A 72,089-nucleotide genomic window follows, 5' to 3' on the forward strand; every position below is an offset into this window, starting at 1 on the left:
GTTCATTGTGAGCCTCCCTTTTGAGTTTTGAGTGTGTCTTGGTGTTTTTGAAGGTGATTGCAAGAGTATTGAGAAAGCAAGCTTAGGGAAAGAAGACTAGATCCAGGAACATATTCACCTTTGGCAACCTTATGAGGTAAAAAGCTCCTACCTTGACCTCTTACTTGTTAGATCTAGTTTAGGGCTTGGATCTTGGCATCTTTGGGGTATTCTAAGCCATTTTTGGGTTTTAGAGTGTAATGTAGTGTAAGCGCTTCAGATTTGGAACCTTGGAGGGTTCTCATGGCATAAAAGTGCCAACTTTATGTCCATGAGAGCCTCATGCATCTTGTAGACCTCATTCTTAGGTCTTTTGAGCTTAAAGACCCATGCATGTACGTAAAATTTGTGACTTTACGTGTTATATCGACCCTAGGAGGTTAAATCTACCCTTTAGATGAGATGAACTCAACAAAACTCGAGTTTATGGACATGGACTTTGGGGGACTCGGCGAGTCGTTCTTGGGACTCGACGAGTCGGATATTGGTTCCCCAACCTTTTCTGTTTCTGAGGAATCTGGTTGAGGGTAGAAGGGGGACTCAACAAGATGGACGTGATTATGGACCTGGAAATCATGTGACTCGGTGATTGTATGAACAGACTCGACAAGTCCAAGGCAATCTCCCAACCCATGAAGACAGACTCGATGCATATAACTCGGCGAGTCATAGACTAGACACATCCTTATGGATGAAGATGAACTTGACGAGTTCAAGGAAGAACTCGGCGAGTCGGTTGAAGATAGTCCTGATGTTATGGTTGAAGAACTCGTCGAGTTCATGCTAGACTCGACGAGTTGGGTCGGGGGTTGTATCATTTTGAAAGACTAGGGACTCGAAGAGTTGGTGGACCAACTCGGCGAGTCAAGTCAACTGCAGGTTGAGATTGACCAGGATGTTGACTTTGACCAGGGGGTAAAATGGTCATTTTACCCTAAGAATATTTATCAGTTTTTGACTAAGTGTCCTTATGGAAATTATAGCCGAAGAGTCGCCGGAGCAGCAGACATAGATTTCCTCACTCAGAGTTTCAGCAGTCAGTCACACGAGGCGAGTTTTCCTCTAGTAGGAACGGGTCTAAGGCACCAATGCCGACCCGTTTAAGTAGTTATAGTATGTCGAGGTTAGCCCGATGTAGTTTATATGTTTCCGAGCTTCGGTCTGATGCCGGGGCGGTCCCGAGAAGTAGTTATGTATGCTTGATGTCTTCGTGATTCATGCATGTTTTATTGGATAAGGTGTCTAAGTCCATAACTTATTTGGTACATACTTGACCTGGCCCGACATGGTCCATTTGGGTTGCACTTCACCCGAACTATTTATGGATAATTTTATGAGAGTTATACACATATGTTTATTAATATATTATAAGTTATAATATATTAATATGAAGTTATGTTATTTAATTAGTCTTAGTCTTAAATTAATTATGAATTAATTTACAGATTAAAAGGAAGACTAATTAGATTATGGGCTATTGGTTTTATATGGTGTGGGCTAACACTCATTTGTTAATGGGCTAGGCTTGGATGGAAGTCCATGGATGATCCATGGAGCTTTTAACCCATGGATCCTTGGAAAAGGAAAGGTCATGGGTTATTAGGGTTTCACCCTAACCATGTACACTATATAAGCATGCTTATGTTGCATGAAATAGCCACTAGTGTGTGTGCTTGTGTGTGGCCGAAAATTACAAGTGTGTGTACACTCTCTAAAGGTTTCCAAGTGTTTGTGGTGATTTGTGATTTCCATTTGAGGCATTCACACTATTGGTGCTTGGCTCTCAAACTCCAAGGAATCAATCTCATCAAAAGGTATGTAATCTCATCTAACTCTTTTATGTTTAAAAGTTCCCCATGCCATGTTAGATAAGTTAAGAAACCTTGGAAGTTATTATTTGCATGTATTTTAGAAGAAAACATAGATCCAAGGTTTATTAGGGTTGCATGCACACTTAGGAAGTGTTAGATTGCTCAAAACCCAACAGTGGTATCAGAGCCTAGGCTTGTTTTCTTGAATACTTATTGATGCAGATTGCTGAAAATCGAAGTTTATGTGCTGTCTGCACAGCAGACTCGCCGAGTCCATGAAGGGACTCGACGAGTCCAAGACAAAATTCATCCAACTCGGCGAGTTGGTTCATGCACTCGACGAGTTGGAACCCCAGACAGCATATCTTCGAGTTTTGGTGTTGGAATTGGTCTAGAATCATTACCTTAAACTGCTTTGGACTCATAAAACCTGTTTTTGATATGGTAATGATGATGGTGGACCAATTTCAAAGTTATAATCAAAATTTCAAGTTTATATGTGTTCATATGATTCTTGAACTTGTTGATGTGGATGTTCATGTTCATATGAGTTTTGTTAGATCATAGGAATTATTTGCAAATTGTTTGTTAGTTAATTCTTGATATTAATGTGTTTTAATGGAATTCATAATTTGTCCTCAAGTTATGGAATTCCAAAAGTTTTTTCTTTTAAATGTTTTTTTAAGAAGTCATAAGTTAAACTTTAGAAGAGTTTTTCTAATAAATGCTTTTATGGACTTCTTAACTTGTCCTCAAGTTATGGATTTCCAAGAGACTCTTCATTAAAAGTATTAAACACTTAATTAAAACTCATAAGTTATGAATATCCAAAAGTTTATGAATTGTTCAAAACTTGACCTCAAGTTTTGGAATTTGTAAAGTCTCACACAAACTTTAATTCCATACCCTAGAAGTTTTAAAAGTTAAAATTCTACCCTTATACTATTTATAACATTAATGGTTAATTATTATATATATGTATAAGAACAAGTCGTTTTACCGTTAGTAGGCCTCATTCACGAAGCCGGTCTATAAGGTGGGTATAAGGTTGTTGCCTATAAAATGGCAACTTAATGGGTGTCCACTCTCACCCACCGCTTGCTTGACTGGTGGAGGGTCGTTAGCCGAACGGGTAGGACAATGACTTTAAATTCTCATTAAAAGTATAATGATTATTATAAAGTAACTAAATGTTTTATTTAATTCCCAATCTTAGTTACTTTAGGAAAAATGTGAATTTGGTGCTAGCCCATGGAATTCACACTTTGTACCTTACCAAGTCGTTGGTAGAGCGTGTGTGGTTAACCGACACACTAACTTGGACTAGTAAGGATCACGAAGGGTGACTTAATGTTTGTCATAGATCAATGGAGCGTGTGTGGTTAATCGGCACATTGGTTAGGTGATAATATTAAGGGTACCAAGTGAATTGGTATGGTTATTCACACCTTGTTTTGTGATCCTCGGCATCCCAGTCACAAAATTTGAGAGGGCACACTCGAGATTAAAACATGCCATCGAAAAGTTCAATGAATCTCAAAAGATCTAGGAATTTCAAATCCAATTAAAAACCTAATAAATTATTTCGTTTTTCATGGTGGAAATTGGTGAATCGTCATTCGCCTACCTTCAAATATTTTATAGCTTGGATTACGGCATCCCTCTTCCAAATTATAAAATATTGTGTTAGGTCCTAGCCTTAATATTTCATATTGGGTGTTATATTAAGGACTTTGAATCAACTAACTTGATTTTCTCCCATTATAGATGTTTGGTTTAGACAACTATGATCTTCCCAAATCTCTTGAAGATGGTGTCCCTCAACATCATGCTTCACTTCCTCCACCTCCTCCAATTATTCTCCCTCACCCACAAGTTCTTGAAAAGTTTAAAGTCACTCAATCCCTATTGGCAAGCATAGTCTATGTGTGCTCACATCTTGGAGATAAAGTCACATATTGACAAGCCGGGAGAGTTGGGTGTCAAAGTCCCGTGAAAGTTGGATGTTCAATCACTTTCTTAGTAACATAGTGAGTCTCTTTGGGACTACTATGAGACGGACTATGACATGACCCTTAATGATGTTATCTATTTTCTTGGTATTGTGGAATCAGCAATGATTTGGAACACCAGTAAAGCAAATTTGATTAAAAGAACAACTTCCCACGTCTTAAATGGACATTGACAATGGTAGCATTGGATATCTACAAAAGGATTTCTCTTCCCAATGGAAAGGGATCGGCCATAGTCAACTCGGTTGACCAAATGGTAAAGAGAAAGGCTAAGTGTGAGATAGTCTCATGTGCCATTACCAAAGGGTCCATGTGTTTTGTTGCCAAAGCAAGGGGCATTGGTTGCGAAGCTGCCCTATTCACCTGAAAGGTCATAAGGTTGATCAAGTCAAGAGGTTTGACTCTACTTCGGGTAAAGTCCACTGTCTAACTCTATTAAGTTCCTATTTGGAGATTCTTATTACATAATGTGAATGGGTCACATGCTGATGTTTTTAAGAATCAAAGAAAAGATAGGAAGCTTAAAGTAAGTATATGTTGATTCTGATTGCAAAGGTGGGTTTTCGATCACATGGTTCGGCAATTAGAATTTTGAGTTGTTACTTAAGAGTTATAATATACTGCTTATGAATAGATAACAACAAGGTTTTCATGTGGATTGCAAGGATAAGTTTTTCTGCAAAGTTTTAAAATAAAAGAAAAAAAGGGTTTTAATTTTATTTATTTTAAAAAATATCCTTACAATGGCATATATGGAAAATTGTTACTTATATGTTTCCAGTAATAGCAATATTGGAAAGTGGATTTGATTCTTTCATTTGTGGTAGTGTCTGAATTTACCAAATGAAGAAAGTTTTTCATCACCGATGTTTCAATTGGACAGAAACTTGGAATCATACAAGTTGTATTGTATGATGAATGAGAATTTTCATCTTTGAAAATTAAGACTAATTCTTTGATCACATGCATATGTGAGTCAATTGAAGGACTAAGGAATTAGGTACACTGGGTGTGCGCTGGTCAAGGTCCACCACAAAGATTGATTTGTCATGATTTACTAAAGATTAGTAAATATGATTATACTTATAAGGTTAAGTATAATTCTGTAACATTGGAAAGGTTACAATGTATGACAAAACAAATGAGAAGAATCAAATTAGGCAGAAAGATAAAAGTTTCACTACAAGAAAAAAGGCCTTTTACGACGCGCAAAATACGACGCTCATTGATCTATGTTACGCAAAGGAGAGTGACATTAGAAAAATGTCATCTCTTCAAAAAATTTAAGGATAGAAGACACGCATTATTGCGCGCCCTTAAATTAGTGTCTAAAAAAACACGGAGGGCACCTATAATAAAATGCGCGTCGTCTAAGGATGTCACTTTATAATTTTTAATGGAACGCGCGTTCCATCCTTTAACAGTAGGGGGAAATGAAATTCTGAAAAAATTAAAAATCCCGCCTTCCTTTTTTTCTCAATCAAGAAACCCTAACCTTTCTCTCTATTCACGAGCCAGTAATCAGCAAAGAAGATCAACAACAAACACCAACTGGTTCGATTTCTCCCTAAAACTGGTACAACTTCTCCTAAATCCGACTTCACTTCACACTCTGAGTTTGTTCTCTCCCTAATCGATGCATCCACATTCTCGTCTCTCCCCCTCCACCGGGTTTTCTCTCATCTCTCTCCTCCATAGATGAATATTTTTCTTTCTCCTTTGTTCGTGCTTCCTTATTGCAGGTAGTCTCGGTGGTGTTTGATAGTTGGAAACGAAAGCAACAGTGAGTATACAACAGGCCTTCCATTCCAAAAAAAAACTTTGCACGTAATAGAGAAGGTTAATTCCACATAAGGGATGGAGCTAGAAGATGTGGGTGATAAAAACGCAATCATTGGAGCCAGAAGATATCTCTCCTCCACCAGATGAAGATTGTCGAAGAGCTGAAGGGGGGACCAATTTCTATAAAGCAGTGCTCTATATGTTCCTTTTTCTGGTAATTCTACGATCCCTTTACAATTTATTCTATTTTCGTTTTTTATTTTATATATGTTCATGTTAATTTCTAAACATGAATCACTTCACCTTCTTAAATCTTGTGTTTTTTTTCATGAAAATCATCCCCCAGTTTATAAAATTATATGCTTAATTGTTGAGATATGCATTTTTTTAGGTTGAGGGTGAGGGTAGGGCACCTAATTCTCCTTAGAATACAAATACAAAAGCAATATGCCATTGTTGGAATGGAGATGGATTTCAGCAACATGAACTGTTTGACTTTGATTCTTGCTAAATGGAAAATAATAATAGATGAACAGGGGAAGTGGCGACCTAAATACCAAGTGTCATCAGAGAATTGCTATTACGTAGGGGCAGATTTTAGTTTGCATCTTGTTCACCAAGGCAAAAGAAAAAAGAGAAATAGGAAGTGTAGAAGAAAAAAAGATGAACATGGGAATGAACCAAAAAACAGAGGAATAATGTTTACTTCTTGCCAAAGGTAAAACTACTTATTAAAAACATGATTTTGAATGAAATTACAATGTAATGCAAGTCCTATTTTATACTAAACACAAATGAAATGTAGTCTAATTCAAATACCACATAAAAAATGCAAGTTTACTAAAAAATTCCTAAAATACCCCTGGGCTAAAATTGTCCCAATTTCTCTAGGTTATCCAACAGGTATTGCAGAAAAGTGGGGTTATTCTTGATTCACCAGAGGAGCAAAAGAAGAAGGTTTAGTGATATAGCTATAATATTGTGATTTGTGAACAAACTTGAAACTATTAAAACCCTTATACATTGGAAACCCTTCTGTTGAGGATGAGCATTTAGACACATATGAACTTTCAATACTAATTTATAAGTTTCCTCTTTCCTGTGTTTATACTTTATAGTTGGATTTCAAATTTTTGTTTCTTTATGCTATAGAAAGTTTTAGATATTTAAATACTATATGCTAGTCTATGTTGAGGTTTGAATAAGATTCTACTTATTATTCATCATACATCTTAATGCGTGTATTTACTTGAAACAGGTTGTTGTGGAAAGAATTAAAAACAATGTCATAGGTGACAAGATTGATCCAAAAGCTGTACTAAATTTGGATCCTGGTCTTGGTGTTTTGGATGCATTTTTTGCCAGTTTGTCAATGATTCTTGTTAGTGAGGTATGTTCTTTCCCTATCTTTTTTTACAGGCACACATAAGTTTCCACAAATGTTTATTTCTCAAAATTACATTACCCAATATTCCATTTATTGTTTCCATCTAGATTGGAGATGAAACTTTTATTATAGCAGCTCTTATGGCAATGCATCATCCAAAGTCAATTGTTCTATCAGGTGCACTCAGTGCTCTGTTTGTAATGACTGTAAGTTTGCTACTTTTCTTTTTTACCCTTTTCATATTTTAGTGAACATAAATGAAAACATATATTTTAGTTTGCTTCTAAGTTTAGTTTGGTTTTATTTGGTATGTAGATACTTTCTACAGGGCTTGGTAGGATTGTTCCAAATCTAATATCAAGGAAACACACAAACAGTGTTGCTACAGGTATGTATTGAGTATATATATATATATATATATATATATATATATATATATATATATATATATATATATATATATATATATATATATATATATATATATATATATATATTAAAATTCAATTTAAAATATGAGACTTGTGAGACATCTAAATTGTTTTTTTCTACAATGCAGTTCTTTATGCCTTCTTTGGGCTGTGTTTGCTCTATATTGCTTGGAGATCAGATTCAAAAGCATCTCAAAAAAAGGAGATGGAGCAAGTATGTTTTCTTTTTCCCCATTAAGGGTTATAGTTTTTATATAAATTTAGGCTTTACCTCATTATTAAATACCCAAAAAAACAATCCAAAAATCTGATTCTATTACAAAATATATGCAGGTAGAAGAGAAATTAGAGTCTAGACAAGTCAAAAAAACTAAATCTTCACTTCGTTTTTTATTTGCAGGGATGGTGTAAGTGATGGGCAACTAATGAGCCGAAAGCAACTTCTTTAGTACAAGAGTGGGGGCACTGTTCTCTATAATAATGCGGTTAAATTGTATACATTTTGTTTATATCCAGGTGTTTCCAAGGCGAGAAACATTTCCAGATTTGGACTGTGTTGACTCGGTGAGTTCAGTGGAACAACTCATTATACTTTGAAAGACCTTAACGAACAGGGACTAAAGGTATCTTTTCCTTGATTTTTAGGCTTATTCTAACCTTAATTAGTTGAGCCCTTTAGGAGGTTATTATTAATGTATCTGCATCCATGGTAATGAATCGACACTTGCAATCCAAGTTTTAGGTTAAGCTTCTTATAATTCTTGTATGGTGTCATTGGGTTATTTTCTTTTTTGATGGTGGGATGTCAAAATAAACGGTTCTTATATAGACTACAGAGCGAGAGCTATGTTATTCTTGTCTCTTCAACTACATTTAACTAAATAAACACAATTATCTTATTAAATTTAACTCAAAACCCATAGGGCATTGGTCTTGTAAACACTGAAATCACTCAAAACTCAAAATAGTATATACCAAGAAACAAATATTCAGTAGATTTCTGATATAATGACTTGTGTTGATGCAGTTTTTGCTTAAATATTCAAACATGGTGCAATACAATTTCAAGAAAATCACAAGGGTACCCACTGGAAAAGACTTTGCAGACATAGTCCTCAGTAGAACCCAAAGAGAAACCCCAACAGTTGTCCACAAAGGCTATGCAATCAACTGAAGTAGAGGTTTTTATATGAGAAAAGTGAAGTTCACACAAACAAACTTTGGTGTTTGCAATTATTGATCCACAGTAAGTCCATGGACTGACTGTTATGCTTATAATGTGTTTTTGGATTGTCCTATACAATGTTTTTTTGTTTCTATGTATTTTGTGCATTAGGTAAAGTTGGTGGAAGAAAAGAATATGAAGCCACTTGATTCAAATCTTGCAGCATTATCAGCAAGATGCAGTAAAGACTTGGAGTTGAATTTGGCTAAGTCTTTCTTAAGTGAGATGAGCCAATGTACAACTTCTTATCCATATAACAGCTGTTTGGAGCATTAGTCTTAAAGAATTATGAAAGGCAAGATGCAACTTTATTTAGTTGGAATTTGATGTAGAGAGTAGATTAGATGCAAATTTAGATATTGTAAAAAATAGAATTGTATGACATTAAATTTTATGCAATGGATTGTATTTTTTGTATATGATATTTTATTTCTATTATGAATTGTATGACATCAAATTTAGATATTGTAAATATTTTTTTTAGAACATTTAAAATTATGATACGCAAAAATGTGTGTCATCTTCATTTATGACATGGCCTTTCTTGACAGGGGCTTCCTTGATACGCATTGCGTGTCATAAACATGCGCGTCGTAAGGTTACGACACGCAAATGCGTGTCGTCTTCCTTTATGACAGGGCCTTCCTTGATACGCATTGCGTGTCATAACCGCGCGTCGTAAATGCGTGTCATAAATGCGCGTCGTAAATGCGCGTCGTCTATAGACGACGCGCAAAAGCGCGTCGTCTCTCTTTATGACAGGGCCTTCCTTGACACGCATTTGCGCGTCGTCTGAGCGTTTTACGACGCGCAATGAGCGTCGTAAAAGGCCTTTTTTCTAGTAGTGTTTCTCAAATCTGAAAGGATGGGAGAGTACTTTAGTATCATATTTCATGATCATCTTAATGATTATGAAACCATATCACAAATTCATACTCTAAGGACGTCTTAGTGCATTGTTATGGCTAAGAAGAGAGGTCATGAATTGTTGGATTGGTTAAAATCAAGAAGATGAGTCATATTTCGTTTCAAAACAATTCTTAGAGTCATACTCCAAGATTGTAACCTGGAGTAACATAAAGTAAGGTTTAAAACACTTATCAAATGTAGTGTAGAATGTTTCTACCCTTGTACATTTGAGATTGGTAAGTTGTGATGTATGAGACAAAGACCAACTAAGACCAATTGTGTGAAGTGTTCTTGATAAGAATCCGCGCTATCCTTTGAATATTTGTTTTGTCAAGAAATGGTTCTTGACTGGGGAAACTTGTATATCAAGGAGACAGTGGGAGCCTTAAAGATCCCGAAAGAGTTTCAAGATTTAATCAAGAGTAAAACCTGTAATTTATCACTAGCACACGACTTAAGGTTTGCAACCTATCGTGTTGACAAAATTCTTATTTCCGTACCTACTTCAAATAAGTTGAATTTGCATGTGAGTTATCAGAGTTCAACTTGGAAGCATTGGTGGGCCTTGTGCTACCAAGGTGACAAGAAACTAAGATTGAACAAGTTTAATCCATGTAAGGCTGAATTTGTCACTAACCTTATCTTGTGATTATGGTTTTGACAAATTCACATGGATAGGAACTCATACACTATAAAATCTAAGTGTCATAAGGTTTCTCTCCGATTCATGAAAATGATGGTGAGGAAACGCTTTCACTAAGTAGATTTTACGTAGATATCAATTGTGTTATTTGCATTTTCAAAAGTCGTTAGTGGAGCGTGTGTGGTTAACCGGCACACTAACATGGACTTGTGAGAAATGGCAAAGGTCTAAGAAATTGAGACTATGATTATGGCATCCCTTTTCATAGTTCTTGAAATTGCTTAGACACACATGTGAGCTATCTAAGAAAGGGTGTATGAATCTAAATTTCAGAATTCCAGCAGATTTCTGGAAATATGTCAGAGCTAGTGGGAGCATAAGTGTTATGCTGATAATCATCATGTTAGTGGGAGCATGATTATTACGTTTAGTGTTGCAAGTTAGCAATGTTAATTATAGAAAACAAAGTTTCAATTCGTGAAGTCGCAGGGGTTGAAAAGTTGTTTTGCTATAATTAAGGGAGAGGAAATTATACTTCATTTCAATTCTAGAAGCTTAGATTGAGATTTTAATCATCTTTAGTCAAGGACATATATATGAATTTTATGTCTGAATGGTTCGACTTAAGGAAATTCTATATATATATTGCGTTCTCAAAATTCAATTATGACTACGGCATCCCTCTTCATAGTTAAATTTTGAAAACATGGCAAATAAAAAAATATTGTAGCAAAAGACTGGTCTAGTATCATGTCTTTATGTCAAACATCATGAATCGTGTCCCATATGCTTCGGATATAGGATCGATTGCATGTGCTATAATATTCATCTTTTCTAAATTTTCCAAATGCTTAAGGCATTGAGAAGGGAAAAGTCTAGAACTGGATATGACTAAAGTGATTAAGCAATTGTCGAGGACAAATCTGAGGTTCGCCAAAGATTGGTTGCTCAGGGACAGTTGGAAGTATGATGTAAGTTGTCGGAAAGGACCATATTGACATATTCTGAAAAGAAGTAACTCTTGTTCGGAAGTGATAGTCAAAATGGGACTAAGGAAATGTCTCCATAGGTGGAAGTTATTCAATCTATGTAAGATTAGAAAACCTTAATGCAAGAAGGATGTTCAAAACAATGTACTTTGAATATGAGACTTCCGTTCCATAGAAGTTGACCTTCTTTGGAATACTCTGTAATGACTGGTGACAAGGTTTTGGTGACTTTGTGCATAATCATTACAAGAGGAACATTGCATAAAAGTTTAAAATCTAACAGTTTTTGGTAAATGATAGGAATCGGGGATTCTCACATTTACAATAAGGATTTGGGATTGTGAAATGAGTATCAATGGAATCATGTTCAATTGATCTGCATCACAATGTAAGGATCATAGACAAACATAGTGTGCATACTTGGAGTATGGCATAACTATTGTTTAGAAAAACAAAGTGTACATGCTAGGAGCATGGGACGACTGTTGTTTTTTATTCAAGTCTTAAGTTGATTGTTTGAAACATTATACAATGAATAATGTGTATTCAATATGGTGATAAATAAAAGGTGGTTCTATTTATATTCAAAAGGGTTCTGAGACCATATTGGATTCGATTATTATTGTGTTTCACTTTGCATGTTTTGACTTCCAAAATAGCTAGGTTATTCTTTCCGAATGACTAAGTTATTTAAACACTCCACAGTCGTTCATATGTTGGAAGTAGGTATGAATCAAGACTGTCATGAATCGAGTTTGTAGATGGCTAAATGGGTTTTGTCATAGCAGTGGTTGCTACAACATTCATGAGTGCTCATAAGTTATGAGTATTGGAATAAACCCACGCTCACTTGTATCACTTCATGGAATTTATCTCGAGTGATCGTGAGACGGTAATATCATATAAATCTTCAAACCTAGAGATATGAGTTGTTACCTATGAGTTGGTTGTGCATTGATTGCACGTAAACGCATCAGTAACTTGATGTTATAAAACGTGCCTTTGTGTACAATTCAACAAGTAGTAGAACAAGCATATGAGTCGAAGTTTATCTGTTCCTTCTAGAAATAGAAGCAATATATGGGCCCCTCGATGATTTTGTTGTGACCTATGTACCGGCCGGTCAGAACTAAATTGATGTGTTCGATTAAGTTCTTTGTCAAACAAATCGAAAATCGGGAAACAAACTGCTGGACAATAAGTACGACGTTGTTCCATGTATTTTTCCGGCTGATATCATGAGAACAGAGGATTATATGATCACTTATCTAAAATGGCGCTTCATAGTTCAACAGAGTTTTCGAGAGCTACGATTGCTGGTTGGTTCCTGAAGTAACATACGCAAATATAGTTATTAGACTTATCCAAGTGGGAGTCTATTGGATAAGGTGTCTAAGTCCATAACTTATTTGGTACATACTTGACCCGGCCCGACATGGTCCATTTGGGTTGCACTTCACCCGAACTATTTATGGATAATTTTATGAGAGTTATACACATATGTTTATTAATATATTATAAGTTATAATATATTATTATGAAGTTATGTTATTTAATTAGTCTTAGTCTTAAATTAATTATGAATTAATTTAGAGATTAAAAGGAAGACTAATTAGATTATGGGCTATTGGTTTTATATGGTGTGGGCTAACACTCATTTGTTAATGGGCTAGGCTTGGATGGAAGTCCATGGATGATCCATGGAGCTTTTAACCCATGGATCCTTGGAAAAGGAAAGGTCATGGGTTATTAGGGTTTCACCCTAACCATGTACACTATATAAGCATGCTTATGTTGCATGAAATAGCCACTAGTGTGTGTGTGCTTGTGTGTGGCTGAAAATTACAAGTATGTGTACACTCTCTAAAGGTTTCCAAGTGTTTGTGGTGATTTGTGATTTCCATTTGAGGCATTCACACTATTGGTGCTTGGCTCTCAAACTCCAAGGAATCAATCTCATCAAAAGGTATGTAATCTCATCTAACTCTTTTATGTTTAAAAGTTCCCCATTCCATGTTAGATAAGTTAAGAAACCTTGGAAGTTATTATTTGCATGTATTTTAGAAGAAAACATAGATCCAAGGTTTATTAGGGTTGCATGCACACTTAGGAAGTGTTAGATTGCTCAAAACCCAACATGTTTATGTTATGTGTTACATGTTCTGGACTCCGGTCCGATGCTGGGTGAGCCCGATGTAATGTATGTGATTATATTATGTTCAGTTTATTCCAGACTTCGGTCCGATGCCGGGTGGGGCCCGATGCAGTGGGCGGGGCCCAAGTTATTCCAGACTTCGGTCTAATGTCGGGCAGGCTCAATGCAGTGGGCGGGGCCCAATATATGTCGGACTTCAGTCCGATGTTGGGCGGGGCCCGATGTAGTGGGCAAGGCCCAGTATATGTAGTATGTGTTATTGTATGTTATGTGGTAGTTTGGGGGAGCTCACTAAGCTTCATGCTTACAGTTTTCAGTTTTGGTTTCAGGTACTTCCGGTAGCAAAGGGAAGAGCTCGGGGTGATCGCATGACACACACACACCACCGTATTCAGCCTGGGATTGTTGAGACTCTGATATGTTCTTATTTGGTTTTTATACGATATTGATATGAGATTTTGAGATACATGACACTTGGTTTTCTTTTGATTATGAATGATTATAATTTTTGATAATGTTTATCAAACGAAATTTTTTGCTTTGTATTTTTGGGATGTTTCACGCATCCTCATAATAGTTCCTACTCGACGAGTTAGAGCACCCTAAATCGCTGAGTCCATGCACAAAACCCTAAAAATTAGATAAATTAATAATACCCAGAACAGGTGTTACACATGGTGTCGGCAGAACCTATCATCTTCTGATAATATTCAGCTGCATTCATGTCTTCCTTCCTAGTTGTGGAGAGTTGTGTACGGATGAGTTGAGGGAGAACCTCTTTTGTCATCAAGGAAAAAAGGCCTCCAATAATGACCTGTTTTTTAATCACCCATGTATCATAGTGTAACAACGCAAATTTTCAAACAAATTTTTCATTTTAAAAATATATTTATTTCCATTCAAAACAAGGCATAAATAGTTTAAGTATTCTGTCAAATACAAATAGTCAAAATCCCAAGATCATAAAAGTATTCTTCAGTGTGTATCGATCACGCCGGCGCCTTCCCACGGTCCTCGCTAGTACCTGAAATACATGCACAACAACTGTAAGCATAAATGCTTAGTGAGTTCCCCAATATACAACTTACGCACATACGCCTTTCCAGGCCCTGACCTTCCGGTCCATGTGTCTCAGGGGACTTCCGTCCCTGCTGGGTAAACCTTCCGGTCCTACCCACGCCGACCTTCCGGTCCATCACACAACATATTGCCTTCCGGCCCATAACATATTGCCTTCCGGCCCATAATATAATCGCCTTCCGGCCCATAACATACATAGCACATATAACAAGCAGCTTACCACATATAGCATACATATCACATATCATAGCTGACCTTCCGGTCACACAGTCAAACCCTTCCGGGTACAGTATAGTGAGAAGACTCACCTCGTAAATGCTGAAAGCTAGCAAATCCTGAAATCACTCGTGCACAATCCGACGAGCTACAACCTCCCTATAACATCACATATCTCATTAACACTTATATCTTCTAAGTGTGACTATCCCTAAGAAGTCAGACTTAGGTCAACTCTGGTCAACGGTCAACGGTCAACTCGACCGGACTTGGCGAGTACCATGGCGACTCGGCGAGTCTAGACGTCCTCCAACTCTCTGGGATTCCCTATCTACTCGTCGAGTATCCTCCTTGACCCGACGAGTTACTCCTGGGAGAATCGCGGGGCCACCCCGACTCAACTCGCCGAGTCTGAAGAACAACTCGACGAGTCCCAGTTAATCTTCAAGCTACTCGCCGAGTCTGCTCATCGAACTCGGCGAGTCCATGCCATGCAATCACTCAAACTGCATCCTAAGGTCAGAACTGCTTCGACCATTCCTAGGTCTGGCCTTCCTAGGATGATCCACCACGTGAAGCCCTCATTTCAGTGCTCATGATACACCATGTGATTCATAGTTTACATTTTGACCTAAGGCATAAGGATTCCAATCCAAAACCTTCATCAATTCCCGAAATGCATAGACATGGGACATTCTGGACCTCCAAGGGTCTCAATACAGGGTTACACTCGTTTAGGGGACTAGGGTAACAGTCAATCTAATCGCACAAGGGTTCCATAAACCCTAAATCCATAAATACATCAATATAGCAGAGCATACACGAATTCTTACCTGGATGATGTATTCTCTCTGTCCCCAACCCTCAGAATGTGACCCCCTTGCTGCTCCTTTAGCCAATCTCTTCTCTTCCTTGCACAATCACTCTTCTATAATCAACAATGGCCTATGATCCTTGCTCCAGATGCACCCAATCGATTTAGGGTTCTTCTCAGAAGGCTAAAATGAATAATGACGGCCAATAAGTCTCCTTTATACGTCCCAAACCTGAACGGTTAGGGTTTTCGCTAAACAGCGTAGACTCGCCGAGTCCATATCTGGACTCGTCGAGTCCAGTCGCGAACCCGCGACCAAGTCTGCGATCCTACTCGGCGAGTCTAGGCTCCAACTCGCCGAGTCCCCTCTTAAATCACCCCAAAAACATAATTTAATAATACCTGAGATTTCGGGCTGTTACAACTCTCCCCCACTTGGATTAGACTTCGCCCTCGAAGTCTCACTCTGAAAATAGTTCTGGATGCTGCTCCCGCATCTCACGTTCCGGCTCCCAAGTCATTTCCGACCCCTTACGGTGTTGCCACTGAACCAACACCAGAGGTACTTCTTTGTTCCTCAGAACCTTGATCTTCCGATCCCTGATGGCTACCGGTCTCTCGGCATAATTCAGGCTCGCATCCACCTGAATACCCTCCAATGGAACCACTGCCGACTCATCGGCTATGCACCTCCTCAATTGCGACACATGAAAAGTGTCGTGGATCTGTCCCAACTCCGCTGGCAACTCTAACCGATAGGCTACCCGGCCTATCCTTGCAATCACACGAAATGGCCCAATATACCGGGGCCCCAACTTTCCCCTCTTCCTGAATCGAATCACTCCTTTCCAAGGAGAGACCTTCGGGAGAACGAAGTCGCCGACCTGAAATTCAAGCTCGGATCGGCGCCTGTCTGCATGACTCTTCTGTCGGCTCTGGGCAGTCAATAACCTCTGTCTAACTTGCTGAATCTGTTCTGACGTCTGGAGCACGATCTCTGTGCTGCCCATCACTCTCTGACCCACCTCTCCCCAGCAAATGGGGGTCCGACACCTCCTACCATACAACAGCTCAAAAGGTGGCATACCAATGCTCGAATGATGGCTGTTGTTGTAGGAAAACTCTGCTAAGGGTAAATATGCATCCCAGCTACCCCCGAAGTCTAACACACACGCTCGAAGCATGTCCTCCAGTGTCTGAATCGTCCGCTCGCTCTGACCGTCTGTTTGGGGATGATATGCGGTACTAAAATGCAATTTAGTACCCAGCTCCTCATGGAATTTCTTCCAGAACCTGGAAGTGAAGCGCACATCACGGTCTGAAACAATCGAGATCGGCACCCCATGCCGAGATTCCACCTCTCTCACATATATCTCCGCCAACTTCTCCGCTGAAGAACTCTCACTGATGGCAAGGAAGTGTGCACTCTTCGTCAACCTATCCACAATCACCCAAATTGCATCAACTCCCCTGGCAGTCCTCGGCAATTTGGTGATGAAATCCATAGTGATTTGTTCGCACTTCCACTCGGGAATCTCCAATGGCTGTAACTTGCCATGCGGTCTCTGGTGCTCGGCCTTAACCCTACGGCAGGTCAAGCACCTCTCAACGAACCATGCAACGTCCCTCTTCATACAGGGCCACCAATACTCCTTCCTCAAATCCAAATACATCTTCGTAGCACCGGGATGGATCGAGAATTTCGATCTATGAGCCTCTTCCATCAAAGTAATACGTGTACCGCCCACGAACGGTACCCAAATCCGGCCCTGAAACGTCATAAGCCCTCGACCATCCTTAACGAACTCTGAAATTAACCCCACAACCCGCTCTTTCTTCTGCATTTCTGGTCGCACCGCTTCGGCCTGTGCCCCACGAATAGCGTCCAATACAGGAGTCATCACGGTCAGTCTCAAGCATACATCTCGCAATGGAGTACTCTCCGCCTTGCGGCTCAACGCGTCGGCTACCACGTTAGCCTTACCTGGGTGGTACAGGATCTCACAATCATAATCCTTGACCACATCCAGCCACCTCCTCTGACGCATATTTAGGTTGGGCTGATCCATCAAATACTTCAAGCTCTTATGGTCCGTATATATCGTACATCGAACCCCATACAGGTAGTGACGCCAAATCTTGAGAGCGAACACTACTGCTCCCAACTCTAAATCATGCGTAGGGTATCTCGCCTCATGAGGCTTCAGCTGCCTCGACGCATAAGCTATCACATGACCCCTCTGCATCAACACTGCACCCAGTCCCGAAATCAATGCGTCACAATATACTACAAAATCTTCCATCCCTTCCGGGAGAGCTAATACCGGGGCTTCGCACAACCTTTGGCGAAGTGTCTCAAAGGAGGTCTGCTGCTCGGGCCCCCAGGAGAATGCAACACCCTTCCGGGTCAATCTGGTGAGTGGCACTGCGATCTTGGAGAAATCCTTGATGAATCTCCGATAATATCCTGCCAACCCAAAGAACCTCCTGATCTCAGAAGGTGACTTCGGCACCTCCCAACTCATCACCGCCTCAACTTTGGCCGGATCGACCAATATCCCTTTCTGATTGACAACATGTCCTAGAAATTGGACCTCCCGCAGCCAGAAGTCACATTTGGAGAACTTTGCATAAAGCTTCTCTGACCTCAATACCTCGAGGACCTCCCTCAAATGCTCCTCATGCTGCTCTCTAGATCTAGAATACACCAGAATGTCGTCGATAAATACAATCACTGACCGATCCAACATCGGTCTGCATACCCTATTCATGAGATCCATGAACACAGCCGGGGCATTGGTGAGCCCGAAAGGCATCACCACAAACTCATAATGCCCATATCGCGTCCTAAACGCTGTCTTATGGACATCCCCATCCCGTACTCTCACCTGATGGTACCCTGACCTCAGATCGATCTTGGAAAACCAAGACGCTCCCTGCAACTGATCGAATAAATCATCGATCCTCGGTAACGGGTAACGGTTCTTGACCGTCAACTTGTTCAACTCCCGGTAATCAATGCACATCCGGTGTGAACCATCCTTCTTCTTGACGAACAGAATAGGTGCTCCCCACGGCGAGCTGCTCGGCCGAATGAATCCCTTCCCCAGCAACTCCTGAAGCTGCGAGGACAACTCTTGCATCTCTGGAGGTGCAAGACGATAAGGCACCTTAGCAATAGGCGCGGCCCCCGGAACTAGATCGATACCAAACTCTACTTGCCTCACAGGAGGTACTCCCGGCAGCTCCTCGGGGAAAACATCTGGAAACTCACGCACCACAGGGACCTCCCCAACTGATTTCGGTCTCTCAGAAACCTCCCGCGTATCCATCACATACGCCACAAAACCCTTACAGCCCTGCTGTAGACATTGCCTCGCCCTAGCGGCCGAACAAAAAGCTGATCCCGAACGGGTACCCTCGCCGTACACCGAAAGAACTCCCCCACTATGGTCTCGTATAATCACCAACTGACGCTCACAGTCGATGACAGCGCCGAATCGGCTCAACCAGTCCATGTCCACGATGACACAGACATCACCCATCGCAATAGGAATCAGGTCAATCGGAAATTCAACCCTGAAAATCTCTAGTACACATCCCCGAAGAACCTCCGTGGCACAAATCACTTTCTCGTCAGCTATAGAAACTCTCAAAGGTCGACTCAACGACTCACGACTAACGTTGATATGCTGACTAAAGGCTAAGGACACAAAGGACCTACTCGCACCCGAGTCAAATAACACTAAGGCAGGCACAGAGTTCACAAGGAAAGTACCTACGCATATAATAACATAAGCATAACATCTCGACATTAAAATAAATACATGAATTACAACATACCTGCCACGACATCGGGCGCAGCGCGGACCTCCTCCGCAGTCAGCTGAAAGGCTCTTCCCCGAGCCCTCGGGGCCTCGGCCTTCACCGGTCGAGTCGCAGTAGCTCCGGTAGCAGGTGCGGATCCCTGAAGAAGCTGAGGGCACTCGGCCTTCTTATGGTCTGTCTGGTTGCAATGAAAGCAAACCGTAAATCCCTTGGGACACTCCCTAGCAATGTGCCCCTCCTTGCCACACTTGTAGCAAGCACCAGATCGACACGCCCCCTCATGACCCTTGCCACACTTTCCGCAAGTGCGGCCCTTCGAACCTCCTTTGCTCGCATCGGCGGACTTTATCTGCTTGGCTGCCGGCTGGAACTGAGCCTGTCGCCGGTTCACCCGCTGAGACTCGGCCTCCTCCCTGGCCTGGGTCTCCAACTCGATCTCGCGCTTCCTGGCATTCGCCTGAAGCTCAGCAAAAGTATGATAAGTGGAGTTTGACACAAACTCCCGGATATCCCTCCTCAACACTCCCAAGTACCGGCTCATCCGAGCCTGATCAGTGGACACCAGCTCGGGGCAGAACATCGCCCTCTCATGAAACTTCCGCGTGATCACCGCGACAGAATCAGTACCCTGCTTGAGGGTTAAGAACTCCTGTACCAATCGTTCCCTCTCCACCGGGGGAACGTACTCATCTCTGAACATGGCAGTAAACCCCTCCCATGTTACTGTTGTAGTCTCTGCCAAAATGAAGTTCGCCGTCACGAACTTCCACCAGTCCTTCGCTCCCAGACGGAGCTGGTTCAATGCGAACCGTACCCTCAGGTGCTCCGGGCACGAACAAGTGTAGAAGCACCCCTCTATATCCGCGATCCACCTCATCGCAGCAATCGGATCCTGCGTCCCATCGAACTCTGGTGGCTTCGTGTTGCTGAACTCTCGGAACAGCAACGAGTCACCCCCCTGTGGCCTAGCAGCGGCCACAGCTGCGGTAGCTGCAGCGGTTGCAGCCTCAGTCAATGCGGCGTACCGCTCATCAAACGTCTCCATCAGGGTGGTCTTAATAGACCCAAACATCTCCGGGATCTCAGCCCGGATCGCCGCCGCTACCTCCTCGTGGATCATCTGACGAATCTCCTCGTCACTCACACCGCTCGAACTCGCTCCGTGGCGTGGTCTAACCATGATGTCTCTGAAATACAACATAAATCCATCAGAGACTCCATCGAGTATAATCGTACTCGATAACGCAACCCTACTCAGTCTCCGATATCCAGGGATTCTTACTTGGGCCTCCCACTGACCCGGTGTCTTCGGTAGTACGGGCCCAATACTACCGACCACACCGCATCAGCAGTCATCCCAAATCTTCCTCCCCAAACCCCGGATAGTGAGTACTCTAATTCTGTTATGCACTATCTACTCGCACGCTAACAAAGCATCTCATATCGGCAAACATTCCCTAGACTAAGGCATCACAAATCAGGCCACTTTAGTCCTATCATGAATACCTAGTCTTCTAGCATGCATAACAATTCATATCATATAATATTGTAAGGTATTTTGGGGATCTTTACCGTTCGGGCGCTGACTGATCGTACACACTGCTTCTTTCTTGCTTACCACAAAACCATTTACAAAAGTTTATGCCTTTATTTAAAAAGTTTCCTCAAATCCTCGGTTTGAGTTTAGTTACCCCCGAAGGTGCACCCGAATCCCTCAAACCAAGGCTCTGATACCAATTGTAACAACGCAAATTTTCAAACAAATTTTTCATTTTAAAAATATATTTATTTCCATTCAAAACAAGGCATAAATAGTTTAAGTATTCTATCAAATACAAATAGTCAAAATCCCAAGATCATAAAAGTATTCTTCAGTGTGTATCGATCACGCCGGCGCCTTCCCACGGTCCTCGCTAGTACCTGAAATACATGCACAACAACTGTAAGCATAAATGCTTAGTGAGTTCCCCAATATACAACTTACGCACATACGCCTTTCCAGGCCCTGACCTTCCGGTCCATGTGTCTCAGGGGACTTCCGTCCCTGCTGGGTAAACCTTCCGGTCCTACCCACGCCGACCTTCCGGTCCATCACACAACATATTGCCTTCCGGCCCATAACATATTGCCTTCCGGCCCATAATATAATCGCCTTCCGGCCCATAACATACATAGCACATATAACAAGCAGCTTACCACATATAGCATACATATCACATATCATAGCTGACCTTCCGGTCACACAGTCAAACCCTTCCGGGTACAGTATAGTGAGAAGACTCACCTCGTAAATGCTGAAAGCTAGCAAATCCTGAAATCACTCGTGCACAATCCGACGAGCTACAACCTCCCTATAACATCACATATCTCATTAACACTTATATCTTCTAAGTGTGACTATCCCTAAGAAGTCAGACTTAGGTCAACTCTGGTCAACGGTCAACGGTCAACTCGACCGGACTTGGCGAGTACCATGGCGACTCGGCGAGTCTAGACGTCCTCCAACTCTCTGGGATTCCCTATCTACTCGTCGAGTATCCTCCTTGACCCGACGAGTTACTCCTGGGAGAATCGCGGGGCCACCCCGACTCAACTCGCCGAGTCTGAAGAACAACTCGACGAGTCCCAGTTAATCTTCAAGCTACTCGCCGAGTCTGCTCATCGAACTCGGCGAGTCCATGCCATGCAATCACTCAAACTGCATCCTAAGGTCAGAACTGCTTCGACCATTCCTAGGTCTGGCCTTCCTAGGATGATCCACCACGTGAAGCCCTCATTTCAGTGCTCATGATACACCATGTGATTCATAGTTTACATTTTGACCTAAGGCATAAGGATTCCAATCCAAAACCTTCATCAATTCCCGAAATGCATAGACATGGGACATTCTGGACCTCCAAGGGTCTCAATACAGGGTTACACTCGTTTAGGGGACTAGGGTAACAGTCAATCTAATCGCACAAGGGTTCCATAAACCCTAAATCCATAAATACATCAATATAGCAGAGCATACACGAATTCTTACCTGGATGATGTATTCTCTCTGTCCCCAACCCTCAGAATGTGACCCCCTTGCTGCTCCTTTAGCCAATCTCTTCTCTTCCTTGCACAATCACTCTTCTATAATCAACAATGGCCTATGATCCTTGCTCCAGATGCACCCAATCGATTTAGGGTTCTTCTCAGAAGGCTAAAATGAATAATGACGGCCAATAAGTCTCCTTTATACGTCCCAAACCTGAACGGTTAGGGTTTTCGCTAAACAGCGTAGACTCGCCGAGTCCATATCTGGACTCGTCGAGTCCAGTCGCGAACCCGCGACCAAGTCTGCGATCCTACTCGGCGAGTCTAGGCTCCAACTCGCCGAGTCCCCTCTTAAATCACCCCAAAAACATAATTTAATAATACCTGAGATTTCGGGCTGTTACAACTCTCCCCCACTTGGATTAGACTTCGCCCTCGAAGTCTCACTCTGAAAATAGTTCTGGATGCTGCTCCCGCATCTCACGTTCCGGCTCCCAAGTCATTTCCGACCCCTTACGGTGTTGCCACTGAACCAACACCAGAGGTACTTCTTTGTTCCTCAGAACCTTGATCTTCCGATCCCTGATGGCCACCGGTCTCTCGGCATAATTCAGGCTCGCATCCACCTGAATACCCTCCAATGGAACCACTGCCGACTCATCGGCTATGCACCTCCTCAATTGCAACACATGAAAAGTGTCGTGGATCTGTCCCAACTCCGCTGGCAACTCTAACCGATAGGCTACCCGACCTATCCTTGCAATCACACGAAATGGCCCAATATACCGGGGCCCCAACTTTCCCCTCTTCCTGAATCGAATCACTCCTTTCCAAGGAGAGACCTTCGGGAGAACGAAGTCGCCGACCTGAAATTCAAGCTCGGATCGGCGCCTGTCTGCATAACTCTTCTGTCGGCTCTGGGCAGTCAATAACCTCTGTCTAACTTTCTGAATCTGTTCTGACGTCTGGAGCACGATCTCTGTGCTGCCCATCACTCTCTGACCCACCTCTCCCCAGCAAATGGGGGTCCGACACCTCCTACCATACAACAGCTCAAAAGGTGGCATACCAATGCTCGAATGATGGCTGTTGTTGTAGGAAAACTCTGCTAAGGGTAAATATGCATCCCAACTACCCCCGAAGTCTAACACACACGCTCGAAGCATGTCCTCCAGTGTCTGAATCGTCCGCTCGCTCTGACCGTCTGTTTGGGGATGATATGCGGTACTAAAATGCAATTTAGTACCCAGCTCCTCATGGAATTTCTTCCAGAACCTGGAAGTGAAGCGCACATCACGGTCTGAAACAATCGAGATCGGCACCCCATGCCGAGATTCCACCTCTCTCACATATATCTCCGCCAACTTCTCCGCTGAAGAACTCTCACTGATGGCAAGGAAGTGTGCACTCTTCGTCAACCTATCCACAATCACCCAAATTGCATCAACTCCCCTGGCAGTCCTCGGCAATTTGGTGATGAAATCCATAGTGATTTGTTCGCACTTCCACTCGGGAATCTCCAATGGCTGTAACTTGCCATGCGGTCTCTGGTGCTCGGCCTTAACCCTACGGCAGGTCAAGCACCTCTCAACGAACCATGCGACGTCCCTCTTCATACAGGGCCACCAATACTCCTTCCTCAAATCCAAATACATCTTCGTAGCACCGGGATGGATCGAGAATTTCGATCTATGAGCCTCTTCCATCAAAGTAATACGTGTACCGCCCACGAACGGTACCCAAATCCGGCCCTGAAACGTCATAAGCCCTCGACCATCCTTAACGAACTCTGAAATTAACCCCACAACCCGCTCTTTCTTCTGCATTTCTGGTCGCACCGCTTCGGCCTGTGCCCCACGAATAGCGTCCAATACAGGAGTCATCACGGTCAGTCTCAAGCATACATCTCGCAATGGAGTACTCTCCGCCTTGCGGCTCAACGCGTCGGCTACCACGTTAGCCTTACCTGGGTGGTACAGGATCTCACAATCATAATCCTTGACCACATCCAGCCACCTCCTCTGACGCATATTTAGGTTGGGCTGATCCATCAAATACTTCAAGCTCTTATGGTCCGTATATATCGTACATCGAACCCCATACAGGTAGTGACGCCAAATCTTGAGAGCGAACACTACTGCTCCCAACTCTAAATCATGCGTAGGGTATCTCGCCTCATGAGGCTTCAGCTGCCTCGACGCATAAGCTATCACATGACCCCTCTGCATCAACACTGCACCCAGTCCCGAAATCGATGCGTCACAATATACTACAAAATCTTCCATCCCTTCCGGGAGAGCTAATACCGGGGCTTCGCACAACCTTTGGCGAAGTGTCTCAAAGGAGGTCTGCTGCTCGGGCCCCCAGGAGAATGCAACACCCTTCCGGGTCAATCTGGTGAGTGGCACTGCGATCTTGGAGAAATCCTTGATGAATCTCCGATAATATCCTGCCAACCCAAGGAACCTCCTGATCTCAGAAGGTGACTTCGGCACCTCCCAACTCATCACCGCCTCAACTTTGGCCGGATCGACCAATATCCCTTTCTGATTGACAACATGTCCTAGAAATTGGACCTCCCGCAGCCAGAAGTCACATTTGGAGAACTTTGCATAAAGCTTCTCTGACCTCAATACCTCGAGGACCTCCCTCAAATGCTCCTCATGCTGCTCTCTAGATCTAGAATACACCAGAATGTCGTCGATAAATACAATCACTGACCGATCCAACATCGGTCTGCATACCCTATTCATGAGATCCATGAACACAGCCGGGGCATTGGTGAGCCCGAAAGGCATCACCACAAACTCATAATGCCCATATCGCGTCCTAAACGCTGTCTTATGGACATCCCCATCCCGTACTCTCACCTGATGGTACCCTGACCTCAGATCGATCTTGGAAAACCAAGACGCTCCCTGCAACTGATCGAATAAATCATCGATCCTCGGTAACGGGTAACGGTTCTTGACCGTCAACTTGTTCAACTCCCGGTAATCAATGCACATCCGGTGTGAACCATCCTTCTTCTTGACGAACAGAATAGGTGCTCCCCACGGCGAGCTGCTCGGCCGAATGAATCCCTTCCCCAGCAACTCCTGAAGCTGCGAGGACAACTCTTGCATCTCTGGAGGTGCAAGACGATAAGGCACCTTAGCAATAGGCGCGGCCCCCGGAACTAGATCGATACCAAACTCTACTTGCCTCACAGGAGGTACTCCCGGCAGCTCCTCGGGGAAAACATCTGGAAACTCACGCACCACAGGGACCTCCCCAACTGATTTCGGTCTCTCAGAAACCTCCCGCGTATCCATCACATACGCCACAAAACCCTTACAGCCCTGCTGTAGACATTGCCTCGCCCTAGCGGCCGAACAAAAAGCTGATCCCGAACGGGTACCCTCGCCGTACACCGAAAGAACTCCCCCACTATGGTCTCGTATAATCACCAACTGACGCTCACAGTCGATGACAGCGCCGAATCGGCTCAACCAGTCCATGTCCACGATGACACAGACATCACCCATCGCAATAGGAATCAGGTCAATCGGAAATTCAACCCTGAAAATCTCTAGTACACATCCCCGAAGAACCTCCGTGGCACAAATCACTTTCTCGTCAGCTATAGAAACTCTCAAAGGTCGACTCAACGACTCACGACTAACGTTGATATGCTGACTAAAGGCTAAGGACACAAAGGACCTACTCGCACCCGAGTCAAATAACACTAAGGCAGGCACAGAGTTCACAAGGAAAGTACCTACGCATATAATAACATAAGCATAACATCTCGACATTAAAATAAATACATGAATTACAACATACCTGCCACGACATCGGGCGCAGCGCGGACCTCCTCCGCAGTCAGCTGAAAGGCTCTTCCCCGAGCCCTCGGGGCCTCGGCCTTCACCGGTCGAGTCGCAGTAGCTCCGGTAGCAGGTGCGGATCCCTGAAGAAGCTGAGGGCACTCGGCCTTCTTATGGCCTGTCTGGTTGCAATGAAAGCAAACCGTAAATCCCTTGGGACACTCCCTAGCAATGTGCCCCTCCTTGCCACACTTGTAGCAAGCACCAGATCGACACGCCCCCTCATGACCCTTGCCACACTTTCCGCAAGTGCGGCCCTTCGAACCTCCTTTGCTCGCATCGGCGGACTTTATCTGCTTGGCTGCCGGCTGGAACTGAGCCTGTCGCCGGTTCACCCGCTGAGACTCGGCCTCCTCCCTGGCCTGGGTCTCCAACTCGATCTCGCGCTTCCTGGCATTCGCCTGAAGCTCAGCAAAAGTATGATAAGTGGAGTTTGACACAAACTCCCGGATATCCCTCCTCAACACTCCCAAGTACCGGCTCATCCGAGCCTGATCAGTGGACACCAGCTCGGGGCAGAACATCGCCCTCTCATGAAACTTCCGCGTGATCACCGCGACAGAATCAGTACCCTGCTTGAGGGTTAAGAACTCCTGTACCAATCGTTCCCTCTCCACCGGGGGAACGTACTCATCTCTGAACATGGCAGTAAACCCCTCCCATGTTACTGTTGTAGTCTCTGCCAAAATGAAGTTCGCCGTCACGAACTTCCACCAGTCCTTCGCTCCCAGACGGAGCTGGTTCAATGCGAACCGTACCCTCAGGTGCTCCGGGCACGAACAAGTGTAGAAGCACCCCTCTATATCCGCGATCCACCTCATCGCAGCAATCGGATCCTGCGTCCCATCGAACTCTGGTGGCTTCGTGTTGCTGAACTCTCGGAACAGCAACGAGTCACCCCCCTGTGGCCTAGCAGCGGCCACAGCTGCGGTAGCTGCAGCGGTTGCAGCCTCAGTCAATGCGGCGTACCGCTCATCAAACGTCTCCATCAGGGTGGTCTTAATAGACCCAAACATCTCCGGGATCTCAGCCCGGATCGCCGCCGCTACCTCCTCGTGGATCATCTGACGAATCTCCTCGTCACTCACACCGCTCGAACTCGCTCCGTGGCGTGGTCTAACCATGATGTCTCTGAAATACAACATAAATCCATCAGAGACTCCATCGAGTATAATCGTACTCGATAACGCAACCCTACTCAGTCTCCGATATCCAGGGATTCTTACTTGGGCCTCCCACTGACCCGGTGTCTTCGGTAGTACGGGCCCAATACTACCGACCACACCGCATCAGCAGTCATCCCAAATCTTCCTCCCCAAACCCCGGATAGTGAGTACTCTAATTCTGTTATGCACTATCTACTCGCACGCTAACAAAGCATCTCATATCGGCAAACATTCCCTAGACTAAGGCATCACAAATCAGGCCACTTTAGTCCTATCATGAATACCTAGTCTTCTAGCATGCATAACAATTCATATCATATAATATTGTAAGGTATTTTGGGGATCTTTACCGTTCGGGCGCTGACTGATCGTACACACTGCTTCTTTCTTGCTTACCACAAAACCATTTACAAAAGTTTATGCCTTTATTTAAAAAGTTTCCTCAAATCCTCGGTTTGAGTTTAGTTACCCCCGAAGGTGCACCCGAATCCCTCAAACCAAGGCTCTGATACCAATTGTAACAACGCAAATTTTCAAACAAATTTTTCATTTTAAAAATATATTTATTTCCATTCAAAACAAGGCATAAATAGTTTAAGTATTCTGTCAAATACAAATAGTCAAAATCCCAAGATCATAAAAGTATTCTTCAGTGTGTATCGATCACGCCGGCGCCTTCCTACGGTCCTCGCTAGTACCTGAAATACATGCACAACAACTGTAAGCATAAATGCTTAGTGAGTTCCCCAATATACAACTTACGCACATACGCCTTTCCAGGCCCTGACCTTCCGGTCCATGTGTCTCAGGGGACTTCCGTCCCTGCTGGGTAAACCTTCCGGTCCTACCCACGCCGACCTTCCGGTCCATCACACAACATATTGCCTTCCGGCCCATAACATATTGCCTTCCGGCCCATAATATAATCGCCTTCCGGCCCATAACATACATAGCACATATAACAAGCAGCTTACCACATATAGCATACATATCACATATCATAGCTGACCTTCCGGTCACACAGTCAAACCCTTCCGGGTACAGTATAGTGAGAAGACTCACCTCGTAAATGCTGAAAGCTAGCAAATCCTGAAATCACTCGTGCACAATCCGACGAGCTACAACCTCCCTATAACATCACATATCTCATTAACACTTATATCTTCTAAGTGTGACTATCCCTAAGAAGTCAGACTTAGGTCAACTCTGGTCAACGGTCAACGGTCAACTCGACCGGACTTGGCGAGTACCATGGCGACTCGGCGAGTCTAGACGTCCTCCAACTCTCTGGGATTCCCTATCTACTCGTCGAGTATCCTCCTTGACCCGACGAGTTACTCCTGGGAGAATCGCGGGGCCACCCCGACTCAACTCGCCGAGTCTGAAGAACAACTCGACGAGTCCCAGTTAATCTTCAAGCTACTCGCCGAGTCTGCTCATCGAACTCGGCGAGTCCATGCCATGCAATCGCTCAAACTGCATCCTAAGGTCAGAACTGCTTCGACCATTCCTAGGTCTGGCCTTCCTAGGATGATCCACCACGTGAAGCCCTCATTTCAGTGCTCATGATACACCATGTGATTCATAGTTTACATTTTGACCTAAGGCATAAGGATTCCAATCCAAAACCTTCATCAATTCCCGAAATGCATAGACATGGGACATTCTGGACCTCCAAGGGTCTCAATACAGGGTTACACTCGTTTAGGGGACTAGGGTAACAGTCAATCTAATCGCACAAGGGTTCCATAAACCCTAAATCCATAAATACATCAATATAGCAGAGCATACACGAATTCTTACCTGGATGATGTATTCTCTCTGTCCCCAACCCTCAGAATGTGACCCCCTTGCTGCTCCTTTAGCCAATCTCTTCTCTTCCTTGCACAATCACTCTTCTATAATCAACAATGGCCTATGATCCTTGCTCCAGATGCACCCAATCGATTTAGGGTTCTTCTCAGAAGGCTAAAATGAATAATGACGGCCAATAAGTCTCCTTTATACGTCCCAAACCTGAACGGTTAGGGTTTTCGCTAAACAGCGTAGACTCGCCGAGTCCATATCTGGACTCGTCGAGTCCAGTCGCGAACCCGCGACCAAGTCTGCGATCCTACTCGGCGAGTCTAGGCTCCAACTCGCCGAGTCCCCTCTTAAATCACCCCAAAAACATAATTTAATAATACCTGAGATTTCGGGCTGTTACACATAGTCAGGGTTTGGCGATTCCCTGGCAGCATCATCGGTTCTATAGTCACCTTTTCCAGAGGAGTAGGTATGGTTCCGTCAAGATGTCCAAACAGGTGAACACCTCATAAGATAGGAATGACTTGAGCTTTCCACAGTAAGAAATTGGTGCGGGTTAACTTACCTGAAATAGCAGTGGCAATGGTGGAAGATTTTACGGGTGTAGACATTGTAGAGATACCTTTGGAGAGGAAGATCAAAGAACCATATATGGGAGGTATGGTTTTGGGGTGTGAGATCTTGTCACACCCCAAAACCAAGAATGGCAGAAACATTCTGGGGCGGAGGACGTCATGTAAAGTATCACAACACAGTAAAAGTAAACAAGCAAACAACATCATCTATTGCATTAAATATATAATTTTAATACAAGCATGTTCTGTACAGTTATAGACACCAAAAGTAAATCAAAATAATAAGATGAGTCTTGGATGCGCTCCATCTTCTCAAAAGCTGGCCTCGGTACCTGTCTACTGATGACCTGAAATACAAGTTATTTTGAAAGAGTTTATCAGCATTAAGCCGGTGAGTTCATAAGTATTTTAGTGTCGGTGTTTGTATCAAAACGTTTGAACATAGTTTTAAACATGAGTTTGTAAGGATTGGTGATAAAAGTATGTGAATGTTTGTACGTGTTTGTAAAAGTTTGAATCTCTTAGAAAATCCTATATTTTCTATTAAAAGTAGCCTTGTACCAAGGCGTAACTATTTTGTACGTTCGTTTATCGTAAAAGTGTGTAATTTTCCCAAGTGTAACCATCGTTATCAAATTATAGTTCGTACATTAATGTTTATGTGAAATGATCACTAAATGTATATAAAGGATAAATTACTGTAGTACTGTAGTGTTGTATTATAGGAACTACTGATGTACTAACTACCTTAAACCAGATTTATATTAAGGTATCATGTGATTAATTGTACCATACTATCGACTGGGTAACAACGACAAATGTAGGTCGTAAAAAGAAATGACGTTTGGCACCCGCAGACCTGCAGGTCCGGCTGTAGCTAGCAGCAAGGTGTAGGATAGTCAATCCAGTATAGATCTATACGCAAACTCACGCTCTCCCTCCAAGAGACTCTGGCTACAACTTGGGCCATGACATTTAAGGCATGCTCCGATACAGTGGATCACAATCTTGTCAATGTATATATATGTATATGTAATGTATTGTTTCTCGTTCTAGTATCGTTGTATATGTTCTCTTTCTAGTATAGTTTTATATGTTCTTCTTCTAGTATAGTTGTATATGTTCTCTTTCTAGTATAGTTGTATATGTTCTCATAGTAATAAGTACTGACTCATGAATGAACTGACTCATTGATCTAGCAATAGTATAAGTATGATCCTGTGTTACCCCGATGGTAACTTACTAATGATGTAACTAGTACGCATGAATATGGAACAACTTTTATGACTATATATGTACACATGATATATAATTAATATTGAAACGACCTTCGGATGGCTACTTGACATCCCACCAGACCACATCCAAATCGAGGAAAAGGAAATAGGGCGGACGACCTTCCTAAGCCTTTTAAACATTGCTTATATAACCATACATATACGGGCATGTAATTTATAATAAGTATAACAAAGTTTAAGTAAAAGTATTTGATAAGTAAAAGAGTTTGTAAAGCAGTTTGAAGTAAAAAAGTTTGATAAACAGTAATAAAATCATTGGTTTTGTAGTTATTAATCACATGTGATTGATGTAATAACTATAAGTATTCAACTTGTATTCCTCCCCATAAAAGCATTTAAAACATTTAAAAGTATTTCAAAGGTTAATTAAAGGGGTATGAACTCACTTGTGGTGAGTGGATTGGATTGAAGTGTCGGGTACGGTGCTAGGTGACAAATAAAGACTTGCACACACGCACGAGCCTAGTTATCATATAATGAACATATATATAACTTATTAACCAAATTATAATTAATAAAATAAGTTGGGACACTCTAGAACATGAAAACTCTTTGTTTCAAGTGTTAAAGATCACAAGGATTGCATCCAAGTGTTAGTAAAGCAAAGCTAGGGTGTTTAGGGTTCAAGGGTAAACTCCCTTGGAGTTTATGGTTTTGGTGCCATAACTCAAAGAGTTTACGGCAGTAAACTCTAGAGTTTACGGTCGTAAACTCTAGTCCTAATGACTAGGTGTTGCTTTGTGGTTTAGCAAGCCTTTTGAAGTAATTCTACTAAGTGGTTTGGCCTTTGGAATGGACTAGGGCAATAAAACACCCCCTTTGAGGAGTTTACGGCCTCATGGAATTTTCCTTTGGGTTTACTACCGTAAACCTTTATGCAGAAGGGTAATGCTAAGTTTTCAAGTCCTTAACACAATTAGGTAAGTGTATGTGCTAGTTTCTAAGCCTAAGGAAGGAAAATGACCAACTTATACATACTTAGGGTGTTTACGGTTTTGGGAGATCCCCAAACCGTAAACACCTATAATTGTTGGTTTTTGATGTTTTTCAAGGCTTAGACACATCAAAGGAAGGTTTAATCAATTCAAGGAAGGCTTAAAACATCAAACTAGAGCTTAGATAAAGACTTAGGCACACTTTGGTGCACTTTATGGTGTTTACGGCCCAAGCATCTCCTTGGACCGTAAACACCTCTAGTCTTGTGTTCTTGGCATATTTTATTGGTGTTTAAATGTAATACTAGCTTAGAATCACTCAAGGATGGAAGTACTTACTATTAGAAGGCTTGATTTGAGCTAAAAGGCCAAGAACACTTAGTGTGTGTTCTTGGTGTTCTTGGTGTTTTGGAAAATCTAAACAAAATACATAAATGAATGGATGAATAGATGCACAAACACTAGATTAAGTGTTTTACTAACTTGAAATGGTTAGAACACTTACAAGATTGAAGATTTGGAATTAAATCTTGGATGATACTTGAGAGAGTTTTTGGAGTTTACTCTTTTGACTTTTGGGGAGTAAACACAAATGACTAACTTTTTGGGGAGTAAACTCATACATAGGCATGAGTTCACGGTTTTGGGTGATTTCTAAACCCAAAACATAAAAGTTTGGTCGGGAATTTCTAAGACGTGAAGTGTTTGCGGTTTTCAAAAATCAAAACCCGAGACGACACTTTCTTTCACCCGTTCGTTTAAAAATAATATTAAAATAATCAAACGAACTTTATATTTCTTAAAAATAAGAAATAATGACATTAATTTATGATACGAAAGGGTTGACTTTTAGGGTTTGACCGAATGGAAATTTCGGGTTTTCACAGATCGTGGCTCTGATACCAAGTGAAACTTGGAATTTACCGTAAGGATCCCAATGGGATCGAGTGAATATATATATATATATATATATATATATATATATATATATATATATATATATATATATATATATATATATATATAAGATATTGATCCCATATAATTAAGATATATCTATACAACATATTATATCCTTTATTCAAAACTAGTCTTTATCTAAACTATTTGCAAACTGTATTTATTGAAATATATATGTATAAATAAAGAAAAAAATACCTAATTTAATATATATATATATATATATATATATATATATATATATATATATATATATATATATATATATATATATAGGGAAAAGTGAATATACCCTTAAGGGTATATAAGCTTAGGTACCCGAACACACCATAATACATCGTTTTGTTTGATATATTCATTATAATGTTCATAAACTTCAATTTTAAGTTGATTTACTTTCAAGATATTCGAAATTTCCGTATAATTTTTCTCTTACATCACATCTTTTTGCCGAACACTTATTAGACTATATATATTGTAGATGAAAATGAAAATTATGTTAGAGAAAGATAAATGTGTAATTTATAAAAATCTTGGAAGTAAATCAAGTTAGAAGTTAAATTATAAGAACATTAGACAATTAGAATGTATTATATGATACAAAACAACATATTATGGTGAGTTTGGGTACCTAAGCTTATATACCCTTAAGGGTATATTCACTTTTCCATATATATATATATATATATATATATATATATATATATATATATATATATATATATATATATATATATATATATATAAAGAACAAAAAAAGACCTAATTTGGTGAACTAATAATGAACAAAACTAAAAGATGTGAGAAAGTTTCCAAAAAGTCAAATGGTTCCAAAGAGAGACGCGCAATCCGTATTTGAATAACATAGATTGAAAAAGAAAAAAGAACAAAAAAAAAGATAGATAAACCAAGAAAATGAAATATGAACTAAATGCCACATGGTGATGGTGGTTATTCTTTATTAATATTGATATTAATATTAATATTTTATATTTAAATATTCTCAGCAAAAATAAAAATAGATCAAAGTCTCTTCCCGTCGTCTGCTACAAAAATTGAATTGAATTCAACAATCCCCTTCTTCTTCTTCTTCTTCTTCTTCATCGATCAATCAATCTTTTTCATTGTTCTTCAAATCGTCGACAACTATACGTTTTTCTTGTCATTTCTTTTCTGCTGTTTTCTCCAAATTCATCCACTTCGTTTGTCCCAATTTCTTGATTGATCCCCTCGATCATTTCATCAATTTTCTGGGTTTTTGGTTTGTTTATTCCATTGCCCCTTTTCAGACTTGAAGAATCTCCAAGTCCCTTTTCCAGTTTCGTTATATTCCGCTTTATAAATCATTTTATCAAATTTCTGGGTTTTTGGTTGACCTTCCCCCCCTATGCTGAGTTCACCGAGTTCATTGATCTCTACTACAATGTGCCCCTTTTCGGCAAACGTCAATCCACTTCCGTGATCTCTACCGATTGCAATTTACTTCACATTAACATTACTCCGAAGTTTGTATTCTGCTGATTGGATATGAAGCTGTTAGTTCGTGTGATTGAAGCCAAGAATCTACCTGCAATAGATCCAAATGGTTCCATTGATCCATACGTGAAATTAAAACTAGGGAGCCAGAGGTTCAAGACTAAAGTGGTGAAAAAGTGCTTGAACCCTTCTTGGTGCGATGAGTTTAGCTTCAAGGTGGAGGATTTGAAGGAACAACTTGTTGTTACTGTCTTGAATGAAGATAAGTACTTCAATGATGATTTTGTTGGCAGCATTAAAATCCCCATTTCTCAGGTTTTCGATACTGTTGACAAATCCCTTGGTACTATATGGTATCGTTTGCAACCCAAGAAGAAATCCAAGTTCAAAGAATGCGGTAATCTTCTTACTTACTTACTCTCTGTTATTTTATGTATGTGATGCATACAGATCTTGTTTTGAAATGTATGAATTGAATGGTTTTTACCAGGCGAAATTCTTCTCACAGTATGTTTTTCCCAAAATAACCCTCAATCGGACTTGCAACCACAAGCTGAGAACGGAGCAATGTCGCCTGCAAGATCTTCCACTAGTTCAAGAATGTCATCTCCAATGAGGTCAGAAGAAGCCGCTGCACCTATGAAAGAGGAAAAAACAAACAAAGAGAAGATTTCAAGTCTGCTTTCTCAGATTTTCAACAGAAACAACGAACCAATCCTACAATCCGTCTCTACTAAACTGACCGAGCTACCCGAGGTGCCCGAAACGGACGACTCAGAGGTATCCGAGGACAAAACTGAAGAACAAATCACATCAGCAAACTTTGGAGAACTAATGAAAAACATGGAAGAGAAAGATGAAGGGAGGGAGATGCCTGCTAATTTACCCGGAGGTGTAATGTTGGATCAGATGTATGCGATTTCACCATCTGAACTGAATTCTTTCATCTTCTCATCCGAATCAAACTATCTGAAACAATTAGCAGAGATTCAAGGAAGTACAGATCTTCAAGTGGGACCATGGAAATTCGACACAGAAAGCAGCAGTCTAAAAAGAGTGGTTACATACGTGAAAGCAGCATCTAGGTTAATAAAAGCAATAAAAGCAATCGAAGATCAAACATATTTGAAAGCAGATGGAAAATGTTTTGCAGTTTTAGCAAGTGTGAACACTCCAGAAGCTCCATATGCAAGCAATTACAGGGTTGAGGTTATGACCTCCATTACTCCAGGACCCGAGCTTCCATCAGGGGAAGAGTGTTCTCATTTGGTGGTTTCATGGCGGATGAATTTCTTGCATAACACAATGATGAAGGGTATGATTGAAGGTGGGGCCCGACAAGGTGTGAAGGATAGTTTTGAGCAGGTTGGGGGTTTGTTGGGTGAGAAGCTGAAGGTGGTTGATTTGAAAGATTTTGGATCAGAAAAAGAACAAGCTTTGGCATCTTTACAGGTGGAAACACAGTCAGATTGGAAGCTTGCTGTTCAATATTTTGCTAATTTCACTGTCATTTCGACTTTTTTCATGGGATTGTATGTGCTTGTGCATCTCTTTTTAGCCATGCCTAGTACTATTCAAGGCCTTGAATTTGGTGGCTTGGATTTACCAGATTCAATTGGGGAAGTTGTTGTCTGTGGAGTTTTGGTTCTTCAAGCTGAAAGAGTTATGCATCTCATATCACGCTTTATGCAGGCTAGAGTGCAAAAAGGTATAAATAATAATTTTTTATTGCTTCTTTTTCACTTAACCACTTAATCTGGGCAATATATACATGTTTCTTTCTTTTTCACTCAATTTGGAGTTAACGAATATTGTGAAATTTGTTAGTATTTAGTATGTAAGGGTAAAATGGTAAATTGTAAATTGTAATATGCAGGTGGTGATCATGGAATAAAAGCACAAGGGGATGGATGGTTGCTGACTGTTGCATTGGTTGAAGGAAGCAATTTAGCAGCTGTTGATTCAAGTTGCTTATCTGATCCATACGTTGTCTTCACATGCAATGGGAAAACAAGAAGCAGTTCAATAAAATTCCAAAAATCTGATCCTCGCTGGAATGGTGAGTCAGTGTGATTTTTGAAAAAGACATAAACGCCCTCATTTGAAATGTTATATATTTTTTTGATGCAGAAATATTTGAATTTGATGCAATGGATGACCCTCCATCTACTTTGGATGTTGAGGTTTATGATTTTGATGGACCTTTTGATGAAGCTGTGTCTTTGGGGCGAACTCAAATAAATTTTGTAAAAACAAATATTTCTGATTTGGGTGATGTGTGGATTCCTCTTCAAGGGAAGTTAGCACAGGCCTGTCAATCTAAATTGCATTTGAGGATTTTTTTGAATAATACAAGAGGTAGCAATATTATCAAAGAATATTTGACCAAGATGGAAAAAGAGGTTGGAAAGAAGGTAATTTCTTTTCTTTTTTGATTTGCTCGCTTTTTGTGATTTAACTTTTCTTTTTTCAAATTATCCAGATAAAGTTACGTTCTCCTCAAACAAACTCAGCATTTCAGAAGCTCTTTAAGCTTCCACCAGAGGAGTTTTTGATAAATGATTTTACATGTCATTTGAAGCGTAAAATGCCCCTCCAGGTACTTTTTCATTTTTTTTGTTTTTGACACAAGCTTTCCACATATACCCTTTGATGTGATTTTACATTTCCCTTAAGCGAGATATTGTTTTTTTTTTTTTTTTTTGGTGCAGGGTCGTTTGTTTTTGTCAGCAAGAATAATAGGGTTCCATGGGGACATATTTGGACACAAGACAAACTTTTATTTTCTATGGGAAGACATAGAAGATATTCAAGTGGTCCCACCTACTTTGTCATCGATGGGTAGTCCAATTGTGGTCATAACATTACTTCCAGGCAAAGGCTTGGATGCAAAGCATGGTGCCAAGACACAAGATCCACAAGGCAGGCTCAAATTTCATTTCCAGTCTTTTGTGTCTTTCAATGTTGCACACAGGTAGGTATTTATTTATTTAAAAAAGAAAAAAAAAGACATGAAAGTAGATTGGTATTTAAGAATGAATATGTATTGTTGTGATTTTGGGTGATAATAGGACAATAATGGCTCTGTGGAGGGCTAGAGCGTTGAGTCCTGAGCAGAAGGCACTAATTGCTGAAGAGGAATCTGATGATAAGATGGTTGAAGAGGAATCGACATCATCCATTAGAAGTGATGATGACTCTGATAACAAAACCCTTCAGAGCGAAGAAAGCGGATCCTTTTTAGGCATTCAAGATGTCAGCCTGTCTGTTGTCTACTCCTCTGTTCTTTCAGTCCCTGTGAGTGCCTTATACTTGGAGTTGTTTGCATATTTTTAGGAAAACATTGTGATTGATTTCCAAAATTGTGTTGCAGTCGAATTTTGTGATGGAGTTGTTTAGTGGGAGTGAGTTGGAGCGGAGAGCAATGGACAGGGCACACTGTGTGAATTATTCAACGAGCCCATGGGAGTTTGAAAAGCCGGATGTTTATCAGAGACAGACTTATTACAAATTTGATATAAGCGTCTCTCGTTATGGAGGAGAAGTCACCACCACTCAGCAAAAATCCAGAGACCGAAACGGTTGGCTTGTCGAAGAGGTCACCACTCTCCATGGGGTCCCACTTGGCGACTATTTCACCGTAAATACCATTTCCTTCCTCTTATTAATTACATTATTATTATTATTATTATTATTAAAAAAAACACACACACATCTATCTGGTTATAGCGTAAGTACAATCCTATAATTGGGTAGATTTTTCAGAGCTCAATGCCATAATAGAAACAAATGAAAGTATGATACACAAATCAATCAAAGTACATTGACATTTCTTAATATGGCAATGCGCTTTTTTTTTTTTTATAGCATCATACTTTCATTTCTTCTTATTACAACTTTGTAACTAACAAAATCTACCCAATTATATTTATAGCAATGACATCCATATACAAATTGATTTATAATATTTGAAGTATACTGCTTACTATTGGGTTGATTTTTCAAAGCACAGTGCCTTGATAATAAAATGATTAAAAATACAATGATGTAAGAGAGAAATGAAAGTAGGATGCTATAGTACACAAATATATGAAAGTACTTTGCTCTTTCTTAATAAAATAACATGTTGGGGTAAATGCAAGAAATATCGATGTAGTTCCATTGATTTGTTTATTATACCATCCTAGGCTTATATCTTCTTATTATTACAACATTGTACTCAAAACATCAACCTAATAATAGTGATATGCATTCAATTACAAAGTAAATTCTATTGGTATAATAAGATGTATTTTTATTTTTTTATTTTATTTTGAAGTACAATGCTATAATCGGGTGGAATTTTCAAAGTACAATGTTTTAATAAGAAAAAGAAAATGAAAGAAGGATGCAATAATACACAATTTTATGAAAGTACATTGCTATTTCTTAAATGTATTAACATGTTGGGTTAAAATGAAAGAAATAGCAGTCTGCTTTCATTGATTTGTTTACTATATATAACATCTACTTCCATTTTATCTTATTACAACACTATACTTAAAAATCTACCCGATTGTAGAAATATGCTCCCAATACAATGTAACTTTCACTGCTATGATAAGAAAAAAATTGGAAGTATAGTGTTATAATTTGATAATTTTTTCAAAGTAGAATACTGTAATAAAAATAAACGTAAGCAGGATGCCATTATATGAAAGTAGCCCTAACGTGTTTTGGAAGTAATTATTTTATTTTAACAGCTACATACCAAGTACCAAATAGAGGATCAAGCTTCAAGATCCATTGGATGTAAAGTGGTGGTGTATTTTGGGATTGCATGGTTAAAAAGCACAAAACATAAGAAAAAGATCACAAAAAACATACACGCGAATCTCCAAGATCGTATGATGATCATGTTTAGTACAATTGAGAAGGAGTTTGTAGCAGGAAAACAACAGATGCAGGACTCAACCTAAGACTCGGATCAAATCATTCAATATACTATATAGACAGACATTTTGTAATTTGTAAGCCAATTTTCTAGCATATCCATAGATAGCGCTTTGTATTTTGTACAGTTGTCAATTGTAATAACCCCCCAACCCCATTTCATTTGGAATCAATTTTTGAAAGCCAATGTAGTTACTTGTGTACAAGTGTAGGAAAGTAGCCTAGACTCAAGGTTTATACACTCTATTACTTATAGTTACTACCACGGATAAATCCTTTTAAATGTAAAGACTTTTATAGTATACTACTACACATGCATGCTATCATCATCTCCTTTTAAAGCTCCTTTATTGTCATTTGTTGTCCATGTATGCTTTATTCTAGTAGTAAGATGATCAAGGATAAACTCTGAATAAAATTATTCGTAGGTCACCCTGAATATGAATATGAATCTGAATGAAAAAAGCCTTTGAACGGTTAAAGATTCCTAGTTTCTCTGAACCATTAAGAGATTAGAATCATCAAGCATTAAAGTTTTATCAAACATCCCCTAAGAGAGTTTTTTAATCATGATAAAAGCTCGTAAGGGGTTTTCTTGAAGATGCATAAATTGGCCATTATAATATCACAACATCAGAACATTTTAGGAAGAGCGATTTATATCATGTTTATCATAATATTATGATCCAAGTACCAAGGGTTTGTATAAATGGAAACAATCTTACACATTTGTTGGTAATGCATTATTTGTTCTAAGAATTACTTTTTGTGTTAAAAACAAAAACTTTGTAAAGAGACAAGTTGTAAGTGTTTAAAGATTTCATATACGACTTTGAATAGAAGATGGCCCAGATAGATCTATTTGAAGATATTATTACTAAACTTTTATTTATTATTATTATTATTATTATTTTTTATCAGGAAATTATATTTTTTGGACGACAAAATTGCAAAAATGGTCCCTGTGGTATGCAGATTTTTAGGGTTTTAGTCCAAACCTTGAATTTTTGGATTTATAGTCCTTTTGGAGTGATTTATATGTGAAAATAGTCCATCTGAAAATTAAAACTACTATAATACCCTTGGTATTTATTTTTCATTTTTTTTTAAAAATTTAATGTTTGTTTATTCATTTCAACAATTTAAAAAATAACAAAGGACCCACCTCTCTCTCTCTTTTCTTTCTCTCTCTCTCTCTTAGTGACAATCCCTTTCAATGGTCTGCTTAATGAAGTTTTGTTGTAAACCCAATCCTTTTAAACGTCTCCTTAATGAAGATCGTATGCTATTTGGCAACATCGATCGAGTAAACATCATCCCAGATCCCTAGCATCAACTCCAATCAATTGTGGCGATCGTATCATATTCTCTGTCATGATGATCCATGCGATCACAAAAGCCAATATTGGCGGCAGAGTTACCCTCCAAATTGTTGCTGTTTTGTGAAGTGGGAACCAGAAGAAGGGGGCGAAACCCCACTTATGTTAAGCCATCTTGCAACAGGTTTGTTCTGGCCTTAATTTTAATCCCTAAATTTTGCAGATACTGCTTTGGCGAGGCTGAATCCTCCGATAAAATCCAATGTCATCTTTGATGCCGACCACCTATGCCTCCGGTTTGTATCTCTCAGTCGATCGAACTGAAGTTGCAGTACCCGACCCAGTTCTGTTCATCAACGGATCCAGTCATGGCATCGTTCTCCACCATCATCTCTGTCATTCTCGTCCTCAAACACATACAACAATAAAGAAACATCATAACAACGAGTTCAATCAAACCCACCTCCGATGAGATGAATCAACTTAATTCCTTACTAGGTTCTTCTCATAGGACTTCAAATCAATGAACTTTGATGTTGAAACAAAATCAAGATCGATTTCCAAATGTTTTGATTTTCTGGTCAGCGGAGGCGATCGTTTAGTTGACTGGTGGTCCGATGGAAAACTGCTTTTCGATTTAGGGAAGAAAACCCAGCAGGAGATGTGGATTTAGTGTATGTATGTTTGTTTTTCAATTGATTGGATGAAAGATGCACAAATGATTTGGATGGAGGTTTAGATGATTTAGTGTGTGTTTAGGGATTTTTAAAGTGATTTGAATAGAAAATGCGATGGTAGTAGGTAACCCCGAATGTCTTGGTGGCTGGAAAAACGACTCCAACTCTGGTGGGGAGTACTTGGTCGTAAATGAAGGAGGAGGAGGTGGAGAGAGAGAGAGGTGGCCTTTTTATTTTTTTAATAATTAAAATGAATAAATAATTATTAAACTAGAAAAAAATGAATTTAAAAATGGAAAATAAATACCCCAAGGGTATTATGGTCATTTCACTATTTATAGGGACCAAAAACGCAACGAAACTAGCTCAAAAGGACCACCAATCTAAAAAAATCGTGATTTAGACTAAAACTTTAAAAAAATACATACCACAGGAACCATTTTTGCAGTTTTGTCTTTACGAGACAAACAAACTTCTTTGCTAACTTTATATATACATCTTAAAGATGACTTTGGGCAAGTCATTCACATGCTCCTTATTTCTCAACTTCCATCAGATTTTAAATTGATATAAAGATTAAAATTGATATAATTTTGTGAGGGTTTATTATGAATATGTTTATCATTTAAAAAAGACAAAATTACATAAATGGTCCTAATGGTTGGCAATACTACCACCATAAGTCATTTTAAGGAATTTTGAATCGGAGATGATCCTTAAAATTTTATTAAAATATATATAAAAGTGTGTAAAATATGCATAATTTATGACATCAATAACTCCAAATATATGAATTCAATTGATCGATCAACATCTTAAAAGTAACTATGAAAGTAGACATTAGATTTTGGTTGATGACAATTTTATGTCAGATTTTAAATAAAGAACCTAAACTCTGTTTGATCTATTGTTATTATTAGGCAAATTCATAAATGATATATTGACCCTAACTTATGGTTCGCATACATCCATATTTCCATATTTCTATCCATTTGGGAGATAGGTAATATTATAAGGTGATAATTTAATTAGTTTTTTGATAATTAAAAATTCATTTAAAGATAATATTTTTAATTTTAAAATAGATTAGTTATGATTAAATTAAATATATATATATATATATATATATATATATATAAAAGTTTATAGATTTTATAAAAATATTAAAGTTTTATAAAAATATAAATATAGTTATTAAATTATGAACGTAAGTTGAAGTTTTATAAAATATAAACATAATTACCAGTTTAGAAAAATATTAAAAGAAATTCTCACAAAAAAAAAAAAGGTTTTGTGAACGTTTAAAGTGTTGTACCAGACTGAGAGTGCAACGCTTCTCTCTAGGCAAAGGCCGATAACCGGAAAGGAAGAGCTCGACGGCACTGCTGTCAGCTTAAACATTTTTTTCTTCGTCTTCCTGTCTCCCAAGGTAAAATCATTTCTTTTCAACTTCGATCTTCATTTCTTTAATGCATCTTTCATATCCTACATGATGAAAAAAATAAAAAAAATCTTTTATTTTAGTCTTGGTGAAGAAAATTTTGGTTAACAGCGATGTCTAAAATCTTGATTTCTCTGACTGCGTATATGTTTTTGTAGCTAAAATGTCTGAGAAAGGAGAAAAGGGAGGAAAATCTGCTTTAAAATCACCAGGTAAAAGAAAAAAAAAACCCTAATGCAATGCGAAACTTTTCCGACGCCATATTCTCTCCATTTTCTGCTTCAATTTGGGTTTTTTCTTTCATATCATATCTCATTTTTATGGCTTGAATTCTTACATTGATATATACAACATATTTGGATGTTCTTCTCTTTGGGATCTGCCTTTTTTTTAGTCCTTTTTGTTGAATGAATTTGTTGCCTCTTATGAAGGTAGGTATTTATTTGGGGATGAATTACTTATCTCACTTGTTTCTGTGTTTTTAAATTCTTTTGTGTATAGCTTCTAAAGGAAAGGACAAGGGAAGAAAAGTTCAGTTTGATTCCGAAGGTTTTAACCCCATTTCATATTACTAGTATTTTCTGCAATAATCTAATCAAGATGGTGTTTTCACTTGAATCATGAAACATTAACTCATAATAATATTTCATTTCATAGACATGTTCGATGAAAAATTTGAGACAAATGGAAATGGCAAGTCTAATGGGAAGGCTGATGGCTATTCTGGTAAAGGTATATACAACTGTTCTCATCTGCTTTTCTTTTCCTTCAAATCTTTCAATAAAAAAAGTAGACATTGCTAATATAGTAAGAGTACTACTTATTCTCAAGGCAAAGGGGGAAAAGGAGATAAGGGAGGCTCTGGAAAAAAAGAACCTCGTGCACTTTTGCTTAATGTTGAACAGGGTTAGTATTCTGAAATACAAAATAACAATACATTTATTTATTTAGTTTGAAACTTGAATGATTTGTATTTGTATTTGTATTGTGCAGAGATTCCTGAGAATGTGACATGTTTGATGGATTGTGAAGCTGCACAAATTATGCAAGGAATTCAAGAGCACATGGTGTTATTGTCAAAAGATCCATCGATTAAAATCCCAATTTCATTTGATAGGGCATTGCAGTATGCATCCAGAGGCAATCATTACACTGATCCTCACTCTGTTAGAAAAGTATTGGAGTATCCTTTACATTTCCTTTATTTGTTTTTTTTTTTATTACAGCATCCTAATAAGAAAATAATTGAAAGTGCAATGCGAATATGCGATAACTAGGTACATTTTTTAAAGTACAATGCCTTAATAACAAAATCAAAAATTGAAAAGTCAACAAACTAATAGAAAGATATGAGAGTATGATGCTACAATAAACAAATAAGTGTTGTTTCTTGCATTTAGCACTTTTCATTCAAGCTTCTTTTTGGCTTGCCATTTTTCATGCATGCGAATATGCCATGACATGAATCTTTTGTGTATATAAATCGTTGCTTGTTATTTGTTTTGATCCTTTAACTCAAATAAATCTAGACCTCTCAAGAACCAAGGTGTTTCTGATGCCGAGGTACAAATCTAAACCTCAAAAACTTGTTTTTTGATATAATTTTTCTTTTCTTATGAAATTTTTTATATTATTCCCAGATGTGCCTCATTGCAAACACTGCAGTTGAATCTGTTGGCGAAGCTTTTGGTCTCATGCCATCATTAAAGGTATAATGCTATAAATAGCAACATGCTTTCATTGATTTGTTTATTATTTTCTAATACTAATACAATTACAACATCATACTTTGAAAAATCTATCCAAATATAGCTGCCATGTCATCCAAATAGAAATACAATTACAACATCATACTTGTGTTGTTTTTCAGGCGAAAAAAAGCAAAGTCAAGGAGCCATTGAAAAGTGCGTTGACTGAGCTGGAAAAGCTCAAAATTGTGATGGAAAGCACCAAAAAGGCTATAGTCCTTGATTGAAGGAATCCATGGTTTAAAAAAAATCGATGCTTGTTTTTCTGTTCTGGTTTTTAGTGTATAGATTTCAATGCTTCTGTTGCTAATCAACATCTATCTAAATTCTAACATTCTAATCTATCTCTCGTTTCCATTTCTTTCCTATTGCATAGACGGAATTGGAAAATCAGATTCCATTGGAATCCTTTTATTAACTAAAAAAATGTTTGATGGAAGGAATTCAAGTCCACTATTCTTTTTTTGTTAAAACACCAAAATAATACCTACTTACGCTGATAGGTCTAAATGCAAGAAATAGCAAACATATTGTAACATCTTATTTCCATTTCTTTCTATCACAACATTGTATTTATATATTTTTTTTAATCAAAACATTGTAGTTTATAAAATCTGTCCAATTATAGTATTTTCTTTCCATAATTACGACATCATACTACTTCAGAAAAATCATCTGTGTAATAATTTGCATTACATCGCTATCATTGGATATGTTTTTCAAAATACAATACCATGAATGCTATAACACAAAGAAGTAAAAGTACCAAACTTTTTTTTTTTTTTTTTTTTTTTTTTTTTTTTTTTGTATTTAACCTTTATATATTGAAATGAATAAAAAAAATAAATTCAATTATATACGATTACAATAAAGAAAAACTATTTAAATACAAATAAAAGTATAAGATTATTCAGATTTGAGCATTGAATTCCATCCATTTCTAACCAAACAACCAGTGATAGATAGGGTCAGAAAAGATTATATATAATTCAGTGATTCCATCTTTGAATTTCATTGATTCGAAAATCTTGTGAAGAAAAGTGGAGTCTATGTAGTGAACTGAAAATCAGGCTGAGCTGTGATGGATCGAACCCAAGCCCATTTATGGTCTTTGGTCCCAACCGGACTCTTGGCCTGAGCCACGTCCTCCATCGGAATGTAAGCGTAGTTCCCGTTGATCGGACCGGTGACAAATCCCGTATACCCGGCCATAATCCCATGAATGGCGGAATGTGCCAAAAGCGTACAATACAAGTTATCAGTTGCATTCGCAGTAACAGCTCGTATCATATAAGTCGGATCTATGTACTTCACTGTAAACAACTCCCCTTTATGATCTCTCTCCCACCATCTCTTCAACTCCGAATTCAACCACACCCCAACATCTAAGAACACCGGATTCCCCGATTCATCCGTCTTTTGCTTCTCAGAATCACTCCTCGGAATAATATCCTGCCCCGCCCCTTCCGCCACCACCACCACTGCATGTCCGTGTTCTTTCAAACGAATACCAAGAAACTCAAACAAACCCCCTTTCCCTTCCAGATAAAACTTGTTTTCGGGGATCAAACAACAATCGACATCGCAACTGCTTAGGGTTGCATCCAGGGCGATGTGCCCGGAGTGACGCCCCATCAGTTTCACTAGCCCGATCCCATTCGGTGCACTCTCCGCCTCCACGTGGGCCGCACTTATGGCTTCTTGGGCCATCTCCACGGCGGTTTGGAACCCGAATGACCTGTCAATGATTCCGACGTCGTTGTCTACTGTTTTCGGGATTCCGACGACTGCTACGTTTAGTTTCCGCCTTTGGATTTCGTTGAATATCTTCACCGCCCCTCGTAGAGTTCCGTCTCCTCCAATTATGTATACCTACAAATACAATCAATCCTACTGTATGACGTTAATAATTTATTTGTTTATTCTAACACTAGTGTAATACATGAGTTAAATTAAAAAAAAAATTAAATATTAAAATATAAATAATAAATATTTTTTAAAATAAAATTTTAAAATAACAAATGAAAAACATATTAATTGTAATTTATTATCATATTTATTATATTTAATACTTTACATATATATACATATAAATACATATAAATATTATGTGACTTTAATTTTAAAAATTGAAAAGTTCAGAAATTAACATATTAATTTTATTTTATTTTAAAAATATCACAAAATGACAAGTGTCAAAACTTATGAAAGATTGACATGTGATAAAATTGATCTTCATTTATTATATTAGATATTTTAATATATCATTTTGATTTTTTACGAAAAAAACTAGTTTATTATTAGAAAAGTCTTATTATTTTATTATAATTCATGAAAAATGTTTTAACTTTATTTTTTAATAAAAACTCCCGATTATATTATATTTTTACCTAAATTAACGGAAAAATTATTTTTTATACAGAAAATGATAAGTTATCAGATAAAATTAGATGATTGAGATTTTTCTGTTGAAAAAGTAAAAAGTTGATACTTTTCCATAAACTAATACCTAGTAAAAAATAATAGGACTTTTCATACAAAATATTTTTCAGTCATAATAAATTCAATGGAATTTTAAAAATATAATAATATAATAATTTTTTTTTAAATTATAATGATATAATAGATAAAATCTTATAATACAATGATAAATTGTAAGGAAGGACAATATTACATTGGATAAAATAAAAACATCGGGAAGTATATTGGTATTTTTTTTCTTCCATTAGCCATTTCAAGGAAAATGTAAAGGAATAACAATGTAATTCAATTTTGCTACCCGATTTAGCATTATATATTTTTTCCTACCATTACAAATTTATAATGTATTTATATGTTTTGATTAGAGGTGGCAAATCATGCTATCGTTTCGTGTTTTTGTTTGACACGATACGACAATGTTTTTTATAACACGAATATAACACAACACGATGTTGTGTTTTTTTAACTAACACGAAAACGAACGAATTAAAAAACAACAAACACGACACGACACGGAAAATATATCATATACTAAAAAGTAGTTTATTTAATGAATACTTTATCAAATATAACACGAAAAACACGACAAATAACTGTTAAATCGTGTCAATTTCGTGTCGAATTCTGAACACGAACACGACATTATGTTTTTTATAGTTAACATGAACATGAATTCAAATTTCAGTTTCGTTCCAATTTCGTTTCGTGTTGTGCATTTTTGTCGTGTCGTGTCATAAATTGTTACCTCTAGTTGATGATAATAGCAATATACTCTAATTATTGTCCATGATGGTATCATACTAACATTTTCCTAGCAATATACGCTATACACTTTATTTTTGTTGAATCATCGGTAAAAGATGTTAGTACGTTGCCATTATGTGTAATAAATCATAATCATGTTCTTATTAAATAATGTATTGTATTGATTTTATGAGTAAGAAAATCAATGTTTTTAAGACTATGTTTATTAGTACACCCCTGACTTGCTCCATCAGTCCAAGAATGGACAGATAGTACATAATCTTGATGTAAAATCAATGTTTCTAAGAGTATGAATATCAACAGGTCACTCACGACCTATTATTTCATTTAAATATGTTCTCTCACATCCATATATATTATCAACCATTTTTTTTTTCCAATTATCAACACCCTAACACAATCAACAACACATTTTATATAAGACCTTAAAATATGTACAAAACATGTATTAATATCATACTTCATTTATAGAGACTTAAAATCATGATTTTTGATAGATTTTTTTGTAAACTTTCAACAAATATATTATTCAATAAATATATATTAAAAATAAAAAGTAAAAATATCTAATTCTAAATTACACGCACATGGTTTTTTGTATCCTTCTATTGTCTATAGTAATATTAATGCTTATATAACCTCCACATAAAACTTACTTTCGGCTCTAATATATAACATATATTATTAAAATAGACATTTTGCAACGGATTCATTATTTTAGCACTAATTTGGCTTGTCACTATCTAACCCACACTCAATATTGGATTCAAGTCCACGCTAAATATGAATATTAATACTAATGAACAAATAGCCAGAGAGAGAGAGAGATGATTTTGGTTTTAAGAAAAAAAAAAGACCTGATTAAAGCGACGATTTTGAATGGCATCAACGATCTTTTGAAGATCAAAACCACCTCTAGAGGTCTCGAGTACGGTACCTCCTCTCTTGTGCCAGTTATGAACCAGTTTTGGGTCAAGCCGAATGAGGTCACCGGAATAAAATCCACGGTAGCCGGCTTTGATCCCAAAAATCTCCCGGACACCATAAAGCTCCCACAACCCCACCACAAGCTCACGGATGACGGTGTTAAGCCCAGGACAAAGGCCGCCACATGTCACGATGGCAGCACACACTTGTTTGGGATCGAAGAATATCTCTTTCCGGGGACCAGCACGGTGGTAGGCCAAGTGAGGGGAAGAGGAAGGGAAGTTACCGGAAAAGTCAAACACGATTTGACGAAGGATGACATCGGAATGTGAGATGTAGAATCCGTCATCGCAGGGGTGGTAGAAGCTGTTGCTTTGTAAAGGGTTTGTCTGAGTCTGGAGGTTCGGGAGGTCGTCGGTGATGTGGGGGAGGCGTTTCAGGGTGACAGTTAGGGGAGAAATTGTGAGGGTTTGAAGCTGATCTTGGATCGGAGGGTTCATGGCGGAGGATGACATGGTCAGTCAGGTGAGACACCCACTGAGGACGACGGAGGGAAGGAAGATGTGTGTACGTAATTAGCCTTATAAGATCATCCAACACGTGGTACGTTGTTGTTACTTTTTGCATGTACCTTGACCAAAAATTTCTCCACTTTAATAGACATGCTTATGAAATTATTCAAGTTTAAGACAAAAATTCTATAAAATTAAAAAGGTTTGGTGAACGTTTAAAGTGCGTCAACCAGACAGTGAGACTCGAACGCTTCGATTTTTTTTCTTCTTCGTCCTCCTTCCTGACTCCTAAGCACAACAAAAATCGGCACCGATTGGGACAACAAAAAGCGTCACAAATAATCAAACATGGTGTTGACTTGAATCATGTCACATTAACTCATGTAATTTCATAGATATGTTTGACGAAAAATTTGAGACAAATGGAAATGGCAAGTCTAATGCGAAGGCTGATGGCTATTCTGGTAAAGGTATGATTGTTTTACTGCTTTTCTTTTCCTTCAAACTTTTCAATAAAAGTAGATTGATAATATAATAAGTACTACCTATTATTCTCAAGGCAAAAGGGAAAAGGGGGATAAGGGAGGCTCTAGGAAAAAAAGAACCTCCTAAACTTTTGACGCAAGGTTGAAGAGAGTTAGTATTCTTTTTCACTTTATCTGAAATACAATAAATTTATTTATCTAATTTGAAACTTGAATGATTTGTATTTGTGTTTTGCAGGGATTTCTGAGAATTTGACATGTTTGATGGATTGTGAACCTGCACAATTCTTGCAAGGAATCCAAGAACACATGGTGTTACTGTCAAAGGATCCATCGATTAAAATCCCAATTTCATTTGATAGGGCATTGCAGTATGAATCCAGAGGTAATCATTACACTGATCCTCATTCTGTTAGAAAAGTATTGGAGTATCCTTTACATTTTTATTAATTCCATTTATTTGTTTTCCCAAGTACAAATGTCCTAATAAGACAGTAATTGAAAGTGCAACGCTATAACTAGGTTCCTTTTTTAAAGTACAATGTCTTAATAAGAAAAAATTGAAAAGACAACACTCTAATAGAAAGAAATGAGACTATGATGCTACAATAAAGAAATAAGTGGAAATACATTGTTATTTCTTGCATTTAGCTCTTTTCATTCAAGCTTCTTTTTGGCTTGTTGGTTTTTCTCATCCCATTTTTCATGCATGCCATGCCATGAATCTTTTGTGTATATAAATCATTGCTTGTTATTTGTATTGATCCTTTAACTCAAATCTAGACTCTCAAGAACCAAGGTGTTTCTTATGCCGAGATACAAATCTAAACCTCAAAAACTTGTTTTGTGATATAATTTTTTTTCTTATGTTTTTATATTATTCCTAGATTTGTGTCATTGCAAATACTGCAGTTGAATCTGTCAGCGAAGCTTTTGGTCTCATGCCATCATTAAAGGCATATGATAATATTTTTTACGGTTTAATGCTATAAATAGCAACATACTTTCATTGATTTGTTTATTATGGTGCATCCTAATCCTATTTTTATTTTATGATACTAATACAACATCATACTTTGAAAAATCTATCCAAATATAGCCATGCCATCCAAATAGAAAAACAATTTTCAAGTCTATAAATGGGTAGATTTTTCAAAGTACAATGTCTTATTGAGAAATATATAATAGACAGAAATGTAAGTAGGATGCTACAATAAATTTAAAACTTGTGTTGTTTTTCAGGCGAAAAAAAAAGCAAAGTGAAAGAATCATTGAGAAGTGCGTTGACTGAGCTGGAAAAGCTCAAAATTGGGATGGAAAGCACCAAAAAGGCTATAGTCCTTGATTGAAGGAATCCATGAGATAAAAAACCGATGCTTGTTTTTCTTTTCTAGTTTTATTGTATAGATTTCAGTACTTTTGTTGCTAATTCACATCCATCTAAATTCTAACATTCTAATCTATCTCTGCTAAGCATTGTTTCCATTTCTTTTCTATCGCTTTACAAACATGTTTGGTTTGCTGGCGATTAGACGAAATTGGAAAATAAGATTCCATTGTGTGGCGTGTTTGGTTGACAATTGTAAGGAATTCAATTTCGCTGGAACCCTTTTATTAACTAAAATTTGTCAAATTATAGCATTATGCTTTTGTTTTTATTTCTCTATAATCTCTAAATATTATTAAAAGATAAACTTTAATTCACCAATGAAGCAATCAGAGCCCTTGGTTGTGTTTTAATCATATGTTTTCCACCCTTAGATCAAATTGCTGACATCATCTTTCATAAATAAAATTCATATACAATTACATTTAATTATAAAATCTATAATAATTATAGAATCTTTAAATTCAGTAATTATTTTATCAATTGAAACATATCATTCTATTTATATACATGATATCAGTTTTTCTAATTAATATTGTTCATAATTTAACTATCTTATTTATAGCTTTTGATTTCCAAATTCAAACCCGTTTACATTTTATTATTTATTTCTTTATTTTTTTTAAAACTCATTAAACAAGCATATCAATAATTATGTTATTAACCTATAAAATCTAATCTAATCCCACTAAATCAAGTCGAAGAGTCAGAGGAGGGACTCGCCGAGTAGGTGCTGGGCAGAGAAACCCTAATTTCCGGGGCTTGGGACCTATTTAAAGGCACTTAAGGCCTCCTATTACGGCTACCTTTCAGAAGAGAGAACCCTAAACGAGTCCTGAGTGCTTTGGGCAAGAAAGAGAGCCACTTTGAGCTTCTTGGTGGATGGTTTGCTAAGAAGAAGGAGGTTTCAAGCTAAAGGGGCCAGAGGAGGTTGTAGATCCGCGATTTACAACCTAGGAGCATCAGTTGGAGGTATCAATTTGAACCCCTTTTCTTCCCTAATTGAGTAGATCTTTCTTTTGAGGATTAGGGCTTGTATTATCTTCTTGGTGGGGTTTTGAATGCATTAAACCCCTCTTGTGAGCTGGTAGCATAGATTTGGACCTTGTAAGGTCCAGAAAGTCAGAAAGTAGAAAGCCAATGCTGTGTAACCATGGGGTTTTTAGGTTAGGAAGCTTTAATGGAGTCTAAATGTCATATTAAGCGAAATATGCCATGCCTGGACATTAAGATCGGACCTTTACGTGACTTTTGGGTAGTAGGAGGTTAGATCTATGAGTTTGAGTTACAGATCTGACCTCAGGTGGCTGAATGAGAAATTTGTTGGAGCCAACTCACCGAGTCCATGGGATGACTCGACGAGTCGTAGCGGGTTTGACTGAGTAGCCTTAACCCAGTGGTGGCTCACCGAGTTGGGAGTCAACTCGAAGAGCTGAATGAGTCCTAGGAAGAATTTAGATGATGCGAGGGGACTCGGCGAGTCGCAAGGGTGCACTCGACGAGTTGGGTCAAATGTGGACTGTTGACTTGAGTTTGACTTCTGTTGACTTTGGGGTTTTGGTCAACATAAGTAATAGAGACCTTGGAGGGGTAAAATGGTCTTTTACCCACTTTAAAGAGTTAGAAAGAGAAAGAACCGCCTTCGATTATCTGAGTTGTGAAAAGAGTATTAATAAGAGATATTCATCCTTTGTGTTAGGAGGAGGCTAGTTCGAGATCCGAGTGCGAGGTTATTTGCTCACCTGCTAGCCGAGGTGAGTCTTCTCACTATACTTTACCTTGAGTGGTAGTTATGTGTGACCGGAAGGTCTTATGTGCTTACATTGAGTATTATGTTATCCTGTTGTATGTGGTATGCTATGTGTAACATCCAGGAATTTGGGTATATCTGTTTAACCCTTCCTCTTCTTCAAATTGTCAAGAGAAGCCCCTTAATGGAAAATGTTGCAAAGGAGTACGCTGGGTGTACTGAAGAGTACGTTGCGCGTACTCATTCGCTTATAATAAACGCGGACTCCATGAAGTACGCTGGGCGTAACCGGCCCAGATGCAAAACCCTAATTTAGACTTGAGCCCTATATAAAGAAGTCTAAAGCCTTATCCTCAGCCACCATTTGAGTGAGTGAAACCCTAAAAGAGAGCCAACCTTCGTTCTAATCCTGTGTGAGTGTTTTTGGAGCTAAAAGTGCCTTTGTGTGTTAGTAAAGAAGAATAGGAGATTCTTGTGAAGGCTAGAAGTTGGAGTGCAAGCTTGGATCTGAGTTCTACAGAGGGAGAAGCTTCACTCGGAGGTAAAAAGCTCAGAACTTTCCTTGTTATTATGGTTGTGTGCTTCTTGGACCAATTTTTAGGGTTTTTGGTCCCAAGATGGAGACTTTTTTAGCAAATGATCTCCATAAGCTATAATCTGCCTTATTTCAGTGTATTATGCGTTGTGGGTTCATAAAAAATCCAATCTTGGTCGTTGAGGCTAAGTCATGCATGAGATTAGGGCTTAATGGGGAAAGATGTTATATGTTGGTGACCTTTATAGCCACGCAAGGCTTAAAGGTTTCGACTTTATGACTTAAGAGGCAGTAAAGAGCCTAGATCTGTGATATGAGCCCATGACTTAACCTGTTCAGACCAAAAATAGAGGAAGGATAAGTCTGGGACTTACGCTGGGCGTAAATCTGAGAACGCGCAGCGTAGTAGGTTGAGGTCCCCGATCAGTTTCAGGCGCGCTTGAGTACGCTGAGTGAACCAAGGAGGTACGCCCCGCGTAACTCCTTCTGTAGGCTTTTGAGTTATGTTTTTGGGCCTTGAGTTTAGGCTTCATGCAATAGAGTCTTGGACCAGAGAAGTGTATATATGTGGTTTGGGGCCCTTGGGTTGGGCTTGCCTTTTTGTTTGGGAATTGGGCTGTGTGTGGACCCATTTGTTATTGGGCCTAGTGGGTTAGGGCATTAGTGGGCCGGTAGGTGGTATATCTTTAGACCTAATAAGTGAGAGGTTGGACTTAGCTCCTAATTGAGATTATTGTGGGTTTGGCACAGAGTTAGAGGTCGGTGCGTAGCAACAGTGTTTATAGGAGCTGTTCTTCATCCGAGGTGAGTCTTCTCACTATACTTTATCTAGAGTGGTAATTAGAGTTATGTGACTGAGTATTTTGTATGGCATTCATATGATGTGATACACTACATTATTTCTATGTGATTTATGCTATGTATGTTACAAAGTTTACAGAGTTAGGACCGGAAGGTCCACAAAGTTAGGACCAGAGGGTCCACAGAGTTATGTGACTGGAGGGTCCCACTGAGACACATTGACCAGAGGATCAAATAGAGTTATAGCCTCGAGTGGCTAATATGTGTTGTATGTGGTATTTTGGCTTTTGGGGAACTCACTAAGCTTCGTGCTTACCGTGTTATGTGTTATGTGTTTCAGGTTTTCTTGTCTGGATCGCGGGATGGCACCGGCTTGATTGTACACACCAGAGAAAGAGTTTAAGAGGATCCTAGATTAATAATGGAGTTGAGCTTTGTAATTAAATAAAAGAGATTTTTATAAGATATGTTATGAAGAGTATGCATTTTAAAAATGAAAAATTGTTTTAAATTTTCACGTCGTTACACTATGCATTATGTCTTTGTGATTTATGCTATGCGAAGTTTATAGACCGGACCGGAGGGTCCAACGATCCGTGAGGCCGGAAGGTGTAACATCCCAAGTCAGAATCAAGAGTTTAGGGGGTAAAGCGTAAGTTTGGAAAAGAGGGACTCGGCGTGTAGGAGCTGTAACTCGTCGAGTCTAAGCGTGTGCCGGGCACATGTTAAGTGATCGGACTCGCCGAGTCGGCGGCTGGACTCGACGAGTCCGTGCTGGAAAGAGAAACACTAATCCCTAGGGTTTGCAACCTATTTAAAGAATAATATGCCTTCATTTAAACCTCTATCTTCCCTGAGTGTTCCAGAGAAACCCTAAATCGTGAGAGACTCCATTGTTGAGAAGATTGAAGCTTGGAAGAAGAAATCGGTGAAGAGAAGTTGGAGGAATTTGAGGATAGCATCAAGAGAGCTTGTGGATATGAAGTCTGCATCAATTTAGACTCATCTCTAAGGTAAGAGGACATTACCTTAAGCTACTTCCTTGTTATTTCATCGATGGTGTGTGATTTGGGGTTCTTTAGCATGGTTGGGATCTATTTCGGGTATAGAGACTAGATCTGAGGTTGCAACTTCAGATCTAGGATGGTTTGGAGCCATGAGAACAGAAAGTGATAGCTATGGGGCGTGATTGAGAGTTTCCTTGCCTTAAACCTTCATTTTTAGCTTGTTGGAGCTTGTTGAGCCTTGCATGCACGTAAAGTTGGAAACTTTATGTGTGTATTGTTGGATAAGGTGTCTAAGTCCATAACTATTTCGGGTGTGTACTTGACCCGACCCGGCATGGTCCATTTGGGTTGCATGGCACCATGCAATTGGATAGACTAAATGAGAGAAATAACACTTGGAGATTGTTAATATATTATAAGTTCTAATATATTAATAATATTATTTGATTAGTTTGATTAAAGAATTAATTTGGAATTAATTAAGTGATCAAAGGATAACTAATTAAATATATGGGTTGATTATGTAAATCATTCATATCTTGTATAGTGGGCTAAAAGGCTCCATGGATTATCAAGTTGGGTTCTACCCATAGGATGCTCCATGGGAGTTACAAACCCATGGGTCATGGAAATGAAGAGTCATGACACATTAGGGTTTACATGGTGTAACCCTAGATGTGTCAACACTATATAAGGATCCCATTCTCCACCAAAATCGGGTACACATAAGAAACTAGAGGGCTTGGCCGATTTTAAGAAGTGTGTATTCTCTCAAAAGTCTTTCCAAGAGCATTTGGTGTTGTGTGAAGCATTTGAGGCATCACACTTGGGGTGCTAGGCTCACAAGGTTTCAAGGAACATAAGCAACAACAAGGTAAGTTATTCTATCTTTCATTCAAGTTAAAATTGTTCCCCATGTATGCTAGATAGGAATATAACCTTGGAAATTCAACTTTACATGATAATTAGACAAACATAGATCCAAGGTTATTAGGGTTGCATGTACACTTAGGAAGTGTTAGAATGCTCAAAACCCATCAGTGGTATCAGAGCCTAGGCTTGTTTGTTTGTTATTTGTGCTTAAAAGTTGAAAAAAGTCGAAAAACTTGTTGTCTGCCTGATGAACTCGCCGAGTCCATGGGGAGACTCGCCGAGTTCACTTGTATCTTCAACCTACTCGCCGAGTAGGTTCATGCACTCGGCGAGTAGGAGCCACAGTGTGACATCCCCAAAATCACGGCCAGAAAAGACCGATTTTGTTTATGCTTTATAAAAATCAGAGTACTTCATTTTATAAAAATGTTGCGGAATCTGTTCCCAGAAAAACACGATAAATACGTTATTAAAACATTTTCGAAGAAACGTATTTATTTCATTTTAAAACGTTTGGGATGTCATCGTTAATACCGAAACATAAGCATAAACAGAACTTACAATGATTTACACTAGTGATCTACATCTCTTTTAAATCTCTCAGTGTAATGTCACTTCACTTCGTCACCTGTGATATACATAAACTGAGTGGGTCAGGTTGGGAAACCTGGTGAGTACATAGGGTTTTCAACCCACAATAATATAATTATTATGTTCAATCAAACGATCAACCCAATTACCCATCCCCATTATCTTCTTTACTCTTTAAGGATTTAACCTAAGAGTCATCTATCCTGCATTCGTTTATTCCGAAGTCCCTTACTTCCAGGGTTATAGGACTGGCACTAAATCCATAGCTGCCAATGTTCGTTCATAAAGCACTAATTCCATAGCTGCTATAGTCTATTCATCGGGTACTAAATCCATAGCTACCAGTCTTTATCTAATAGGTACTAAGTCCATAGCTACCAATGTTCAACAGGTACTAAGTCCATAGCTACCAATTCCTACAGGTACTAAATCCTTAGCTACCAGCGTCTAACTAATAGGTACTAAGTCCATAGCTACCAATTCCCAACAGGTACTAAATCCATAGCTACCAACGTCTAAAAGGTACTAAGTCCATAGCTACCGGTGTTTGTCCCATAGGCACTAAGTCTATAGCTGCCAATGTATACTCACGTCATCTTCTATCTCTCATCATTCATCTACCCATCTCATACCCAACATTTTTGTATATATAAAATACATATACAGTTTAAGTCCTTTAAAACATGTATAAAACGTTCAACCAACATAGACAACAAGTATTCAGATAATGTGCACACATAGCACGTAGTTTATATAAAATACTTCATATCTATGTGTAAGATGAAAGGGACTATGCACTCACCTGAAAGGTGGTGAGTCGGCACACGGACAGCACTTCGTTACTCTTAAAACAATTATCCCTTGACGAAACCTAGTATCATTACCACTAGAGTTTAGTCTAACGCTTGACGAGACTAATTTAATAGTCTAGCTATTATTACTATTATATAAGCGTTAAATAACACTCAACATAACTCATAATAATAGCCTAAATAATTATTTTAAGGTCCTAACAATGTTACTATAATTAAATAAAATCTATATTAAATATACTATAGGCGTAGCTCACTTACAGCGGGTTTTTATTAAAAATCGGGCTTTGCTGGAGCAGCGTTTCCGAGCCGAAAGCTTTTCTTCTCGGAGCCGTCGGGCGCTCCGGGGCTTTCTTCTCGTGATAGGGAGGTTCCCTAGACTTGGGAGGGGTTTAGGGAGGCTAGAGAGAAGTTAGAGAGAGAAAGAAAGGCTTATGGTGTGAAGAAAATATGAGGAGTTCACCCTTGTATTTATAGGAAGTGTATAGTAAAGTAGTCTCCAAGCTTCGTCCGTAACTTTTGCATACGAGCTCCGTTTTTGTCTGTCTTGTTACTGTTGAGTTCCTATTAATGAGATCTTCAACTTTCATTTAGACCTCGTTGGCTAATTCTCATTCTATCTCGTATTTACAAAACTGTATCAAATTCGCCGCGCTCGAAAAGTAGGGACTAAGCTTCGTCCATAACTTTCGCATACGAGCTCCATTTTTGTCTGTCTTTTTACCGTTGAGTTCCTATTAATGAGATCTTCAACTCTCATTTAGACCTCGTTGGCTAATTCTCATTCTATCTCGTATTTACAAAACTGTATCGAATTCGCCGCGCTCGAAAAGTAGGGACTAAGCTTCGTCCATAACTTTTGCATACGAGCTCCATTATCGACGTTCTTTATATCCACGCGTTGGTATTTACGAGTACTACAACTTTCATTTAGATCCCGTCGGCTAAAAATCGACCGATCTAAAATTCAGATTTCGGGCTATGCACTACTATGCTAAATCTTAGAAAAATCATAACTTCCTCATACGAAGTCAGATTTGGGCGTTCTTTTTATCGATGTTCTTAGTTTAACATATTCTACGACTTTCGTTTAGATCGCTAAGGCTAAATCTCGCTCTATCGTAAATTCACTATTTACGCTTCCCGGTATCGTGCCGGTTCCGTCGCGAAACTTCAACGGGTCATAACTTCTTCGTTATAACTCGGTTTTCGGCGTTCTTTATATGTACGAAAACCTTGTAACATACTATACAACTTGGTTAAGATTATTTATTCTAAATAATCTTTTGTCGAAAAGTCGTTTTCGACCCCTATTGCCTCTAAATTGACTAGCCCGGATTTGCGGGCGTTACAATTATCTCCCCCTTAGGATGATTACGTCCCGGAATCATCAACGAAACAGGGTCGTATAATGACTCCATACGTCATCTCTTCATCCTAGGTAATAATTATAACTTCTACATTCCTTCGATTCTATCTCTTAAACTCATTGACTGTAAGAGTACTCGATCGTGCACCTGCTCTCTACCTCAGGTTAGACTCCAAATTATGACCTTCAAGTCACAATCTCGATCCTTTCTGGATACGGACTTGAGATAAGTTCTTTTATTACTACTATAGATCGATGTGTCATATTCTAATGACCTATCATCGTATGTTGCAACACTTAGACTTAGGTCTCTTAGAGTTAAATTCTAAAACAGACTATGCCTTCCTTCATGTTCTAATGTGATATAATCACACTTTAACATTAGGCATTTCTAGCCACCAACTTCTTTAACAACGAGTGTGATACTTCTATTGATCGCTTTGATTTCAACCGTTTGGTTTAAGTCGGACGCTACATCAAACTTGGTTCTCTGAACCACACAACATACTCATCGTAGTCGGACTCGATTCGATATGACCACTAGGGTCGGAATATCAACAATCTTCTTAGTCATTACCGAAACGATGGTAACAACACACTTGAATAAAACGAAATCAATTACTAGCTTCTTGGTAACCTTGTGACTTTCCCTGATCCAAGTGTGAGTCCTGTGCTTCCGGTAGTATAGGCCTCTACTACCATTCACACCTACTCATACTCGTCCCAAGTATTGTCTCGCAGTTTCCCAAGTCACCATGCAGCGAATCAACTTAACACATCAGATAACGAAACAAAGGTTTTATATTATTTCTTGAAATGATTACATAGGTGTTCAAGTTCACCCTAGGCTATGCCTCTAATAGGCTACATCATACAATACTATGGCTACTGCATAACTTGATCTTCGGATATGAAGTCCTCATCCTTGATTCCTCGCATGGTTCTTTGCTTCGTCGAGGATCATGTGAAATGCCCTTGGCCTTGGTGGCGTTTCTGGTCTTGCTGCTTTATTTTTCCTTGGGCAGTCTCTGGACATGTGCCCCTTGCCTCCACATCCGTAGCATACTTTGTCATTATGTGTGCAGTCTTTGGAATAGTGACCCGTCCTCCCACACTTGTAACAAGTCACTTCTTTGTTGCACTTCCCACCATGCTTCTTCTTGCATTTATCACACCATCTTGTTTCACCTCCATCTGCTCCTCCGAGTTTCGAGAATTTTCTTTCCTTGTTCGACCTCGAAGATCCCTCAAACTTTCGCTTCTCTCCTACCTTATCTTTTTCTAGACCCTTTTCTCTTATCTGGGCCTCTACGTTCTTAGCTACCCTAATAGCTGCTTTCAAGGTAGTTGCCATTTTGACCATTGGACCAAAGTCAGTGGGCAGTCCGTTAGCAAACCTATCAATCTTGGAGAGTTCAGTAGGCACCAAGTAGGGAAATAGCTTCATCCTCTCGGTAAATGCGGTGGCATACTCATCAACACTCATCTTCCCTTTCTTCAGGTTCTGAAACTCGTTGTTTAGGTCTATCAGATCTACCTCCGAGCAGTACTGCATTTTCAACTGTTCCAAAAACTCTTCCGACGACATCCTTACGGCTTCTCCTCGTGGCATCGTATTTGCCAATAGCTTCCACCAGCTCAAGACTCCAGTTTTCAGCTGTCTTACTGCAAAGACAGTCTTCTGTTTCTCATTACAGCTGCAGCTCTCAAACACCATCTCCATCTCAGAGATCCAATCCATAATCTCAACCGGCTTTGGGCTTCCTGAGAGGCTTGGTGGTTTCGCACCCAAGAAGTTCTTGTACATCCGCCCATCCTTGTTGTTTCTCCCTTCTGGGCCATCCCTTTGCTCACCTTGAGTCCCAACTTGACTCACTTGGCGGCTGTAGTTCCCTTCCTCAGATTGCTCGGGAATCAGTTCGGGTTGCTCAATGGGCATAGTAGGTCCGTCCCTATTCAACATCCGTCTCATTTCTTCCCTTTGTTCAGCCAACATAGCCCGAATCATGGCTTGAACTCCAGCCATGGTGACTGGCTCAGGCGCAACTTCTTCTACAACAGGTATTTGCTGAACCACTGGGGGTTGGTTCCTGTTCCCATTTGCGTTTACGTTTCCGCTACGGGTCCTTACCATCTCGATCTATACACCGAATAAGGTGAATTTAGACCTTTACTTGACGTTTAAATCATCCTTATCACTCCGAAACGTTTACATGCTAGTTCTAATACCGTAGTCGTACGTTTAGAATCCTAAACACATAAGGTTTCCAGATCCGGTCGGCAACAGACCATAGATCCGAACAATTAACAACATATCATGCACAAAACATTTAGCACATAAAAGCATTTTAGGCACAATTCCTAAAATAAGCTAGTGCTCACACCTCACAATCATCGCTTAGCATTCTAAGTTTAAGTCTAGAAATAAATCCATATTCCTAGTTCGCTTAAACTAATGCTCTGATACCAACTGTGACATCCCCAAAATCACGGCCAGAAAAGACCGATTTTGTTTATGCTTTATAAAAATCAGAGTACTTCATTTTATAAAAATATTGCGGAATTTGTTCCCAGAAAAACACGATAAATACGTTATTAAAACATTTTCGAAGAAATGTATTTATTTCATTTTAAAACGTTTGGGATGTCATCGTTAATACCGAAACATAAGCATAAACAGAACTTACAATGATTTACACTAGTGATCTACATCTCTTTTAAATCTCTCAGTGTAATGTCACTTCACTTCGTCACCTGTGATATACATAAACTGAGTGGGTCAGGTTGGGAAACCTGGTGAGTACATAGGGTTTTCAACTCACAATAATATAATTATTATGTTCAATCAAACGATCAACCCAATTACCCATCCCCATTATCTTCTTTACTCTTTAAGGATTTAACCTAAGAGTCATCTATCCTGCATTCGTTTATTCCGAAGTCCCTTACTTCCAGGGTTATAGGACTGGCACTAAATCCATAGCTGCCAATGTTCGTTCATAAAGCACTAATTCCATAGCTGCTATAGTCTATTCATCGGGTACTAAATCCATAGCTACCAGTCTTTATCTAATAGGTACTAAGTCCATAGCTACCAATGTTCAACAGGTACTAAGTCCATAGCTACCAATTCCTACAGGTACTAAATCCTTAGCTACCAGCGTCTAACTAATAGGTACTAAGTCCATAGCTACCAATTCCCAACAGGTACTAAATCCATAGCTACCAACGTCTAAAAGGTACTAAGTCCATAGCTACCGGTGTTTGTCCCATAGGCACTAAGTCTATAGCTGCCAATGTATACTCACGTCATCTTCTATCTCTCATCATTCATCTACCCATCTCATACCCAACATTTTTGTATATATAAAATACGTATACAGTTTAAGTCCTTTAAAACATGTATAAAACGTTCAACCAACATAGACAACAAGTATTCAGATAATGTGCACACATAGCACGTAGTTTATATAAAATACTTCATATCTATGTGTAAGATGAAAGGGACTATGCACTCACCTGAAAGGTGGTGAGTCGGCACACGGACAACACTTCGTTACTCTTAAAACAATTATCCCTTGACGAAACCTAGTATCATTACCACTAGAGTTTAGTCTAACGCTTGACGAGACTAATTTAATAGTCTAGCTATTATTACTATTATATAAGCGTTAAATAACACTCAACATAACTCATAATAATAGCCTAAATAATTATTTTAAGGTCCTAACAATGTTACTATAATTAAATAAAATCTATATTAAATATACTATAGGCGTAGCTCACTTACAGCGGGTTTTTATTAAAAATCGGGCTTTGCTGGAGCAGCGTTTCCGAGCCGAAAGCTTTTCTTCTCGGAGCCGTCGGGCGCTCCGGGGCTTTCTTCTCGTGATAGGGAGGTTCCCTAGACTTGGGAGGGGTTTAGGGAGGCTAGAGAGAAGTTAGAGAGAGAAAGAAAGGCTTATGGTGTGAAGAAAATATGAGGAGTTCACCCTTGTATTTATAGGAAGTGTATAGTAAAGTAGTCTCCAAGCTTCGTCCGTAACTTTTGCATACGAGCTCCGTTTTTGTCTGTCTTGTTACTGTTGAGTTCCTATTAATGATATCTTCAACTTTCATTTAGACCTCGTTGGCTAATTCTCATTCTATCTCGTATTTACAAAACTGTATCAAATTCGCCGCGCTCGAAAAGTAGGGACTAAGCTTCGTCCATAACTTTCGCATACGAGCTCCATTTTTGTCTGTCTTTTTACCGTTGAGTTCCTATTAATGAGATCTTCAACTCTCATTTAGACCTCGTTGGCTAATTCTCATTCTATCTCGTATTTACAAAACTGTATCGAATTCGCCGCGCTCGAAAAGTAGGGACTAAGCTTCGTCCATAACTTTTGCATACGAGCTCCATTATCGACGTTCTTTATATCCACGCGTTGGTATTTACGAGTACTACAACTTTCATTTAGATCCCGTCGGCTAAAAATCGACCGATCTAAAATTCAGATTTCGGGCTATGCACTACTATGCTAAATCTTAGAAAAATCATAACTTCCTCATACGAAGTCAGATTTGGGCGTTCTTTTTATCGATGTTCTTAGTTTAACATATTCTACGACTTTCGTTTAGATCGCTAAGGCTAAATCTCGCTCTATCGTAAATTCACTATTTACGCTTCCCGGTATCGTGCCGGTTCCGTCGCGAAACTTCAACGGGTCATAACTTCTTCGTTATAACTCGGTTTTCGGCGTTCTTTATATGTACGAAAACCTTGTAACATACTATACAACTTGGTTAAGATTATTTATTCTAAATAATCTTTTGTCGAAAAGTCGTTTTCGACCCCTATTTCCTCTAAATTGACTAGCCCGGATTTGCGGGCGTTACACACAGAGTGCAGACTTTCGACTTTAGTTGCTGGAAATGGACTAGAAACATTACCCTAAACTGTTTTGGTACTTGAAAACTTGTTTTAGCTGGTGTAATGTCTTTGCTAATCCATTTACAACAACTAGTTATCAAAATTACAAAGTTTTAAGTGTAGTTTTGATTCATGAAAGTGCTTATGTTCATGTTCTCGATCTTATGATGTTTAGATGATCATAGGAATTATTTGTAACCTATGTGGTAGTTTAATTCTTGATCATAATGTGTTTTAATGGAGTTCAAAACTTGTCCTCAAGTTATGGAAAACCAAAAGTCACTTGAGTTAAAGGCCATTAAAAGAACACAAGAGTTAGAAAAAATGAAGAGTCTTCATTTTATTACTCTATTAAACTGATAAGTTACAAGAAATGAAAAGTTTTGAAAGTTTACAAAACTTGCCCTCAAGTTTTGGAACAAGTAAAGTCAAGTTAAAACTTTAGTTCCAACCCTTAGAATTTTAAAAGTTAAAATTCAACCCTTATACTTATATTATTATGATTTAATAATTATATATATATATATATATATATATATATATATGTATAAGAACAAAGTCGTCTTACCGCTAGTACGCCTCATTCACGAAACCGGTCTATAAGGTGGGTATAAGGTTGTTGCCTATAAAATGGCAACTTAATGGGTGTCCACTCTCACCCACCGCTTGCTTGACCGGTGGAGGGTCGTTAGCCGAACGGGTAAGACAAGGACTTACAAATTCTCATTAAAAGTATGATGAATATTATAAAGTAACTAAATGTTTTATTAAATTCCCAATCTTAGTTACTTTAGGAAAAATGTGAATAAGGTGCTAATCCATGAAATTACACTTTACACTTTGTTTAAGTCGTTGGTGGAGCGTGTGTGGTTAACCGGCACACTAACTTGGACTTAACAAGGTAGGTAAAGGGTGACTTAAGGTTTATTATAGTATCGATGGAGCGTGTGTGGTTTACCGGCACATCGATTGAGTGATAAACTTTAAGGGTACCAAGTGAATTGCATGGTTACTTCACACCTCGTTTTGTGATCCTCGGCATCCCAGTCACAAAACTTGGAGGGCACACTCGAGATTGAAACATGCCTTTGAAAAGTTCATTGAATCTCAAAGAATCTAGGAATTTCTAAGAACCAATCAAAAAACCTAATATTTAATATTTCGTTTTTCGTGATGGAAATTGGTGAATCGTCATTCACCTACCTTTCAAATATGTTATAGCTTGTATTACGGCATACCTCTTCCAAGTTATAATATATTGTGATTGGATCCTAGCCTTAATATTACATTTGGGTGTTTTATTAAGGACTCTCTTAATATCTAAACTAATATTGTCCTCTTCTTTCAGATGTCTTCAAACAATGCTGCTTCTGGCTCTAACCCTAATAGCTCCTTTACCCTTATGAACTTGTGTGGGAAAGTCACCTTTGATGGATCCAACTTCAATGAGTGGATTAGAAACATCAGGATGATTACCCGCTACGAGGACAAAGAATATGTCCTTGACAAGGAGCTTAAGGAGATTGATGAGACCACTGCAACTCCTCAGGAGATCGCTGACTTTCAGGCACATGAAAGGGATGCTACGAAAGTGGCATGCATCATGATGGCCACGATGACGACGGAACTCCAAAAGTCTTATGAGGATTTCTACCCTTATGAAATGCACCAAGATTTGATGGAAAGATTGATGGGTTTTAGCCATAAGAACTTTCCTATGTGCGCATGCAAAACCCTAAGGCTTGGATCTAGGCTTTCTACTAAACATGCTTTTGAATCCAAGACTTCTAATGACTAATTAGGCTAAATAACAACATTGAAACAGATCTAGAATCATACCTTTGAGTTCCTTGTTGATCTTGAGGTCTTGGAGCTTCTAGAGTCACAAGTGTCACTCCTCTAATGGCTTACAAACACCAATAGCAATAAGAATGATTTAGGAGAGAGGAGAGGGGAGGAATTCGACCAGAGTTCTCTTGCTTTTTCAGAGGTGTCAAATTCCCTATGTCATGGGGTCTATTTATACTTGTAGACTCCTTAAGGGTTACAACCTAAACCCTAATTGGATAATCTTCTCTTAAGGTTATCCAAATCCATTCCATAGATAAGCATATGGACGATTTTGCTATCCTAATACTCTTAGAATTCGTCCAAAGCATATCCTAATGGATTTACAGTCTAAAGCTTAACTATCAAACAATTGACAGTTTATACCCCTTTATTTAATTAATCTCTTTAAGTCACCAAATTAATTCTAATTAATTCTATGACTTATATTAATCAAATAACAATATATTATTCATTATATTATTCTCATAATATATTAATAATATTTACTCTCTCGTAATAAATCATCCTATCAAGTTGCTATGATGAAGGCAACCCAAAAGGACCATGCACAACCGAATCAAATACTTGCCTAATATAGTTGCAACCTTAGACACTATTCCAACAGTCTCCCACTTGGATAAGCCTAGTAACTATACAAGTACAATTCGGTTTGCAATCATAGCTCTCAAAGACGCTGTCAACTCTGATCTAATCAATCTTGTCCTTTAGATAAGGGAACGTACAGTCCTCTGTTAGATATCATGCTGACAATCCTATGGAATGGTTAGTCACGCATTTAGGTTTCTCGATCTCTGATTTATTTGACATAGAACTTAATCGAACACATCAATTCAGTTCTGACCGGGCCCGGCACATTAGTCAAATCAAATCATCGAGCGGCCGAGATATCGCTTTTACCTTCTTAGATAAAAGTTACAGATAAACTTTGACTTATATGCATTTACTTATTCATTAACCAGCTATACACAACAATACGTTTTATAACACCAAGTTACTGATGCGTTTTCGTATTATCAATGTACAATCAATTAACAAATAATAAACCATATATCTAGGTTTTAAGACTATATGATATTATCGTCTTGCGATCACTTTTTATATCGTATTCCATAAGGTGATTCCAGCAAGCGCGGGTTTATTCCAATGCTCAAAACTAGTTCATAAGCACTCATGAACGTTGCAGCAATCCTTTGCTATGTCTAACACCATTTAGACAATCTACACACCAGTTCATGACAATCTTCTTTCATATCTACTCCCAACATATGAACGATTGTGGACCATTTGAACAATTCGATTATTCCTAATAAACTCAATTATTCTGGAAGTCAAAACATGCAAAGTGAAACAACAGCTAAACGATTAACATAAGATAGTAACATTACTCATAAATAAAACTCCTTTATTTAATCATCAAATGTCAATTACATTTATCTATTACACGTTTCTAATACTATCTAATCTACGCTAATATCATCCTTCAGCCCAATACTCCTAGCATGCTGCAAGTGCTTAACCCTACTCAGTCCCTTCGTAAGCGGATCTGCTGGGTTATCTTCTGATGATATCCTCTTCACTACGAGTTGTCCTTCTTCTACACGATGTCTAATGAAGTGATACTTTCTGTCGATATGTCTTGATCTACCATGATCCCTCGGTTCCTTGGTTAAGGCAACCGCGCCTTCGTTATCACAGAAAATCTCCATGGGCTCCTTTATGGCAGGTACAACTCCAAGATCACCGATGAAGTTCTTTAGCCATATTGCCTCCTTCGACGCTTCGCTCGCTGCAATGTACTCTGATTTGCACGTTGAATCAGCTACGGTTTCCTGCTTAGAACTCTTCCATGTCACTGCTCCTCCATTTAGGGTAAAGACCCAGCCTGACTGCGAACGGTAGTTGTCCCTGTCGGTCTGAAAACTGGCGTCACTATACCCTCGCACCTTCAAGTCATCACTCCCTCCAAGGACTAAGAACCATTCCTTCGTCCTCCGAAGGTACTTAAGGATGTTTTTCACCGCAATCCAATGTGCTTTGCCAGGATTCCCTTGATATCTGCTAACCATGCTCAAAGCGAAGGCTACATCAGGGCGAGTACAAGTCATAGCGTACATGATTGAGCCAACTGCGGAAGCGTATGGTACTCGGCTCATTTCTGTTATTTCAGCTTCGGTACTCGGACTTTGAGTCTTACTCAATTTGGCATTACTTTGTATTGGTAGTTCTCCCTTCTTTGAGTTTTCCATACTAAAGCGTTTTAGTACTTTCTCTAAGTAAGTATTCTGACTAAGTCCAATTAGTCTCTTACTTCTTTCTCTTACTATCCTTATTCCCAAAATGTAAGAAGCCTCTCCGAGGTCCTTCATAGCGAAGCACTTCCCGAGCCAGGACTTAACTTCCTGCAGAGTCGGGATGTCGTTTCCTATGAGTAAAATGTCATCGACATATAGAACGAGGAAGCTTACTATACTCCCACTGGCTTTGACATATACACAAGATTCGTCTTCGCTTCGTACAAATCCAAACTCTTTGACTTTCTCATCGAAGCAAAGATTCCATCTGCGAGACGCTTGCTTGAGTCCATAAATGGACTTCTCAAGCTTACACACTCTATCCGGATGCTTCGGATCCACAAACCCTTCTGGCTAAGCCATGTATATATCCTCAGCCAACTTTCCATTAAGGAAAGCGATCTTGACATCCATTTGCCAAATCTCATAATCATGAAACGCGGCAATTGCTAGCATCACTCTTATAGATTTAATCTTCGCAACTGGTGAGAAGGTCTCATCATAGTCAACTCCGGGAGTTTGAGTAAAGCCCTTCGCGACCAATCGCGCTTTATATGTGTGTACGTTCCCATCCACGTCGGTCTTCTTCTTGAAGATCCATTTGCACCCAACGGTCTTGCGTCCGGGCACGTGATCAACCAAATTCCAAACTTGGTTATCATGCATGGATTGGATCTCGCTATCCATTGCCTCTTTCCACTTTACAGACTCCGGGCCTGCCATGGCTTCCTTATAGTTATTAGGTTCATCAAGGTTTACTAGTGTACCATCACTAATATACGTGTCCCCTTCGGTAGTAATATGAAAGCCATAAAACTGGGGATGAACTCTAACTCTGTCGGAACGTCTAAGAGGTAAGGATTCGTCAATCGGTTCAACCGGAGTTTCCTCCTCGGGTTGAACGCCAGCGGTAAAGGTTCCTTCATCTATCGACTCTTGAATCTCTTCAAGTTCGATTTGCCTCCCACTGTCTCCTTGGCTTATGAGTTCTCGCTCTCGGAAAACTCCTCTTCTCGCAACGAAGACAACATTGTCCTTCGGTCTATAGAAGAGATATCCAAAGGATGTCTGCGGGTAGCCGATGAAAATACATCGCTCACTTCGAGGTTCAAGCTTGTCGTGAGTATCTCGTCTTACGAAAGCCTCGCAACCCCAAACCTTGATATGCGCCAACGAGGGAGCTTTCCCCGTCCACATCTCGTGAGGTGTTTTGGTAACCTTCTTAGTAGGGACTCGGTTAAGGATATGGGCGGCAGTCTCTAAGGCATACCCCCAAAAAGAGATTGGTAGCGAAGCACGACTCATCATAGAGCGAACCATATCCAATAAGGTTCGATTACGCCTTTCTGCCACACCATTCAACTGCGGTGTCCTAGGAGGTGTCAATTGTGAAACTATTCCACACTCCTTGAGATAATCGTGGAATTCAAGACTTAGGTACTCTCCTCCTCGATCGGATCGAAGCATCTTGATTTTCCTGCCCAATTGATTCTCCACTTCATTCTTGAACTCTTTGAACTTTTCAAAGGTGTCTGACTTTTGCTTTATTAAGTAGATATACCCATATCTACTATAGTCATCGGTAAAAGTCACATAGAAGCGGTTCCCATCCTTCGTGGTTGATCTAAACGGTCCACATACATCGGTATGTATTAGGTCCAATAGACCCTTGCCCCTTTCACATGTACTCGTGAAGGGTGACTTAGTCATCTTTCCAAGCAAACAAGACTCGCATGTGTCATCTTCCCTAAGGTCGAATGACTCCAACACTCCATCCTTTTGGAGTTGGGCTGTGCGTTTCTTGTTGACATGTCCAAGACGACAATGCCACAAGGATGCTTTATCCATACTAGTGGAAGAACCAATATTCAAAACATCATTTCCTAAGTTATCAACAATCATAACGGTTTCATATATTCCATTACATGGTATAGCTTCAAAGTAAAAGACACCATTTAGATAAGCCAAAATAGAACCATTCTCATTATTAAAAGAAAATCTAAATCCTTGTCTATAAAACCATGAAATGAAATGATGTTTCTTGCCATTTCTGGAGAATGGCAACAATTGTTCAAATCTAAAACTAAACTATTTCTAAGCACTAAAGAATATACTCCAATCTTGGTCACAAGCGACGATCTTCTGTTCCCCATGATTAGATTGATCCTTCCTTGCTCCACATCCCTACTTCTTCTTAGTCCCTGCACATTAGAAAAAATGTGATAACCACAACCGGTATCAAGAACCCAAGAAATAGCATGATTAGAATCGTTAGATTTGATTGTATATATACCTGCGAAAGATGGCTTGATCTTTCCTTCTTTGATTGCTTGCAGGTAATCCGGGCAGCTTCTCTTCCAATGTCCTATCTTGTGGCAGTGGTGGCACTCTGCCTCCTTCGGGTTAGAGCAGGGCTTAGCGGGATCAACCTTGGTCCCACTAAAAAAGGCACCATCTCGGGCTTTCACCTTGCGATAGTTCTTCGATGAAGCTTTCCTCTTCTTTCCCTTCCCTTGTCCAATAGCCAAGACAGGAGCAGCGGGCGGATTGGGAGTGGGTGCAACAGACTTGTCTTTGAAGTTGCTCTCAGCAACCCTCAAGAGACCTTGGAGCTTGCTAAGGGTGACCTCTTCTTTGTTCATGTGGTAGGTCATCCTAAATTGGTTGTACATCAGAGGCAAAGAGTGAAGCACCATGTCGATCGCCAAGTCTTCACCGAAGTCAACATTTAACTTGCGGAGGCGGTCAACATACCTTTGCATCTTTTGCAAGTGCACGGTAAGAGATTCTCCATGACCCATCTTCGCGGAAATCATGTTAGTGAAATTCTCGTACCTCTCTTGTCTCGCGTTTTGGTGGTACCTCTCCAATAAGTCTTGATGCATCTCGTATGGGTACATGTCCTCGTAGGACTTTTGGAATTCGGAGTTCATGGTGGCGATCATGATGCAATGTACCTTCGTTGCATCTCGCTCATGAGTTTCAAAGGCGGTGATTTCGGCGGGAGTAGCAATTTCGGGGTTGATTTTCTCGAGCTTCTCATCGAGGACATACTCCTTATCCTCATAGCGAGCAATGGTGCGAATGTATCTTATCCATTCGCTAAAGTTCGTTCCATCGAAGGTGACCTTTTGGCAAAGGCTCATCAACGTGAAAGAACTAGCAGCAGCGTTGTTTGCGTTCGACATCTACAATTAGAAAAGGACAAAGATAGATTAGAATAAGAATCCCTAATTATCACCCAATAAGAAAATTAGGGCTAGGATCCAACAATAACATTTACATACTAGAAAAGGGATGCCGTAATCTAACATGCAAATAAATTGAAGGTAAGTGAATGACGATTCACTAATTCTCCATCATAAAACTTAAACTATTAGTCCTAAGTGTTTTTGAGAATTCCTAGGTTCGGATGAGATTCATTGAAACTATTCAATGGCATGTTTAAATCTCGATATGCCCCTCTCGTTTGTGACTGGGATGCCGAGGATCACAAAGCGGGTGTGAATTACCATGCAAATTCACATGGTGCCTTCATTGTAACAATCACCTATTCGATGTGCCGATAAACCACACACGCTCCATCGAACTATGATAAACAATGAATCACCCTTTGCCACCTTCGCTTAGAACTAATTAGTGTGCCGGTAAACCACACACGCTCCACTAACATCTTAGCAAGGTGCAAAGTGTAATTTCATGGGATTGCATCAATTCACTTTTCCTAAAGTAACTAGGATTGGGAAATTTTGGAAAAATATGTGTAGTTACTTTGTATTTCTTATTATACTTTTAATGAGAGAATGAGGTTGCCCTATCCTACCTGTTCGGCTAACGACCCTCCACCAATCAAGCAAGCGGTGGGTGTGAGTGTACACCCATTAAGCGCCATTTTATAGGTCGCAACCTTATACCCACCTTATAGATCGGCTTCGTGAATGAGGCCTACTAACGGTAAGACTAGCATTTAGTTATACATATATATATTATTCTAGTAATGTCATATTAGTATAGGGTTGTATTTTAAAACTTTTAAAATCTAGGGTTTGAAATTTAAGTTGTCTAAATTAAAGCTTTTAATCACAAAAGTAAATTTCAAAACATGAGGGTAGGTTTTAAACATTTAAAACATGGAGGATCAAATAACAAATAATTCCAATTAACAATTAATATCCTAATTATCTCTATTTGAT

At 39.2% G+C, this 72,089-nt stretch overlaps 3 protein-coding genes and 1 long non-coding RNA gene across 4 annotated transcripts; 3 read left to right on the forward strand and 1 right to left on the reverse strand.

Annotated features, from left to right (window-relative positions):
* The first annotated feature begins 33,973 nt into the window (after positions 1-33,973).
* On the forward strand, positions 33,974-39,669 carry LOC111895434 (C2 and GRAM domain-containing protein At1g03370). Its single transcript, XM_023891511.3, has 9 exons — positions 33,974-34,824; positions 34,918-36,135; positions 36,304-36,486; positions 36,558-36,841; positions 36,910-37,026; positions 37,139-37,401; positions 37,499-37,724; positions 37,801-38,067; positions 39,170-39,669. Exons 1-9 carry the CDS (start codon positions 34,479-34,481, stop codon positions 39,383-39,385), a joined length of 3,120 nt encoding a protein of 1,039 aa, XP_023747279.1. The 5' UTR covers positions 33,974-34,478; the 3' UTR covers positions 39,386-39,669.
* Positions 39,670-42,667: 2,998 nt separating this feature from the next.
* LOC111895435 (DNA-directed RNA polymerases IV and V subunit 4) lies at positions 42,668-44,905 on the forward strand. Its single transcript, XM_023891512.2, has 9 exons — positions 42,668-42,784; positions 42,955-43,008; positions 43,298-43,345; positions 43,454-43,528; positions 43,628-43,702; positions 43,790-43,979; positions 44,326-44,359; positions 44,437-44,505; positions 44,667-44,905. The coding sequence occupies exons 2-9, from the start codon at positions 42,960-42,962 to the stop codon at positions 44,769-44,771; spliced, it is 645 nt and encodes a 214-aa protein (XP_023747280.1). The 5' UTR covers positions 42,668-42,784; positions 42,955-42,959; the 3' UTR covers positions 44,772-44,905.
* Positions 44,906-45,374: 469 nt separating this feature from the next.
* On the reverse strand, positions 45,375-49,603 carry LOC111895437 (ATP-dependent 6-phosphofructokinase 2). The gene is made up of 2 exons (XM_023891513.3): positions 48,648-49,603; positions 45,375-46,416 (listed from the first exon to the last, which is right to left on the reverse strand). The coding sequence occupies exons 1-2, from the start codon at positions 49,230-49,232 to the stop codon at positions 45,592-45,594; spliced, it is 1,410 nt and encodes a 469-aa protein (XP_023747281.1). The 5' UTR covers positions 49,233-49,603; the 3' UTR covers positions 45,375-45,591.
* On the forward strand, positions 49,183-50,100 carry LOC128126866 (uncharacterized). The gene is made up of 4 exons (XR_008224924.1): positions 49,183-49,320; positions 49,432-49,699; positions 49,789-49,865; positions 49,953-50,100. It is a non-coding gene; the product is annotated as an uncharacterized LOC128126866 (long non-coding RNA).
* The last annotated feature ends 21,989 nt before the right edge of the window (positions 50,101-72,089 follow it).

This window comes from Lactuca sativa, chromosome 1, assembly GCF_002870075.4.
Source record: "Lactuca sativa cultivar Salinas chromosome 1, Lsat_Salinas_v11, whole genome shotgun sequence".
NCBI classification, from domain to species: domain Eukaryota; kingdom Viridiplantae; phylum Streptophyta; class Magnoliopsida; order Asterales; family Asteraceae; genus Lactuca; species Lactuca sativa.

What these genes read in the sequence shown, in the direction of transcription:
- LOC111895434 (XM_023891511.3), top strand. Translation starts at nt 34,479, where the DNA reads ATGAAGCTGTTAGTTCGTGTGATTGAAGCCAAGAATCTACCTGCAATA. An exon ending in TCTTTCAATGTTGCACACAG is followed by an intron (nt 37,402 to 37,498) that starts GTAGGTATTTAT and finishes GGGTGATAATAG; the next exon opens with GACAATAATGGCTCTGTGGA. An exon ending in CACTTGGCGACTATTTCACC is followed by an intron (nt 38,068 to 39,169) that starts GTAAATACCATT and finishes TTATTTTAACAG; the next exon opens with CTACATACCAAGTACCAAAT.
- LOC111895435 (XM_023891512.2), top strand. Translation starts at nt 42,960, where the DNA reads ATGTCTGAGAAAGGAGAAAAGGGAGGAAAATCTGCTTTAAAATCACCA. An exon ending in AGTTCAGTTTGATTCCGAAG is followed by an intron (nt 43,346 to 43,453) that starts GTTTTAACCCCA and finishes TTCATTTCATAG; the next exon opens with ACATGTTCGATGAAAAATTT. An exon ending in GTCTCATGCCATCATTAAAG is followed by an intron (nt 44,506 to 44,666) that starts GTATAATGCTAT and finishes GTTGTTTTTCAG; the next exon opens with GCGAAAAAAAGCAAAGTCAA.
- LOC111895437 (XM_023891513.3), bottom strand. Translation starts at nt 49,232, where the DNA reads ATGTCATCCTCCGCCATGAACCCTCCGATCCAAGATCAGCTTCAAACC. An exon ending in AAAATCGTCGCTTTAATCAG is followed by an intron (nt 46,417 to 48,647) that starts GTCTTTTTTTTT and finishes TTGTATTTGTAG; the next exon opens with GTATACATAATTGGAGGAGA.